The sequence below is a fragment of the Diceros bicornis genome, chromosome 18 (genome assembly GCF_020826845.1).
Source record: "Diceros bicornis minor isolate mBicDic1 chromosome 18, mDicBic1.mat.cur, whole genome shotgun sequence".
Lineage (NCBI taxonomy): Eukaryota > Metazoa > Chordata > Mammalia > Perissodactyla > Rhinocerotidae > Diceros > Diceros bicornis.
In genome coordinates this window covers 43,368,859-43,438,736 of record NC_080757.1, presented here as the reverse complement: position 1 = coordinate 43,438,736, position 69,878 = coordinate 43,368,859, and the positions used below count along the sequence as shown (strand labels likewise).

The window sequence follows — 69,878 nt, the reverse complement described above, 5'->3', positions numbered from 1 at the left end:
CAGGGGTAGTGAGGTTTCTTACAAAGAAGGTATGATTTGGAAGCTGTGAGCATGTTTGAGGAAAAGAGAAATCGGGAGGTGGGGGGTGGGAAGCCTCTTCCAAGGCCGCCCCGTCCTTGGTGGTTATTGGTGGGCATGTTCTCAGCGTCTGCAGGGGCCACCCTCTTCCTGGGGGAGGCAGACTCCAGCCAGAGGAAGAGGGTAGGAGCAGAGGCCCAGGAAGGGTGCAATTCTCCAGGAGCCACACAATAAACCCAGAAATGGCCTAGCTGGAGCTCCCTGGTTTGGCACCAGGACACCTGAGTCCCACTTCTCAGCTACTCTCAGCACTAGGATTTGTGGGAAGGAGGGAACAGGGCTATTTCAGGGCAATGCGAAGGGCACACAGTGCTGGCAGGGAGGCAGCCCTCTTGGGGCTAGCCTGACATTTCCTACTGATGCTGGGAGCCAGGAAAGTGGGCCCGGCAACCCGGAGATCTCATGCCTGGGCCAGCTGGTCCTGTGCCTGAGTGGCCCCAGCCCCTATGACCCAGCGGCCCTCCCTGTCCTGGCTGCAGAATTGTCATGCGAGGGGAAGGGTGTGGGGAGAGGTGCCAGGCTGCCCAGGACCAAGTCCCTCAAGCACACCTGCCGAGTCCCAACAGCCACAGTGAGCCCTCCGTTATAGCTTTTGCAGACTCCACAACTAAAGGGGAGAGCTGGGATGTTAGGAGATTTAAACTCTAGGAGGTCCAGCAGATGGGCTTCAGGACGTCTGTGAACACGACTCCTGTCCCCTGTCATCGAAGACAAAACTTGTGAGTATGTGTCAAGGCTTACAAGGATCTGTGACTCCTAAAAGAGTAAGAACCACTGCTCTAGACACACACACACTCACACAAATGCATATACAGATACCCACATATACACATACACACACATACCCCACCTCCCCACCCGCCACTCTCTCTCTCTCTTCCTGTCTCAGGTCTCTTCCTTCTTGGTTCCATCCTGCACACAACTGCCTCCACAGACATCCTCTCTCCAAAACTGCTTTAAACCTATTTTTCCCAATTAGAGCCTTTTGGTGATTCCCAGGGCCTACCAAATTCAGTTTCAGACTCTTTGGTTTGGCATCCAGAGAGCCCGCCACCATAAAGCCCTTTCTTCTTGACACAAACAGCAACCTTGTTTCCATCCCAACTGGGGGGACTCACTAACCCTGCCGTGTGCAGTCCACCCTCCCTGCCTCGGCCTGGCAGTTTTCTCCTCCTGCGACATCCTTCCTCTCCACGCCGCTTCTACTTATTGAAGTCCCAAGGCCCGCCAAGCCTGGCTCCCATGCCACTCCTCTGTGAAGGCTTTCACAGCCGCATCAGAAATGCCTGCCCTCCTCGAATCCGCCTCGCAGAGTCCTTTGCACGTCCCAGGCCCTGGACCCTTATCTCTCACTGCCTCAGACTCTGGGTCACCAGAGACTGCACTTAGCTTGTCACCCTGTGGAAACTGTAAGCCCCTGGAGGGCAGGGTCTGTCCGGGGGTGTCTGTGAGTCTTCTCTGAGTCCATTTCCCATCACCACACTCCCTGTCCTGCTCACTACCCCCCATCACCAAGGTAATCCCAAGGTCCGATGTGAGGAAAATAGATGAAACAACATTTTGCAAATCACCATGTAAGCTCTACTCATGTGCTCCTCCCTCACATATCCTTCCTGGACTTCCGCCTGCCCTTGGCTCTGGTCCCTCTGGCCCCTCCCCATCCCCCCAGCCCGGATGTCCAGAGCCTGAGTGTCTCAACTGGAGAGACATGTGTCTCTCTGTCTCTGAGTCTGGATCTCTGTCTGTGTTCCCACAGACATCTGGTCCGGTCTCCCCCATCAGACTGGGATTACTGGGAATGTGATCCTTTTTTGTCTTTTTTTTCTTTCTTTCCTTTCCCCTCTCCATTCAAATAAGGATTCAAACAGCTTTCAGAGACACACGTGACAAGATAAAAAATGAGAGTGGCAGCTGGGGTGGAAGAGGTCCTGCTTTCTCTTTCCCCAGGCTCTGTCTCTGGCACCCAGTAAAGGGCACCTTTCAGAGCCGCCTATCGTGGGCCTTTGCTGAGCCCATTCATCCTCCTTTCCAGGGAGCTCAGGTGCGGACTTGGCTAGTGCCTTCCTCCCTTGCCAACCTGCCAGGCTGCCCTGCCACCCCTCGCCCTGCCAGCCCCAGCTTACTCGACCTGGCCCTTCATGCTCTGGCTCTTTCTCTCTCCCGCCCCCATCTGCAACCACAGCACATCCCAGCTGTCTGATTAACTCAATTGATTAATTAAGCTCTAATGAGAGCTGTGACTCACCCCTGCAGCTGCTGACCAGGAGGCCAGCCATGCCAGGAAGGGCGCGAGGCCACAGGCATGGGCTTAGGATGCCCAGGGGGCAGGAAGTTCAGTGGTTGGTGCCACTGGTAGGGGAGGCACGAAGCTTGCCCACGTCTAGGTCTCCTCCAGAGCCCCCCTGGGGAAGGGGGGTGGGGAGGGGTCGCTCTTAGCCAGTCAGTCAGTAATTGGCACTACTAGCAGCAACCCTGCTGAAGGCGGGGAGAGCAGAGCAGGCTTTAATTGGCTGAGAGGTGCAGGGAACTAGATCCCCTCAGAGTCTCACTGTGATTCCCAGGGCCTGGAGTGCCCAAGGCCCAGAAGGTACTGGCCATGTGGAAGCTGGACACTGACCACAGGGCCCAGGCTTAGCTCTGCCAGCAGCCCAGCTCCCAGCCATGTGGTCAAGACTCCTCTCCTGCCTGGCCGCTGGCTCCCAGTCCCAAATACCCACAAGGCTCTGTGGAGCAAGTCCTGATTTCCAGTGCCCTCACCTCTAGCCTCCCCCACAACCCTCACCACTGCCTCACCCCTCCCCCAGACTCCATCACTTCATCTGGGATGGGGCAAAAAGCCCCCTGTTAACAACAATAATAAGTTGAAAGGAATTTTTCATCTCACAAAATACATCCATATCCATTCTCCTTCAGGACCTGCGAGGCAAACAGAGCGGGGAGTCCATTCGAGAGATGAGGAAACCGAGACCTCAACTTGCCCAAAATCACTCCTGGCTTTTTCTTGCTTCCTAGCCTTTACATTCATCTTGGGAAAACACACTCCTCTTCAGCTTTAAGGCCTCAGCTTAAAGATCACTTCAGCCAGGAAGTCCCCCGACTCCCCAGCTGCAGGTAAGGGCCCTCGTCCTGTGTTAGAGTTGACAACTTGCTCACATCTGCACTGGGCCATGGGGGCAGCTGCTGCTCTGACTCTCCCTCTGCATCCCTGGGAACCTGCTCAGGGCCTCACATGCGGTAAGGAAACAATGAATATTTGCTGAAGGAAGGACAGGAGAAATGAATGAGCCACCAAAGTGGCAGATTTTCTGATCCCCAGTCTAGTGCTGGGAGGAAGGACACTGCGAAGGACAGGGCAGGGCCGCCCAGTGTGGGCATTTCAGCCGTTGGTGTGCAGGAACCCACTGCACGCATGGGCCACCGGACCCGAGAGCAAGCAGGTGAGCCCTCCCTCTCCCTTCTGCAGAGAGAACCTGGTGGGACTGACCCAGGGAGTCGTGGGAGATGGGGGCCAGACAGGAGAGGGTGGGGAGGGTATAGCTCTGGGGCATTAGGGCTTCCTTCAGGGGAGCCAGGAAACTGGGGTGGAGACAGAGCACTGGTTTGAGAGTCCGAGACCTGGTTGGAGTCCTGGCTTTGCTTGACCTCCCTGGGTGACTTTGGGCATGTGGCCTCCCCAGTTTGGCCTGTGAATTGAGAAAGTCTGATGATATGGGCTCTGGACCCGTCTGGGAGCCCTGCAGCCCCAAGAGACATCTGTGACCAGAGGAAGTGAGTGAGATAGTGATGGACAGTAGGAGCGGGGGTTGTGACACTCCCATGGGAAGGATGCAGTGGGAGGGGTGATCATGGCCAGGAGCCTCTGATCCCCAAGAAGAGCCCCCTGCTCCCCTCAGCCCCTCTGCTGTCGCCGCCCCTCAGATTCAATTTCCAGCTCAGCTTTCAAATCAAGCTCCAGCCAGTAACTTTACTGGAGAAAATGATTATGTGATTATTTCAACCTTGCTCCAAACACTGTTTTAATTGGATCTGGGAAAAGGCGATTTGGGCATCAGAGGGGCCATGCGGGGGCGGAGCAGCATGGGAATGTCAGGAGAAGCCCGCTAGCCCCTGAGCCTTGAAAGGCAGTGGACGCTTCTGAGCCATTCCCCACAGACGACCACCCTCTCAGCAGGAAAGAGGAAATTGGTGGCGGGGGCGCTTCCCAGGCAAACAGGTTGGGGAGGGGGCCTTGAAAGGGGGACAGGATTCCAGCAGCGTGTTTCCTCAGCCACTTAGAAAACTGCTTTTCTGCCAATCTCCCTTCTCTGCTTCCAGCTCAGCTCACCTGAGAGTAAACTTTTGCTCAAACACTAGCCCGAGGAAGCAGAGTTGGAAAGAGCATCTGATTTTCCAGACTCAAGCAGAGCCTTCTAGGCAGATTTGGGATTATCTGCTCCGGGGATAACCCTGCCAGCTTTCTCCCTACCAGACAGATAATTGGGATTTGACTACATACTAATCTTTCTGAGCCTCAGTTTCGCCAACTGTCAGAGAGGGTTGGTCCTAGATGACCCCTAAGGCCCTTCCTAGCTCTGAAAGAAGCCATTTTAGCTGATTCCCTGAGTGTCCTCTAAGAGGCTGGAGAAGCCCCCCCCAACTCCTTGGTGGCCAATTCTGTGGGGACCCGTGGGCTCCAAGCCTTGCAGGGTCCATCTGCTCTGGCAGCTAGCTTGTCCCTCCCCATCCCTGAGCCAGAGCTCAGCCAGGTGCTAGGTAGAGAGAGTGAGCCTGGGATTGGGGCAGGAGGGCTGGGGGGGGTGTGCCCCAAAGGTTGAGGGGTCAGGTGGAAGGACGCAATGAAAGGCCCACCTTTGACTCCCTCTCCATGTGTCTCAAGGTCTGGCCATCCCAGGGCTCTAACTGCTTACACCCATTGCCTTAACAAACGCCATGTCAATTTTAAAAATTGCTTAAAAGATGCCGTTTTGAAGAATGTGCTGTGGGGAGCTACCCACAACAGGAATGAATGTGCCCCCTGCACCTCCCCACCAAGACAAGGGCAATGAGACTGCAGGGAAGACTGGCCAGGTTCTGGCGTACTCCCACATCTGCTAGTCATCAGCAAGCAGTTACCGAGCACTTGGGCATGGGTGGAGGGACAGCAAGGCAGGTGCAAAGGAATAAAGCGTGTTGGTTAAAATTCATTCACCAGTTATTGAGCACCTACTGGGTGCCAGGTACGGGGCCAGTGCCACCTTGGGGAAGCTGACAATCTGGTCTGGGAGACAGGACACCCCCTTCCCAGAATAACCTGGAACTCTGAGACTGGGCAGAAAAGATGGTGAAGAAATGAGTCCCTGGGCACTCAGGAGCCATTAGTCTCAATAGGATGAAGCCCAGGTGGGCTTCTTGCAGGAAGGAGGTCTGGACGCGTTTTGGCTGTGGGGAGATTGGTGGGCATTCTGAAGGACCGCACAGCTGAGATGCTCAAGGAGAAGAGGGAGGGAGGCAGAGAGAAAGAAGGTAACCATCGTGTTTGCATCTTGTGCTTCACAACACCCTCTGGAGAGGGCAATTATTATCTCCATTTTACAGACTGGAGTCCTGACATCCAGACAGGTTCAGACATCGGCCAGGGCCACCGCCAGGAGGGATAGAAAGCAAGATGTGCCTGTGCCCCACAGCCTGTCCTGTGGGGTCACCTTGCCTCTCCCTGAGTGGGCTGGCTCATGCTTGGAGCACCAGCAGGCAGAAGCCCAGGACTCCACTGGGAATTAGGGGCCCAGTTCCCGGGAACTTCTGGGATCCCTGAGGATGGGGGAATAAGATCTGAGACAAACAGGACCCCAGCCCTCAAGGCGAGTGCCTGCTTGGGACTGGGGGTTTCAAAGGCGCAGATCACCAGGGAAAATTGAATTGTCAAAGAGGAAAACCAGCGCTGCTATCCCTCCTTCACTCATTAATTTCTGGGGAAGTATTAACTGTCAGCAAGCCGCAGCCCTCCAATTCAAATTACAGAATTTGAATTCTTAATTTCTCCTAATCCATCAGTGAGCTGCCTTCCTGGGCTAATATTAGCAGCGCTGGCAAGGCTTGTAGCAGAGTCATTGATGTCTCCCTCTCTCTGAAGAGAGCCCTAATCGATAGGGCTGGGCCTGGGGTGGGTCCCTCAGACGCAGGGACCTCCTCCCCACTCCCCAGCTGCCTCCAGTCCCATGAAGAGAGTGTGGAATTTTAGGGAGGTCCCTGGAGAGACGGGAGAGCAAAGGAGAGGGACGACATAATCAGAATCTGATAGAGACGTGGAACGAGGGAGGGAGGGTGAGACCCGGGGAAAGACAAAATTAGCGAGACTAAGAGAAGTGGAGGCAGAGAGTGATGGAGAGACTGAGCCAGACGCCCAAAGAGATGGATGGAGACTGAGGTGGAGAGGAGGAAGGGAGCCCTCCAGAACCTAGGGTCAGAGCAACCCACACGCTGACTTTGTTCAGGAAGAAAACACAGCAAAGCAAAACCAAAGCCCCAAGGGCCTCCCAGGCATCATGGGGAGTGTTGTGTCCCATGGATAACACGACCCCCATAACACTGGGCCCACTAGAACACTTTGGTGTTCTGGAGTCAGGCACCTCGAATCAAATCATAGCCCAAAGGCCTCCTCTCCCAGGAAGCCCTCTTGCTTTCTCTCTGGCAGCACCACCTCTTTACCCCCAGGCAGTAGTACTCTCTCCCGATCTGCTCCCCGGGTCCTGGAGACACTCTGTGCCGCTGCTTCTCTGTGCAGGTGGGGAAAGCACGGGCGATGAGACAGTCGGGATGGCTGCTGGGCTAGGCACTAGACGGGTTTTTCCTATTTATTTCTTCAACGAGGCCGTGAGGTCAGGACTATTATTACCCTCACTTAACAGATGAGGAACCACTTGCCGGAGGTCATGGGGCAATGAAATAGCGATGTCAGGATTTGAACCCAAGCAGGCTGACTCCAAAGCAAAGTAGTCAAACCGTGTGACAGAAACTTGGGGGAACCCCTGGGGGATTGTATATGGTGCAGTCCCCTTTGTTGTTGAACTACGGAAGGGTGAAGGGCACGCCAGGCCAGCCCCATGACTTCCTCACATGACCCCACTTCCATCAGCCGGTCTTCTTACTAACATCCAGATAGTCTCCTACTTCCAGCCCCTCATCCGGCTCACGCTACCCCCTCCTGCCTTTCCATCTCCCCAATTCCGACCCTTCATCCAGGCAGGCCTGGTTCAAGTCAGGCCTTCAGCTGTCCCTCCCTGGCTGGGTCCTGGTCCTTTCTGTGAATGTCCTTCCTCCTCAGCAAGTTGTGAGCCTCAGTGCACAGCCCAGTGCCCTCCAATGTCCTAGGACTCAGCCTTGCCTGGGCGAGTGCTCAGTAAATATTTGTGGACTTATCAACTGATTGATTGGCGAGGTGAAGACAGGAGGACTGGGACAAAGACAGCTGAGAACTGAGCAGTGTCCCTCTCACCCTGGGCGCTGGGGAAGTGTCAGGGAGCCAGAGACACGCAGGCAGGGACTCCAGGCCCCAGCAGGTGTGATGGCCCCAAGTGGGCAGAGCAGCACTCCAGATTGCTCTCCCAGCTGCCCCTCAGGGGACCCTGTCTCCCCAGGTTAGAGGATTTGGGGATGTGAGTGGGGAAGGGAGAAAGAGGGGCCCCTCAACTTGAGAAGGGAGCCCTGTAGGCTGCTCTTGAAGCTCCTCTCTCTCCCTAGCTCTGCCCAGGCACCGGGAGCGGGAGGCAGACTGGGGTCTTCACCAGGCTTGAGGCCACTGTCCTCACTCCCTTTGCTGTTCCTGCTGTTCCTCCTCCCCGATCCAAGAGGCTGGGCCTGAATAGAACTATTTTGGGCCAAACCTCTGAATTATGCATGGTCTGGCCAGAGTCTACCCCTCCTAATCAGTGGCAATGGGAGTTGGGTATAGGAGATCACTGTGTTCTACTTTTGGCGAGTGCATCTGAGTTGCCAGGTGCCAGGCGGACTGCGATGGGGTTGCATGCATGTGCTTGTGTAGGTTTTGTGACTAAGGGATTGTGGGTGTGCATGAACAGTTATGGGGCCACAGGGAGGAGTTGTGGGTTTCCAGAGACCTTTCCTTCTCTCTGAAGCTCCAGGATGGCAGACCTCTGGGCCCAGCACCCTGTGGTCGCCAAATCCGTGTATCTGGCCAACAGCCAGGATGAATGGAGGCCCAGCTTCACGTGGGATGATGATACAAGTCATCCTGCCCCCACCCTGTCCCTGCCTTGGCTGCCCGTGGATCCTCAGGAGCCAGATGGACAGAAAAGAGATATCGCCCCATCAGGGCAGATCCAGGAGAGGTGAAGGAGAGGCCATTGACTGTCTGAGAGTAAGAGCAGTAATGGCCACTATGAGTTGAGAACATCCTCTGGGTTCAGGCACTTTACATACATGAACCGAGTTAAATGTCACAACACTTCACTATGGTACATACTATTATCCCCATTTTACTGATGAGGAAAATAAGGGTCAGAAAGACGAAGTAACTTGCTCAAGGTCACACATGTGGAACAAGCAGAATCAAAATTCAGACAGCTATGAAAATGATAAGGCAAGCCACAGCCTGGGAGAAACTGTTTCCAATATATATATCTGACAAAGCAAACTCTTACAACTCAATAATAAGAAGACAAACAATCTAATTTTAAAATAGTCAAAAGAAGACACAGAATGGCCAGTATGCACATGAAAAAGGTGTTTCACATCGTTTGTTATCAGGTAAATGGAAATTAAACCACAGTGAGATACCACTACACACCTGTTAGAAGACTGACCATGCAGAGTGTTGGTGAGGTTGTGGAGCAACGGGAACTCTTGAGAGTAGAAATGCGTGATGGTACAACCACTTCAGAAAACAGCTTGTCAGTTAAACATACAATCACCACGGGACACAGTCATTCCACTCTTAGGTATTTACCCAAGAAAAAAAACACATATGTTCACGCAAAGACTTGTACACACATGTTCGTGGCAGTTTTACTCTCAACAGTCAAAACATGGAAACAACACAAAAGTCATCAACTAGTGGCCAAATTGTCATATTTCATACAATTGGATCCCACTCAGCAGTAAAAAGGTATAAACTACTGACAAAACAACAACATGGATGAATCTCATAAACATTGTGAAAAGTGAAAAGCAACCAGACACCAAGAGTACACATTACATAATCCCATTTATATGAAACTCTAGAAAAGACAAATCTGATCTATAGTGACAGAAAGCAGATCAGTGGTTGCCTGGGGCCGGGGGAAGGGTAGGGATTGACTGGGAAGGGGCACGAGGGAGCTTTTACAGATGATGAAATTGTTCTATATGCTGATTGTAGTGGCAGTTATACGTGCATATAAATTTGTCAAAACTCATCAAATTGAACACTTAAAATGTGTGCATTTTATATGTAAAATATACTTCAATAAAGTTGAAAAAGAAACTCAGGTCAGCCGAGCTACAATCCACACCTGTAATTTATGCCCTGTGTCTCTTAAGGTAGTGGCAGGTGAGTAATGGGCATCTCGGGCCCCTTTGAAGAAAAGAAAGGGCTTTGATTCTAGAATTGTTTACCTGCCCCCACCAGAAGGAAGCATCCAGCTTTCCTCTGCCTTACTGCCCCCCACCCTGGGGCTCTCTATGGCTTTCCCTGTAACCTAAGGAACTGACCATCTGGGGGTGTCTAGTCTCCCACTGGGGCACCTCCCTGACCCCTCCAATAGGAAGCTTCTCTCAGCTTTCTCAAGCAGCATCCTGATTGGTGGGTCAGAGCCCCCAGGGAGCCAAAGTTTTGTTTCCTTCCATGCCTAGAAGTCAAGTGCACGTCGGCACATCCCGTGAGAGGCCTCTTTCCACTCACCACCCAGGGGACTGGAGATGGGCCACCAGTGCAGTGGGAGGGGGCGTGGGCACTCTGCTCTGGGGTAGGTACCAGGCTTACCCACCCAGGGACCCCCGGTGAAGGCCAGCGTGCTGGTGCTCAGAGCCCTGTGTCACTTGCTGTTATCATCAGTCATTTATTGGAAGCCTATGAAGTGCCAGGCTTTGAGTTAAAGCCTGCGCCTGCATTTTCCCTGTTAAAGCTCCGGACAACCCTAGGAGGCCGAAGCTGTCACTGCCCTTGTTTTACAGACGAGGATGCTAAGGCATAGAGAAGGTGAGTAAGGCCACACAGCCAGCAGGTGGAAGGAAGGCTGACAGCAACCAATGCTGTTAATTTCCCAGCAATACCTGCACCAACCCCATTTGAATCCCTTGGAGGGTTTATAAAAATACAGATTCCTTGGGGCCAGTCCTGTGGCCTAGTGGTTAAGTTTGGCACACTCCACTTGGGCGGCCTGGGTTTGGTTCCCAGGCACAGACCCACACCACTTGTCGGTGGCTGTGGCGGCAACCCACATGCAAAGTAGAGGAAGATTAGCACAGATGTTAGCTCAGGGCAAATCTTCCTCAGCAAAAAAAAAAAAAACCACACAGATTCCTGGGCCGACGCTTTGCTTTGTCCTTATTTCCTCTAGATTCTTGGGAGTTGACCCAGGTGGAGGATCAGCCCCGCCCCCTGCAGGGCCTGCTGTGACCTCCTGCCAGGTACTGAGCCCCAGGCTCCACGCTCTGGGCACAGTGTCAGTCCAGCTGACAGGGGAGGGAGGCAGGGCTGAACTTGGTCAGGATCGGCTGGGGTTGGGGGCCGGCAGGGAGAGGAGATCTACAAATAGCAGCAAATTGCTCATTGATTTCTGCCCTGTTGGCGGGGGAGCCCGGGGAGCAGCAGGAATGGGACTGGGTTTTAACTGGAGGAGTGGAAAGGGCAGCTCAGCCTAGGGCGTGTGGGCAAAGTCAGGAGGCAGGACACCCAGGGCCTTAGAGGCACTGGACCTTGACTGTCCTGGGGAAGTGGTACCACCACCTCCATCTGCCCCTGGGGATGCAGGTTCCCGGCAGGTGGCCGCAGAATCTAACTGGTATGACCTGCAACTGAGGAAGGGGTAGAAAAAACACCAGAGAAAAAGGCTCCACTGCCCCAGATACCTGCTTTTCCAAGATGGCCCATATTTCAAACATCCTGCCCCATCAGGCCCTCAAGCACACACAACCAGTCACACCAAATGCTCAGATTTGGGGATCACAAAATAGCCTTCATGCCTTTAAAGAGCATTTTAGGGGTCCCCTTACCACGCCCCTTCAGCTTCTTCCACCGCCTCCCTGCATTCCAGGCTCCCAGGAGTTAGTTATGTATTTCCCACACCCCCACCATTCCCCTCCATGTCTTTGCACAGGCTGTTCCCTCTGCCTGGAATGCCTTTTCCACCAGCTCTCCACGAATCCATGTCCTGTGCCATCCTGAAGACCCAGACTAACTCCTGCCCCCTGCTGAAACCCTCCTAGCTGTTGGCAGCCTCCTGGGGTTCTTCCTTCCCTGACCTCCTGTGGTCTGTCCCATGCAGCAACCTCAGTCCTGCCATCCTCTTTGAGTGTGTGTGAGTGTGAATGTCTCTCTACATGTGGAGGCTCTGGGAATACTGCACTTCTGTGGTTTCTTGAGCAAGAGTCCCATCTCCACTGGACAGTCAGGGCCTGGCCATCAGGAGCCGTGTCTTAACCGTCCACATCCTCCCCACCCCCACAGCAGATAGCACAGCATGCGGTTGCTGCCCCGTCACCTTAGACTCACGGCCTCAGAGACTCCTGCAGCTGCAAGGAACCACAGTGGTGTTTTGTCTCCTTCCCACCAGCTCAGAAAATTCTTTTTCTTTTTTGTGAGGAAGATCAACCCTGATCTAAGATCCGATGCCAATCCTCCTCTTTTTGCTGAGTAAGAGTGGGCCTGGGCTAACATCCGGGCCCATCTTCCTCTACTTTATATGGGACGCCGCCACAGCATGCCTTGTCAAGCAGTGCGTCGGTGTGCGCCGGGGATCCAAACCTGCGAACCCCGGGCTGCCGTAGCGGAGCACGTGCACTTAACCACTACGCCACCGGGCAGGCCCCAACCAGCTCAGAAAATTCTAATGATGGAGGGCAGTCCTTCCATCACTCTAGGAGTTTCTGCCCATCATGTGGGGGTGACAGGTGTCTTGACTTCTGGTCTGCCTTCCATCTCCTCCATCTCCAATTCCTTCAGCTCCCAAAGCCCCCTATGCTTCTCCCGATCATCTTCTGTCCTGAGCCAGCAGGCCCTGGACAGCTTTCCAGCTCCTGAGTCCACCCGCCCTTCATGCCATGTGTGCCTGTCCTCCTGTCCACCACCTGGGCAGACGGTGACTCTCCTTGGATCCCCAAGGTGGGGCTAGAGAGCAGAAAAAGGGTCTCCAATCCAGAAATCATTGCCATCAGGCTCAGCCTTGTTTCAGCTCAACTTACAGAAAGTGTGTGGCAGTGCCCAGGAGAGGGAGGGAGGAGCCCAGAGATGCCCCCTCAGGGCAGCTGGGGCAGCAGCATTCCTCGAAGGAAGAACTGAGCCTTCTCGTTGGAATGGTGGGAAAACTGAGGCCTGGGGAAGGGACGTGACTCGACCATGGACGCACATGTCAGAGTCAAATCCAGGAGCCAGTTTCCCACTTGGGGTATGGGTTCTGCTGGGCCCTGGCTCCCAGGTTGGCACCAAGCAGGGGACCACCCTTGGCACATGCAGGTCCCTGAACGGGCCCCACAGAGGATGAGGGTGGACAGACACCCTCCCAACCCTGAGGCCAGGGCTGGGCCAGAGCTTCCATGGGCAGAGTGATTTCCTGTCATTCAGTCCCTGGGCCCAGAGCAGCTGCTCCCTCATCTAATTAATGGCCCTGGTTCTGAGTCCTTGATGAAGGGGGATCTTGAGCAGTCGCTCTGTATAAACCTCCACGGAGCTTTCCATTAAGCAGGCGGGGGCAGGAAGGTTCGGGAGCGGCCTGGGCAGTGTATAGGGCTAACATGCTGAGAATGGCACCCGGCACCTGCTTCCCCGCTCTGGTCCTCCTTTCTGCCCTCGCCATTTCTTAGCAACTTGCCCCAGGCCACTGCCCATTCCCTGCCCCTACAGGCCTCCTCTGCATCCTCTCTCACCTCCAGTCCACACTATCCTCTGCTACCTCTCAGAGCCTTCTCCTGACCTCTTCACCTTGAACCCCCGACCCTACCCCTCGCCTGGCTCTGGGAGGGATGTGGGCAGGGAGAGGTGCCTCCTTTCACCTACAGTTCACAGCAAGAGCAGCAATCTTGGGGTTGTCCCTGTGAGGTCAGCCCAGCCAAGAGCCACGATCCTCCACAGACTGTCACTCCTAGCAACTAACACCCTGGTTTGGGTGGGTGGGGCTGATGGAGGTGTCCAGCAAGCAGCCAGATTTCTCTGAGGACAGCTAGGGACAGTGAGGAAAACCGTCCCCAACCAAACTCTATGCTGCTGGTGAGTGACAGCTGGGAGGAGTTGTTAGGGCTGGTCAGATGGAGAGGAACAGGACTAGAGACCCAAGAGCTCCACCACTGGCTGACCAGACAGGTCCCAGGAGCTGGCAGAAGTTCAGATTATTGCCCAGTCAGGGTCAGGGCAGTCCAGCTGCAACCAGCAGACGTCTGAAGAGTTGCAGATAAAGCACAGGGCCCAGCAGGAAGCATCAGGTGATAGTCAGTGATGGGGGGGGTCCTTGTTGGGTAGAATCTTAGATGGCCAGTGGAGAGTGGTTTGGGGTGATCAGTTTGGGGAGATCTGTATTGAGGGTCATTACTGGATGTTGAGATAGAGATGCTGGTGATGTGTGGTCAGTGTTGAGAGGCTGTATTAGCATATTGATGTTGGGCCATAAGGGGTGGCCGGTCAGTAATGGGTGGTTGACACTGGATAGTTGGTTGGGCATGGGCCATCAGTGTTGGGAAGTTGGGGCTGGGTCGATGGGTGGTCAGTACTGCTGAGGACGGTCACTTGGCTAGTTGGTATAAAGAGGTAGATGTGGAGTAGTCAGCATTTGGAGGTTGGGATAAACTGGTCAGTTCCCACACCCCTAAGGCATGGCAACCCCTCCCCACTCTGCATGGTGCCTGATAGGCTCAAGCAACACTGAGCTCAGCCCCTAGTTCCTGCCCGAGGGCTTCCTCCAGTCCCAAGCTACACTCCTTGCTCAGTCAAAGCAAAGCTTCTGGGGCTGAGGGGGGGCCTTGGTTTCTTGGGATTGTGGCAGACGGAAAGGCAGGGCCAGGTCCCTAGAAGTGATGCAGGGGCATGGGAGATGGAGTGGGCAGGAGCTGAAGTGCTCAGGGATGCAGCAAAGCTCCACAGGGACTGTGGGCCTCAAGGCCAGGATGCTCATTGATGAATTGATTCCCACTATTGATGCTGCTTGGAGAAGTTTAGAAAGATGGAGCTGGGGGAGAGGATGGGGTTCTCACAGAAAAGGCCATGGCACCGCCTGGCCACTCAGAATACAAATGAGACCATCTGCTCACCTGGCCCTTTACAGCTGCACCCTGCAGCGCTGATGAGAGGTGGGGGCCTGCACCCAGGCATGCAATGAGCTGCAGATGTGCATGTTGGGGGATCCATGGTGGGCAGGGGGCTGCGGCTCTTGAATGGAGCACCCTAGCTCTGGACAAGCTGCATACTTGCAGGCAGACGTGCAGGGAGCATCAGGCTTGCATGGGGCAGTCACAAGGAGATGGATTTTGGCTTCCAGTGATGACAGTTTCTCCAGAAAGCAGGTCATTCTCCACGGGAGAGAGCATCCCTACTTCCAGAGGCAGTGAGGACCCTGGACTGGAAGTGTTTGGAAGCAAGAGTGTGGAAGACCCCCTCTCGAGAACAATAGCCTCTGAGGCACTCCCCCTCCCACCTCCCTCTGCCCCTATATTGTCATGAGGGGTCCCATTAGTGGTGTGAATGGTGGGAAGGGGCCATAACCAGCCAGGGGCACATGGATGTTTACCATGAAGGGCGAGGAGAGTAGTTGCTGTGTTGACCGTTGCTAAAGGGCCAGGCAAAAGGAAGAGGGACAACTTGGGCAGAGCTTCATCCATGGGTAGCAGGTCACTGCAAGGAAAATCTGGCAGGTCCACAGGCAGAAGCCAGGAAGGGACAGGATAGCTCACTGCTGTGAGGTGGGGCCAGAGGCAGGTCAGGACGCAGCCAGTGCTAGAGCTGCTGTGACCATCAGATCACAGGGGCAGAGGCTGGAGGGGAAGTAATCTGCTGGGGGAGGCATGATCTCTGCCTTAGGTGAATGTCCAGTCTGATAAGGGAGACTCACTCCCTGCCCTGGGAGCCCAGTTTGATGAGAGAGACACAGTCCCTGCCTTGGGGAGCCCACAAGTCTAAAGGGGGAGTCAGTGCCTGCCACAAGAGTATCCATCCCTTGGGAGGAAAACAAGAGGCAGGTTGTCCTGATTGGAGCAGATATGTAGCGCCCCAGACCTGAGATGGGAGGCCGGAACGTGGAGGCCAGCATGGCCCAAGTCTGCAACGGAGAGGGCTTAGGCTGAGGACCCAGGCATGCTGACTTCCTGTCTGCAACTTTCCAGTGCTGGCCTGAATTCACCACCACTGGCTGTGTCTCTTCACCCCACCTTCTGCTAGCTGCTCCAGGCTCCACTCTGTCCCTAATGAATTACTGAAGATGCTCAAACCAGTGGGAGGCCAGGGCTGCTGCTCTCTGGCAAACAGGTGGCATTCTCCAGGTGTGCCTCCCTCCACCGTGCACACACCACGTCCTCTCTGGCTCCACACCCTCCCCCCGGGAGACCTGCCTGGTCTACCTTATCACCCCTCACCCAGGCACCCCATCCACAGGAGGTCTCCAAGGGGACTTAGGCTGAGAAGGGGAGCAACCCCCTCTGCCTCAAACCTGAATCCTCAGCCCAGGTGTGGCAACGACTTGCTCTGTGACTTTGGACAAGTTCCTTTCCCTCTTTCCCTCTGGACAATGAGTGGGTTGGACCTACCGGCCTCCCAGGTCACTGCACGTGCTGACCCTCTCTGAACAGGAGTGACTAAGAGCAGTCTCTGCTTGAGGCGCTACCAGTTAGCAACATGTGACCTCAGGCAACGATTTAACCTCCTGAAGCCTCAGTTTCCTGTAAAATGGGCACAAGAAAAAAAAATGGGCACAAGAGCACACCCGCCTCCTGGGGTTGTTGTGAAGATGGATGAGATGAAGGCAGTAAAGTGCTGGGTATAGGGCCTGTCAGGTGGTACACACTTGTAAACATTACTTATGGCTATTGTTGTTGTCATTCTTCTTTTCCTCCCAGGAGAAGTAATGTCTCTGATAGCCCATTTGTGGACCCCGTTCCCCCTTCTCCAGGCAGCCTTGCCACAGCTGGGCCCTCTGCCCAATTCTTGTCCCTATGGTCAGCTCCCACACAGCCTACCATCCCATTTCTATTAAGTGCCACCTTTCCCCAGCCCCCTTCCCAGGGACAAGGCTGCACAGCCCCCTCCCTATACATCCTCTACCACTCAGAGGGCCCCCCTCCTAGCCCCCCTCTCCTGCAATTATATAGAGCAAACAAGAGCAGCTGATGGGAAAGGAGCTGCTATTAGCTTAACCTTTCGGGACTGGAGCGGCTGGGACAAGATAGGGAGGCTGGTGGGGAGGGGGCTCCTGGAGCAGGTGGGGGCTAGGGCAAGGAAGGCGGGGGCGGAGGGGGAGCGGGAAGACTTGCTCTGAGCTACTAATGGGTAGGATGCAGGCCCAGAAAAAGCAAGAAAAGGGACGGAGAAGAAAAGGAAGACATGGAAGTGGATTATGGAGACTGGAGCAAGGAAACAGGTATGGAAGAGGCGGTAGGCAGAGGAAAGACTGGGAAAAGAAAGCCCCGGGTGGCTGTGCTGAGAGCTCCCTGCCATGCTCATCACAGTACCCCAGCCCCTGGCACACAGGAGGATGGGACCGCAATGGCTATCTACAGGGTTACTTCATCTGACACTAGGGAGAATCGCAGAAGGAGGATTGTTGGAACGGAAAGAGACCTCAAACACATCTGGCCCAGCTCTCCCATTTTACAGATAGGGAAACCGAGGCCCAGAGAGGGCTTCTGCCTTTCTCAAAGACAAAGTGAATGTTCACAGAAACCAGGTGAACATTCAGGCCCCTGACTCATGACCCTGAACTCTTCCCTTTACATCACCTCCCATCCATCCATCCATCCATCCATCCATCCATCCATCCATCCTCCCATCCATCCATCCATCCATCCATCCATCCATCCATCCATCCAACCAAGTGGGCAAGCCCGGCTCCCAGCCTGAAGGAGCTCGGATATGGTGAGAGTGACACACGCAAAAAAGGAAAAAAACAGGGTGGAGAGAGTTCCACAGAGGAACAAAGTTCCCACTGGGCACGACATGCGATTGCCTCTCCTCAGGAAATTTATTATTATTAAAGAGCATCGATATGTACAGTGAACAAATATCTCTTCTGTGTGAATCAGGGAGGCTCCAGGGAGGAGGTGACTTTGATCTGGAGTTTGAAGGATGAATTGGAGGAAGCTGTGAGGATAGCTATATCTAAATTTATTGGTAGTTGTGTAGGGGGTGTAAATGAGTGTGGTAAGAGGCACAATTGCAACTGTCCCAGCAGAGCCAGGCTCAGGTGCTGGCAGAAGTTGGGGGTTCAGGTCAGCTCTTCCTCCTTTCTCCTCTGAGTTCTGGGAGGGAGAATGAAGCAGGTGTGCAAGGAGGTGGAGAGGGGCCCCTGGCTACATGCAGGCCTCTAGCTCCTGAGGTGGGAGGGACGATGGATGGGGCAGGTGGTGTGAAATTGGTCAGAAGCTGCGGAGGGGGTCACCACAGGTGGTCAGGAACCAGAGGAGCGCTTCTGCCTTTCTTCCTGTTCCCACCCATGTCTCACCTGCCTCTCATCCCCAGCTCAGGTGGGCTAGCCAGGGGAGGGGAGGAGCGGGAGTCAGAGATCCACAGAGGCCTTGGCGAGAGCCCTTCCACCTGACCTCGGCTTGGCCAAGCACTGAGACTGGCCGTGACCCTTCATCCCGCAGCCCATTCAGGGGGCTGAGGGAGGGAACGGGGGAGGGGGAGGGAGGCTTGACTCACACTTAGCCCACAGCCTCAGCGAGACAGCAAGGAATATTTTTAGGAGCTCATTAAACAGGGAAGAAAGAAAGGGAAGGGAAGGAAGGAAGACGAGGATTATGCATTATTTTTCATCCAAGTGACAGCTCTGAGCATCTCCACTGGAACTGTCATGCAAAAGAAATGGCATGTCTAATATTATTACGGAACGAGTGTGCATGTGCGTGTGTGTACGTGTGAGTGCGTGTGTCTCCAGTGTGCAACTCTGCAGGGTGGGGGGCCCACAGGTGAGCTCGTGTGTGGGTGACACTGGGCAAAGAGGCTTTTGTGTGCGAGCAGCCGTGGGGGCGGCTGTGTGTATGAAGAAGGCGGTGTGTGCGACTCCGTGAGGGGACCAGGAGCCATGCGACTGTAACTGTGGGAGAAACTCTGCAAAACTGTGTGTAATGGGGCGTGCAGACTGTGTACAACTCTGTGTAATTGGGTGTGTATAACTCTGTGCGCGTGAGACATTGCTGGAAAGCTTGTACCTCCGCAGTTGTGTGGGGTGGGCATGGGGGCGAGGGGGGCATCACAGGTGAGGGAGCAGCCAGAATGTGCAGTGGGTGGGGGCGCATGGGTAGGAGGGGGGAGAGTGGGTGCAGAGGCGATCCCGAGTCAAGCTCCCAGAAAGCAACAGGAAACGGGAGAGGTGAGGGGGGCACTGGGCCGGGAGACAGTGGCTAGAGCCCCCCAGCTCACACCCCCACTGTACCTTGTTTGACCTGCTGACTGTGGGGCTGGAAGGACACACCCCACTGGTGTGAGTGCAAAAGTCTCTTCCTTGAGCGTCTGCTCTTTGGTTGGCACTTCAGACCATCTCACTGAATCTTTCCCCCGCTCTGGTGCAGCAGGGACTTGCATTATTCTCATTTCACAAGTAAAGCGCTCAGGAGGTAACTGTGACTCAGAGAGGTTAAGAAACTTCCCTGACATCACAGCAGCCAGCAGGAGGCAAAGCTGAGATTTGAATGGGCCTCTGCTGAGTCTCCATATGTCTAGCTTCTCAGTTGGGAGAGCTGAGTGCAGTGGGTCAGGGTTAGTGGGAAGGGGGTCGCCAAGGAGGCTGTGACTGTGAGCTTGGTGTTGGTGGAGCCTTTGCAGGACTCCTTTGGGGTTCTTGGGGGTCTGTCTGGATGACAGGTGCCCAGCATGGGGAGGGAACCCTGGAGAGCTGGTGGGACTCCTGGGAACAGCCAGCCAAGTGGGGTGTAAGGAGATTCGCTTCTGTCAGCGGCTGAGCAGTGTCGCGGGCCCTGCCGACTCGGTAACTAAAGCCAACCTCGTAAGTGGCTAATTGATTTCTGTTCCCTGATTAAATGTGCAGCACTTTACATGGCAGCAGAAGGAGGTCAGCACTCCCCCCACTTCTCCAGCGCCGCGTGCGGAGAGACAAAGAAATTGATTTTCCAATCGATGCTCTGAGAAATGATTAAATGTTCTCTGCACAGCGGGCCTAATGAGTCCCCGAGGGGCGTGCCGGTCCTTTAATTAGAGACTCCCATGGGGGCCTGGGCTAGGGGCTGCCCTGGAGTGAGGGGGTCCAGCCAGGGAGGAGGCCTCATCCGCAGGGGTTGGTGGGCTGGGCCTTGGGGTAGCACCCTGTCTAGGGACCCTGGGCATAGAGACATTGCAGAGGGGTCCCTGGGTGCTCAGGCCCATGCCAAGGCCCCTTGCCCCCTCCACCCAGTATCCAGGTCCAGCGGTTCTCCTTTCGGTCAGTTCAGCTCCGCCATAGGCAGTGGCGGTAGAGACCAGACTGGACAGGAAATGAATCCCCTGTAAGCGGCTGCATTTTCATTACCCAGCTGCCCCATTGGAGGAGCCAACTAAAGACTTTAGAAATTCAAATGAGGATCTCGGGGGAGAGCGGGGCTTAAACATTCCCCTGCGCAGGCGGCTTTATTGAAGGAATAAACTATATTTGCAAAGTAAGATATTGAGGCTGTCAGTTTCTCTTAGGGATATAATGAGATCCTGGGAGGGAGGGAGGCCGGCAGGATGGAGCTCCCGAGGGCAGCTCGAGGGCGGGAGCCCTAGCCAGGAGCTGGGGTGAGCATGGGCCAGGCAGAGCTGCCCCCTCACAATTCTGTGACCACCACCTGGTGGAACCTATCCCCTCCCCCACATCCACCATCCCCGCCTCAGTGCTCCTGAGAGAGGGGGAGGCAGGAAGATAGTCAGAATGGTACTGCTTGGCCCTGGAAACTCCAATATAGTGGAGCCCCCCGAAGTCCCACCCCCGACCCCCGCCCCACGCGCGCACACACACATACACCGCCAGCTCTCCTCCCGTGTATAGAGCTCTGCTCAGGAGGCAGAAGTAGAAGGCAGGTGTCAAGACTCTGGTGTGGGGCTGTTGTTGAGTCTAGGCTCTGCTATTTGCTAGCTGTATGACCTTGGGCAAGTTACTTAGCCTCTCTGCGCCTCAGTTGTCTCATCTCTAAAATACTAGGACCTGCCTCATAAGGTTGTTGGGAGGATTAAATGAATATTACATATAAAGTACTGAGCATGCACCTGTTTTATGGGTGACACTCAATAAATAGTAACTGTTATTAAGGAGGTGGGGAAACACGTAGAGGAAGGTAGTAACCAGTCAACCTCCCTCCCTCCAGGATGCCCTACCTTACTCTGATCATCCAAGAGCTACCGTCACCACCACCATCACCACTACCTCCACTGCCTCCCCACCTCCGCCACCATCACCACCGCCTCCGCCACCTCCGCCACCACCACCACCACCTCCACCACCTCTGCCACCACCACCACCACCTCCACCACCTCCACCACCATCACCACCGCCTCCGCCACCTCCGCCACCATCACCACCGCCTCTGCCACCTCTGCAATCATCATCACCATGACTCAGACTTAGAGTCAGACACATAGCTTTGAGATTGAAGGGATGGTCAGAGGAGTCAGAGAGAATAGGATTGTGTGGGATGAGTCCCAGAAGGCTTCCCAGGAGAGGAAGCCTGTGGACAATGTGCAGCCTGGGCATAATCCTTTCTCTTCTCTTCCCTTTTTCACTAACTCCTGGGGGGTCAAGGTGGAGATACCCATTTTTTTGAGCAGGAGACTAAGATCCGGAACCAGAAAAGGATGAGGACAGCAAGACAACTGGACCCCAAGCTCACCACCTCAAAGCTCAGAAGAGTGCTAGCCCCTGCCCCTCCACCTTAGTGCCAGTCAGAGCAGCTGCAGCATGGTGTGCAGGCCAAAGGGGGCCCACAGTCAGATCTAGGGGAGAAGGTGTCAAGTATAAAGGGTCAGGCAGCAGCTGGGCATCTGTCACTCTCACTCTGAGGCTGGAGGAGGAGACGAGTTGACAGGGTACAGGGTCAGGAGGACAGCAGATACAGAGCCTGCATCAAGGGCGTGAGGAGGTCTGGGCTCTGGGCCTCTGTGAGGGCTGTGAGGGGTGATGTGCTGCAGTCCCCGTGTTGGGAAGGCTGCTGAGACCTAGAAGTGCAGAGAAAACAGCCGGGCTCTGCTTCTAACTGCTGCATGACCTTGGGCAAATCAATTAACCTCTCTGGAGCTCCATTTCCGCTACTGGGAAATGTGGGTGGCTTCACGATGGCATAGAGAAGGAGCATGGGGCTAGGAGTCAAAGGACCCAGGATTTAAATACCTCTCCATGTCTTACTAGCTGTGAGCCGGTAGCCAGGTCACTTGTTATCTTTGGCCTCAGTGTCCTTATCTGCAAAAGAAGACAGTAATCTCCATGCATTGCTGTGGAAATGAAGCGAGCATCACATGGCCTGGAACATGGTAAGCCTCTCTCCATGGACTAGCTGGAACTGAGCTCTCTTCTAGCTCTCAAAATCTGAACATAGGATTCTGAAATGAGCTCATACCACCATCATCACCACCTCCACCACCACCAATATAATCACCACCTCCATCCTCACCACCATCACCATCATCACCACCTTCACCCCCATCACTACCTTCACCATCAGCACCACCACCACCGCCACCAATGCCATCATCACCTCCACCATAACCTCCCTCACCACCATAACCTCCATCACCACCATCATCACCGTCAGCACCATCTTCACCATCATCACCTCCACCACCAACAATACCATCATCACCTCTGCCACCTCATCACCATCACTATCATTACCACCATCCCACAACCACCACACACACAATAATGCTTTTTTAAACTTGAGACCCAGAGAGAAGGGAAACAGGGTGAAGAAAGGGGCTGTTTCTCTGGAATGTTCAGGTGGTCCATGAGGCAAAGCCAGGCCTCTGCACCCTCCTCCCCACAAATAAGAGGCTCCCCTCAGAGCAGAACCCTACTTCCTTGGAGGACGGCATGAAGCATAGATTCACGGTGCATGGACTGCTGGGTCTTCCTGCACTCCCAAATCCCCACCCAAGCTTCCTCCCCCTGCCAGTGAGGAGAGATGCAGTGTACACCACTGGCAAAGGGGCGGGGCAAGGGGCTAGCATGAGTTGAGGTCCCACTCTGTGCCGGGCACCATCTTTGGTTCGTTATATACTTAATCTCATTTGATGCTGATGGTACCACTGTGATGGGTATTAGTTACTGCATTTTAATGGAGAAGGAAACTGCGACTCGAAGAGATGAAATGATTTGCCTGAGGTTGCCCAGTGAGTGTCCAAGCTGAGATTCAGTCTCACATTCATACTCTTTCCACCATTCTCAGAGGCCTGGCTGCCCAGGAAGGCAGACCTACAGAGGCAGGAGCGGGGTGAGAAGGAGATGTTGATCCTGGGATGAGAGAGGGTTTCTGCATCATTTTCAAGCGTTGAGCTGGAAAAGCAGGACATCTGCATCCCCAGACACTGCTCCCTGGCCTCCTGGAAGCATTATGCTTTGTTGTGCATTTGTTTGTCTTCTTCGATCAAGTCTAAACACCATGCAGGCAAGAACCTCGTCTGGCTCTTGCACTGGCTCCCAGGACGCAGCACACAGCCTGGCACCTGGATGAGTAATGGTTGTTGAGTAAATACTTGAATGAACCGAGAAAGCATGAATCAATCAGGACGTCAAAAGCCAGTGGAAAGCTGCCCTGATGATTAAAAAACAGGAAAGCAGCAGTCAACGCAACTTTCCCTGCCTTTTATTATTATTATTTCTTTGCCTTTCTGATTTTATAGAAATGGTTGTTCCCAGATTGCAGAGCACAAACTGACTGATTGATGCCCTAGAACTAATACCCTGAGACAGACCTGAGGCGAGAACGACGATTATTTAACGCAGCACCCAGGGGCACGGGGTGTGGGGACATCATTCTTGTGTGTGGTGAAGCAGATGAAATAAAAACATGTTTGCCAAAAACATGTTTGGTTCCTTCCCCAGCCCCCTCCTCAAGCCCCTGCCTCATGCACCAGTTCCTGGCCGCGTCTGGTGGGTCCTGGGGGTCTGAGAGCAGAGTTGGCCCATGATTCCTAAGCTCAGCCTGCTGACCTTTCGGGGAGGGGAGTCCAGTTGCCTCCCTCCCCCCGCCGTGGCCCTGTGAGGTAAGGGCAGCCGGGCCCGTCACTGGTCTCATCTGGGCCCCTGGGGGGATGAAATGGGCACTGATGGGTGAGTTGGCAGCTGGGCTGGAGTGGCACAGCCAGCTGCCCTGGGCACTGTCTTCCCTGCTTGTCACCACTCCCGGCTGCCCAAGCAGCAAAGCAAAGCCACAGTGACAAGATCCAGAGGGGAGAGGCTCCAGCCGGGGGTGTTGCTGGTCTCACAGGCCACTGGAGCAGCAATGTGACAGCTTCTCATCCGGGGGGCCCTCTTTGCCCAGCTCCTGCCCCCTCTGCCTTGACCCTTGTCAGTCTCCATTTCCTTGGCTGGCCTTCATCTCTCTCTAGCTTCCTTTTGGGCTGATATCAGCTCTGAATGGCTCTTGGTCCACACCTCTCTCCACTCCTCCTCCCTCTTCCTCACCCCATGACCTCAGGACCTACTCCCTCCTGCTCCCTGCACACACACGCACACACGCACAAACACACCCCCCACATCAGACACGAAACAGGAGGCTCCCTCCCAGGACCTGTGATTATGACCTGTGGGGAGTGGCTGGGATCTGGGAATCCAATGGGTTTGCGAGTGTGAGCTGGTATGTGTGCAAAGTGTGAGCATGTGTGCATGAGAGTGAGCATCAACATGGATGTGGGATGTCACGAGTGTGACAATGAATGTACACGAGTGCTGAAAGGTGTGTGGTGGTGGGGTGAGTGTGGCGATGGGTGTGTGAGCACAGGCGTGAACTGGGGCAAGGGTGGAAGGAGGCGAGTGGCTCTGAGTGTGGATGCGGAAGCTGAGCCGGGGCAGATGGACAAATGCATCCTTTGATCTTGTGTTTCTGAATGTGGAGGCTGCCAGCCCCACATCCTGCTCGATCACCCCCATCCCTGTCATCCTGCACCCCCTCAAATCAGGTCAGGGTGTGGAAGGCGGAGTGAAGCTGTTGAGCTCCAGGCAGGGCCCCTGCCCGTTCCTTGGGTCTGTCAGCCACTGATCTGTTCCGTGTTCCTATAAATATTTACAAATCCCAGCTGCTGAGGAGCAAGACATCCTCTGCCAGCTGGGGCTCCCAGCCTGGAAGCTGGCGGGGAGGGAACACGGGGGAGGGAAAGGCGGGGCGGCACTGGAGAGGCAGGCGGCCGGGACTCCTGGGTTCAGCTCCTAGCTTTGCCAAAGGTTAGCCTGTGTGCTCCAGTGTGTCCTCACCAGGAACTGTGCAGCCAGAAATCTCCTCCTCCATGCCCCTGTCTCAGGAAGCCTGCACCACCCCTACCTGATGGAGAGAGAGGACCCCTTTACAACCAGCCTCCTGCCTCCTGTCCATGTCTCTCAACTACGGGCAAAGGGAAGGGTTTTCTGACTTTTTAAAAGACACTGAGAATTCTCCCTGAGTCCCTGGAGGGTGTTGTGTCTCTGAGCTCAGAATCTTCCTCAGGACACCTAGATAAATCCATCTGGATCTTTCTAAATTGGAGGCTGGAGGACTTGCAGCTCAGTGACCCCCATCACAAGAGCCCCCTCTGTAGCCCCTGAGGGGAGCTAAAGCATTTTCCTTTGGCCTCACCCTCTGCCCCCAGCCTCCCTGTCACTTCCGGAGCTGGGCTGGTTGTGGGAACCTGGAGGAAGGGGAGTTAGGTGGGACCTGTGGGGAGGGCTCACTTGCCCCAGTCCACCAACATCGTGACCCAGGCTGGTGGTCAGACAGCCTGGTGAACCAGCCCAAGAGTGTATTGCCTCTCAGGCAGAGGCTGAATATTGACTATTGATCCTCTATACCTGGTGCCCAGCACAGAGTGAGGCATACCACAGGCCCTTGAGCATCTATGTGAAGTTGTCAGCCATGTGCCTGGATCTCCAAGTCAAACTTTCCCAATAGCACTTGCTGGCAACTCCTAACTCCTAGTCCCAGGAGGCATGTGCCTGAGGGATGGCACCAAAGTCCTAAGTGTCCTGGGTCTCCCAGCTCAGGTAGGCCCAACACGGAATCCCGACCCAGAGTGAGATGAGATCTCTTCCCCTGTGTTGGCTATAATTTCACATTTATTAATGCTGGACCCTCCTAGTCCCCAGTGGAACTCCCCTTGGCTTTGCCCAGGTAATGCCTATATTCCTGGCCTAGGTTTGTCCAAGAAGCCAGATACTGGAGTGGGAGAAAAAAATAGGGAGAGGGAACCCCATGACATTGTGGGGCTCTGGCTGCTTGTGTGGGACACCCAGCTGGGCCCCAGTGGGGCACCAAAATCAGGCAGGCACAGGCTGCTGCTCTGCCAGAGGGTGGAGGCCGGGACTGTGGCTTCCCGTCTTCCTCCTGAGGGCCCAGGCCAGCTGTTTTCACTAGGATTGTGGAGCCTAACCATTCCACTTGCAAAAAGATGAGAAGAGGGCCAGGCAATGCCAAAATCTGCCAATCTCCATAGGCCAGAGCTGTGATGGGGAGAGAGGGACAAGTTACAGGGCAGGGCAAAAAAGGGGCTCAGGGGCCAGAGATGGGAGCTTTCCTTGGCAAAAGGCAACTGGCTTTACCCCCAAGAAAACTGTGACCTTCTCAACTGCCAGAAAGGAAGAGCAAGGACTGAAGAGGAGGGATCATGAGGAGGACAGTCGGGAGCTGGCATGTGCTCTGGAAGAGAGGTCTAGTGATGGCAGTGGTGCAGGAAGAGTTAAGAATATTCCTAAAATAGCCCAGCTAGAGCCTAAGCCAGCCAGCTAGTTCCTCTCCTGGAGAGCAGATCTATAGCAGGAAAAGTCAGCCTGCTCTGTGCCCACTGCCTGCTGCCTGGCTAGGGCTGCTAATTAAGCCTCCTACCCCACCTTACCCCTCCGCCAGGCCCTCCTGCCCTAGTGGGGGCGGGGGTGAGAATAAGCAGAGGGGCCATGTCTCCCCAAGTGACAGGGAACTCCAGCTGGGACCACAAGTCCTGTGCCCAGGCACCCCCCTCCACACACATCATTGACACTTGGGTCAGTGATGGGCACACAGATGGACAGACAGGCAAAGCGCAGGCCTGTGGATGAGATTGAGACTGACAAGATGGAGTGGCCAAGTTCTCCCAACCCCTCACAAGCACGGTCAGCCATTGTAGGGTGGGGACCCCCCGGAAGGCCATCAGCTTCTCCTAGCTCTGTGTTCCCCTCCACTTGGGGCAACTTGGGGCATGGATGGGCCAGGGGAGCCCCTCTAAGTACAAACCACATCTCTGTTTCAGGGGCAGGACCAGCTACACAATTTATGAGACCTAGTACAAAATGAAAATGTGGAGTTGCTTGTTCAAAAACTGTTAAGAATCTCAAGGCGGTGACAGCAGAGCATTAAACCAAGCACAGGTCCCTTCTGAGGGAGAGACCTTTTCCACTGCACAGGTTGCACATCCGTGAAGCTGGCCCTCTTCAGGGGTCGGTTTAATGAACATTTACTAAGTACCCCCTGCTCTGCTCCACTGTGTTACCCGCTCTGCCACCTCAGAGATCCCCTCAGTCACTCCTGCCCTCAACTGTACGGAGATGAGGTGTTCAAAGACCCCTCTCTGAACATGGAATTGGGGTCAGGCCACTGCACCCCTGGCTGATTTGGGCAATCCGAGGATACTGCTGCAACCGGAGTTTCAAACCCCACATCCAGCTGTCAGACCTCTCTGAGCCCACCCTCCATCACCACCCTCGGAGGGTCTGTGGGGACCACCTCGTACAGGGGCGAGGAATCAGCCCCTCCTCCCCTTGCCCCCCGACCCCTACCGGTAGGATCCTGAAAACAGCCTTGGGGGGCCTATCTGGCTCTATCTCAGATTGGCTCTATGACCTTGGGCAAGCCATGTCCCCTCTCTGAGCCTCAGTTTGCTGTCTGTCAAAGGAGAGGTCTCTAAGACCTTTCCAGATCCCAAGTTCTAGGTCTCCTGGGATGGGAATGCAAGGGAAGGTTTTTTCTAGAAGGGACAGGGCTTCCAAAGAAAAAGCCTTCCCCAGTCATCCTGGGGAGCAGGAGGCTTTCTCCCTTAAGCCCCCATCCTCAGACCAGGGGGTGTCTTCCCCAGAACTCAGGAAAACCAGCTGCTGCCCACCAACCTGGTTCCTTCTCCACTACTTCTCCCCCTGCCTCCCTCCCTGCCTTCTCCCACCTTGCCTGGGAGCTGGGGCTGGGGGCTGGGGGGAATGGAAGCGTCAAGGCCCATGGGAGGGGGTGGGGAGCATGTGACCCTGCTGGCCAGGCGGGGCCTTTCCCTGCTGCCTTTGCAGACGGCTCAGCATAATTGCACTGCCTGTCACTCCTGCGTCCTGCTATCTGTCTCTCAGGCTGACCCCGGGCACCCGCTATTATATTGGTTCCTGTTGGGGCTGCAGAGCCTCATTACTTATACATGCAGCTGGGAGACGCAGGCTGGGCTGATGCGGGACAGCCCTCCGATTAGGTCTTCCCTCCCACAGCAGGGGCCTTAAGGAGCTGCCTCCCTGGGGCTGGACTGGGATGGGCGGCAGGCAGCTCTACCAGTCAGAGGGTGGGGAGGAGGAGGCCCAGGGCTGGGCAGCTCCCTGGGACCCCCAGACCTGAGGCCCAGAGTTCTCTGGTGAGGGAGCATGAGAAACCCTGCCAACGACCTGGATGCTTGGGCTCTGCCCCCTTAATCCCATGCTCCTTCAGGGGCTCCTGAAGACGATTCCTCACCGACCTCCAAGACCTGGCCAGACTCAGGAGTTCTGAGTTACAGCCTGGTTCAGCCCACTGAGGTGTGTCCTGGCTCCCCACCCCAAATCACACACAACTTCCATTCTCCCACACTTTCTGACCAAAAGCCCCTTCCCCAAAAGGAGGCTGAGGTTATGGAGGCTTTTCCAACGGAGGATCTGGAAGTGGCTGAGGTAAAATGTCATGAAGGGATTTAAAATATTTTAATGGATCCCAAAGAGGTGTTGTCTGTAACATGAGAACCAGAGCCTTTCAGAGCTGCCCTGGACAATTTTCCAGCCCAGAGAAAGAAACGAAGCCCTAAAATGTGATGAGGCTTCCCCAAACACACATGGCAAGTCGGTGGCCTAACTCGGCCTTGAGAGCTGGTCTCTGCCTCTTGGCGCCCAGCTCCTGAGCCTGCTCAAGCCAGTACTGTAGACCAGTGCCTTCAACCAAAAACCAAAATATGCCTTTTATACTCTTGGGCCTTGACTCAAGCTGTTCTTTCTCCCTAAAATGCCTTTCTTTGCTTTCCCCACCAGGTCTGTACCCTCTGGATAAGTAGTGAAGAGCCCCCACCAGGGGTCAAACAGACCTGATGTCTAATCTCGACTCTCCCTCTTACCAGCTGTGTGATCCCGGGCAAGTTACTTAACCTCTCTGAGCCTCAGCAGCCTCATCTCCAACATGGAGATGATAATGCTTATTCCTTAGACTTCCAGTGAGGATTAAATGAAATAGAGTATGTAAAGTGCCTGGCACATATCAATTCCCAGGTAACAGCAATAACATTCATCCATCCTTAATTCATTTTATAAACATTTCAGGAACCTTGAAGTCTCCTGCTCCCACCATACCCCCCCCCCACCCGGTCCCGATCAGGCCACTTTCAGCTCTCACCTGGACCATCGTAACTGCCTCCTGCCTAATCTCCCTATGACACTCTTAGTCTACTTTATTCCCTCCTCCCCACAGGAGCCAGAGTGATCCTTCTAATTTGAAAAATATGATTAGAGTGCTCACCCAACACACTTCAGTAGTTTCTAATTGCCCTTAGGATAAATTATACACCCCTTGTCACAGCCCACATGGCCCTGCAAGCTTGTCCTTAGCGCATGCTGTTCCCTCTGCCTGGAATAATCTTCCCTCCCTCCTGTTAGGCATCCTCTTCACCTTACCACCCTTTCATTAGGGCTTAACTTAAATATCACCTCCTCCAGGAAGCTCTCCATGATTTCCTGCCTCCAGACGAATGTAGGCGACACTGCTGCGTGCTCCTGTAGCACCCCACATATTCCCAGGCTAGATAGCCTGGGAATTGTCAAGCTAGATAGCAGTTGCTGGTTTAATTGTCCAGGTTGCTGCCATACACTGTAAACTACCTGAGGTCAGAAGCCTCTTCATGCTCACCACTGTGTCCTGTGATAAGAGATGTGGTGACAGTCATTTAACATGAGTTTACAGAATGGATGGAGGATGGATGAATGGATGGATAGATAAAAGGAAAAAACGACATCTCCCCTGTAAAGCCTTCCTGGAGTCCTTTGAGCAGAGAGTTTTTCAGCTGTGCTTCCTAACACCTAGTACAAACTTCTGCCAAAGCCTTAGTTTCCTCAGCTATAAAATGGGAAAATAATAGTACCCTCCTTTTGAGGTTATTGATACTAAATGACATAAGCTGTCTAATAGTTCTAAATCCATGCTCATAGGTTGTTAAATTTAAATGAGATAATCCACGTAAAGTGCTTAGAACAAGACGTGACACTTAGTAAGTGCTCCAAAAATGTTAGCTACAACAGTTATCATAGCCTCTATCATTTCTTCCTGCTCGTGTCCCCCGCCAAAGAGTGAGCTCCTCAGGGGTACCACTTAGGTCTCCTTGTATTTTTGGACACATCGCCACCACCACCTGGCAATGCCGAGCTAGGTGTTTTCAGTAAATGTTTGCTGAATGAACAAATGAATGTAGATTTGCCAGCTGATGAGTCAGGGCACTGCACCCTCTTTCATCACTCACAAACCCAGACACACACGAACACAAACACAGTCTCTTACACATTCACACCCACTCACATTCATTCAAAGAACCCCAAAATACCACGGAACAGCCACCCAGTTTTCTAAAGTTAGCCAGCGCATAAATGAAGAGCCTTATCCACTTTCTTGCACCCTCCCCCCAACGCTGCAATGCCCAGCACCCACTCCCCACCCCTCGAATGATGGGGGCTTTGGAGCGAGGGAGCTCCACTCAGAGGAGGGAAAGCAAAGCCGGACCTTCAGCCCCCAGCAGTGGCGGCATCCCAGCTACAGTTAGCGCTGCCTTCCCTCTCCAGAGGCTCACTTTTTTCCCTTTTGGAAAACCTGGGTCCCTTATGTTGGCAGGTGATGGAGGAAGAGGGTCCTTCCCGTGTTCCTTCCTCACTCCTCTAGTCCTATCTCTGAACCTGGAAGCATACTATTGTCCTCCTCTCCTAGTGCCAAGCCCAGCACAGGCAAGAAGGCAGGATGAGGAGACTCAAGGCCTGGGGTGGTGAAAGAGCCTTCTTAGCCTTGAGGTGGAATAATTGTATTAGCCACACTTACTGGGTGCATTATAAGGGTCAGATGCTGAGCCTGGCGCTTTACATTCGTTATATCTCATTTAATCCTCACGACAACTCTTTTTTCCAGGGAAGGACACTCGAGGTGCTGCAGGTTAGGCGACTAGCCAAAGATCATCCGCTGGGATTAGCACGCAGGTCTCTAATTCCAGAATCTTCAACCGCCAGGCTTTAGAGAATTTGGGATGGGTGGGGTGGCAGGACTGGGGGGTCTTCAGGTATTAAACTAGGGAGACGCCCCCCAAGGCAGCTCCCTTCTCCCAATCAGCCAGGCCCTGAAAAGGGGCGCGGAGCGCAGTGGCGGCGGTTCGGCTCCCTCGGAACTTGGGCGGGGCTGGGCGGGGCCCGGCGAGCCCCGGGGAGGCGCGGAGCCGGCGGCCGGGCTCACAGGCCAAGATGGCTGTTAATTAAAGTGCTGGCACCAGCTCCTCTCTGCAAAGTTTGAAGCCGTTATTTTCCACTCCAGCGGAGCGGGGAGAATCCGGCTGGGCTGACAGCGACGCCACACCGCGCCAGGGGAGCGGGCGCGCGTTCGGGGCGGGGGGCGGGCGACTCTGCCGCGCCGAGTGCGCCTCTCGGACGCCCGGGCGAGCGCGGGGGTGGACGCTCCCGCCCGTCCTCTGCCTCGGGCCGCGGGTCGCAGCTGCCCGGGCGGGTTCTGGGAGGACTGCGGGTGGCGGACGAGGAGAGACCCGTCTGCCTGCGAACTAGGGGAGTGGGGGCTGTACAAATCACACGCTGATGACCGCGCACTTGTCCCTCGGGTCGCCAGCCCTGTCGCTATTAGGCGAGTCATACTAGGGAGACCGCCGTGAGGGACAGGAGGCCGGACTGAGAGCCGACAGCTGAGGGCTACTCTTCCTGAGCCTGGGGAACTCTAGCCCGTCGCCCCCTGCACTTAACACCTTCCTCCCTTGGGGCAGGAAACAGTAGCTAGAGACCCCATCGCGTTGAGGTTGGACGAGCTTGGAGCCAGGCTGCCAGTCTGAATCCCGACTCTACCACTTATCAGTTGTGTGACTTTGGGCAAATCTCTTAACTTGCCGGAGTCTCAGTTCTCCATCTGTAAAATGAGAATAATGATGGGCTTTACCTCTATAGATTAGTATGTAGATCAAGTGTGATCTCATACACAAAGCATTTAACACAGGAGCTGGCACACAGTAAGCCCTGAATAAACGCTACTTATTGAGGTTTTTTTTTAACTCTCTCCTTTGCGGTGCACATCACTCTAACCTGGGCTCAGCTATCAGTGCTTGGACGGTCCTCTCTCATAGCCCCGGACTTGATATCCTCCTGTCCATTTCCCCCTCCCAGCTCTGGGTAGAGTAAAGCAATCTCAACCTTGGGTAGAGAAAGCCAGAGAACCATAAGGACCTCTGGTGTCAGGTCAGTGAGGGGAGAGTGTGAGCTGGGAAGGGGCCTCTCTGGAGAAAAGAAAGAAGCTGGAGGGTCATCCTTTCGCAGCGGCCGGAGGCCTCGGAGATGCATAGCCCTCCCTGGTGGGCTGGACAAAAGAGGGTGAAGGAGGAGCAGTGGAGCAGCACGAGCTGGGCCTCAAATAATGTGACAAATATTTTGATGGAAGCAGACACATTTCAGTTTATGCAACCTAAACACTTTACTGCACTTGAGGAAGAGGACTGCCTCACACAACCTGATGGGAAGAAGAGTTGGGGGGCTGCTGAGGAGGCTGGGAGGGAGGAGGAGCTGAGGGGCTGGGTGAGATCAACCCCTCCTCTTGGAGGCTGGAAAGGGGGGCCACCACCCAGGGACTGGCTGTTTGTACTGATCAAAATGGAGAAATAACGTGAGGGTGTCCACTTTCTTAGGGCCCCCATTTCTCCCTTGTCTAAAAGCAGGGATAAGGGGAGTGATCAGAGGAAGATGGAGGAGCTCCCCTGCCCCGGGAAAAAGCGGCCTGGCCTGGAGCTCGGTGAGGAAGGGGCAGAGGTCAGGAGTTATGGGTAGAAAATCCTACCCCTCTTGGAGGAAGGTGGGTCCAGGGAACAGCCAAGAGCCAGAAAACAGGGGACGGCTGCTGTCAGTACCCGGGATCCCGCTGGGCACGCTGCAGGCTCACGATCTCCGGATCTCCCAGACGGGTGGTCTTCGAGGAATGAGTGCGGAATGGCCCCCTCCCCATGCTCCTTTTGCTTTCCCCTCACTTCCCCCCTCATAACCTTCTTCTTGTCCCTTCTTGCTCCCCGATCGGTCCTCCCTTCAATCGCTCTCATTATCCCCTGCAGACCGGGGCGCCCCCATCCTCGCCTTTCCCGCCCCGCTGCGGGCCGTGGCCCCTCGCACCTCCCTCTGTCCCTCTCGGTTTTCCTCGGAACCGACCCTCTCCTCTCCCAATGCCCCTCGGCGCTCTCTAGCTCACCCTGTGGACCTTTCTTCTATTCGCTCTTTGGTCCCTACTGTCCCCTTCCCCATGGAAGCCTCTCCTGTCTCTCAGACTCTAGCCCCCTCCCCGTTTCCGAGTTTCGGTCTCTCCTCCGTCAGTCTCCCCATTCCCCTCCTGGCTCTGGCTCTGTCTCCGCGGCCCCGCCCCCCTGGGTGGGCGGAGCTCTACCGCCCGCAGCCCAATTAGGCTCCGGCCCCGCCCTCAGCCCCACCCCTCGCGGACGCCGAGGCCCGCGAAGGGGGTGGGCGGGGCGGGGCGGGGCGGGGCGGAGTGGGCGGTGGCCCGAGCGCCAGCAGGCGGGAGGAGCCAGGCAGGAGGCGGCGGGCGCCGCGCTCAGTCCGGCCGCGCAGCGGGAGGGAGGCGCGAGGCAGGAGCTGGCGGCTGGGCTCCGCAGCGCATCCAGCGCAGCGCGGCGCCCCGGGCCCGGCCCCATGCCCGCAGCCCCGCTGGACCACCCTTGAGCGCGGGCGCCCCGCCCGCGCCCCCTGCCCGCCGGCACCATTGCCCCGACGGCGCGGCCGGGCGGCCCGGCGCTCCCTAGGCTCCGCGCCGGCCGGAAAACGCTGCTGGCTGCCGCCGCGGGCGTGGTGATGCTGCTGGTGCTGGTGGTGCTCATCCCCGTGCTGGTGAGCTCGGGCGGCCCGGACGGCCACTATGAGATGCTGGGCACCTGCCGCATGGTGTGCGACCCCTACCCCGCGCGGGGCCCCGGCGCCGGCGCGCGGCCCGACGGCGGCGATGCTCTGAGCGAGCAGAGCGGCGCGCCCCCGCCCTCCACGCTGGTGCAGGGCCCCCAGGGGAAGCCGGGTCGCACAGGCAAGCCGGGCCCCCCCGGGCCTCCCGGGGACCCGGGTCCTCCGGGCCCTGTGGGGCCACCCGGGGAGAAGGGTGAGCCGGGCAAGACCGGCCCTCCCGGGCTGCCAGGCGCGGGGGGCAGCGGCGCCATCAGTACGGCCACCTACACCACCGTGCCGCGCGTGGCCTTCTACGCCGGCCTCAAGAACCCTCACGAGGGTTACGAAGTGCTCAAGTTCGACGACGTGGTCACCAACCTAGGCAACAACTACGACGCGACTAGCGGCAAGTTTACGTGCAACATTCCCGGCACCTACTTTTTCACCTACCACGTCCTCATGCGCGGCGGCGACGGCACCAGTATGTGGGCGGACCTCTGCAAGAACGGCCAGGTGGGCCCGGCGGGGGCATGGGTCTGGCCTCGGGGCAGGGCACCAGGGAGCCCGGGGCACATGGGTACCGGGTCGGAGTCAGCGGGCGCAGGTGGAGATTCTACAGCAGCCCCCTTAGGCATCACATGCGGGGATGGTCGGGGCCGGCTGGCACCCCGAACTCCTCGGTTCCTGGGCGCCCGCTCCCAGGCAAACGCTGCTGGGCCCCCGCGGCGTGGGAATGCGGGAGATAAATACAATTAATCAGAGAGCAGGGCTTCCGGACGCGCGAACTGGCCCTTGGGGGCTTGGCCCCTGGGAAGCGGCACCTGAGAGCTGGGATTCTGGTTGATACCAGCAGGCGATAAGGGGCAGGCAAAGCTGGGCTCTGGGGAAAGGCAGCCTCGGCGCCCGGGGCGCCCAGGCGCACGGCTTTGCGCGCAACCGAAGGCGAAGCTGTAGATGTTTTGGACACAAAGGCAAGGGGAGCCGGACGCGCAAAGCCTTCGCTGCAGTACATCCCCCGCCCTTGGGCAGCGACCACTGGGCCGATCTGACACCTTTTGCAAAACCCAGGACTGCGCAGCCCCTTCCCAGAGTGTCAGAGCTACCTGTGCAAGAAGACAGCCTCAGGGGGAAAAGTTTTTCCCCCTGAGGCAGGGCAAAGAGGTGGAAACTCCCCCTCCTCTTGGCCTCCCAGCTGCAACTCCTGACTCCTGGGGTGTTAGAGTCACCCATGGGGATCCTCTTCGTTCCCTATCCCCATCCCGGAGACCGGAGCTGGCAGGCGCCAAGCACGCGGTGTCTTTAGTACCGAGACCGCAGTGCACGGTGTTCTCCTTGGAACTGCTGCCCCAGGACTAACCTCGACCTAACCCTGTCCCAGCTCCCTTCCCATTTGATACCCCCTTCCTTCCCAGTGCTCCCAGACCACTGTGGCCTGGGGCCGCTGGGGGTGGTCAGGCGGAGCATTCTTGTGGAAGAAGGGGACCTGTGCAGGTCAGGACTAAAGCCAGGCTGGTGGGAGTTGGGAAGGAATCTCCTGTGGCTGAGACCCAGGAAAGAGCCTGTTGGAACCCCTCCCACTGCAGCACTACCCTGAGGTACACCCTGGCTTTGGGGGTGGGGGACGGCACAGGCATGGGAGTCAGCAAAAAGCATACCAGGTGCTTGTAAGTCATCTCCCTCTTCTCTCTCCCCTGCCTGCTTCTCTCTCTGGTTTCTGCGTCTCCCCTGCCTCTTTCTCCTCTCATTGTCTCTCTTCTCTCTCTGTCTCTTGTTCCTGCCTCTCTCCTGGGTCTGCCAGTCCTTTCTGTCTTTCCCTGGGTTTCTGGCCTCTCTCCTTGGGGTTTAAGGCCCATCTTTATTCCTTTGGTGTCTCTCTCCCACTTGCATCTATCAGGCTTCCCATGTCTCTCCTCTTTGTCCTTGGTTCCTCACTAAAAGAGAGGCCCCTGTATCTTGGGGGCTCATTCTGCAGACAGCCCCACGATTCTCCTTATTAATCACCAGTAAGGGGTACAGCAATGTCACCTTCATCAATGGAATTTCTTCCTTCTCCAAAGAAAGTTTGGGCTGGCACCAAGCTGAGGTTTCAGAGGGTTGGGGGCCCAGCTTGTCTGGATAGGGAGGTAGTCACCAGGCCACCAGTGGCCCCGGACCCTGCACCATCTCAGGAGGTTGTAGCAGGGCCCCAGAGATGAGGCAAGAGGAGGCCCCAAAGATGATGTGTGCTTGGGGAAGGGGCATTTGCTTCAGTCACTGCGGGGTGAAACTGACTCAAAGCCCCTTCTTTCCCCTCCAGCAGGGGCAGGGCATTGGCAGAGCCTGACAAGGAGGTGGGACCACAGGCTCGTAGAAGAAAGGAGGTGGCTTTAACTAGGGGTTTCAAAGACCCAGCATTTTAACAATTCCTCAGACTATCACTCCCCCACAAATAATGGGGCCTATACCCTCCTCCCCCACATCCTTTGTGACTTCTCCTTCCAGATTGTCCAAGAGACTCATTTAATCCGACTAGCCATTCCATATATGAGTTTTGAGCCCCTGCTAGGAGCCAGGTTTGGAGTTTGGTTCCAGAGATTCAATCTCCTTGCCCTCCAGGACCTCATGGTCTGTGCAGGGGAGACAGTAGTAACCACACAATAACACACCCCAGGGATTACTGTGTTAGAGGAGAACTGGGAGCCCACCTGGTACCTCCTGTTCCCAAATGGGTTGGCTGCAGGGAATGATTCAGTGGGGCCTGGCTGAGACCAACCTGGCCAGGGGAGAGGATGGCGAACCTGGATCCCCAATGTGAGGAGACATGGCTAGGGAGAAAATAAAAAGGTCAAGTGTAGGGAGAGGCTGTCTCAGAGGTGGAAGAGGACATTCAAGGGGGCAGAGAAAAAATGACAGAGCTGACCAACGGATGGGAACAGAAGAGAGGAGCTTGCTCCTCCCATGCCTTCAAGACCACAGAGACCAGGCTACCCTGGGCTCTGTGCTTTTCCTTCTTGGCTTCCTGCCTGCAGAGAGGCTTCCAGAATTTCCTCAGAAAGGCAGGGCTGCTTCTGGGCCCTGGCCCTTCCTTGGCCCTTCCCAGCCCGGTGCTGGGACCCCTCTCTGTCCTTGTCCCAGCACCCCTCCTTAGGGGTAGCTTTGAGTCACCACTGCGCAGCCTGATGGCACCAAGCCCTGGTCATTAGGACATGGGGACCTGAGGAGCCTGAGGAAGGGGCTCTAGGTTGGGGGTGGTGCCCTGGGTGGTGTGAGCTCCCTGAAGCTGCCTCTAAAATCCACAGTTCAGATGGGTCAGGGAGGACACGAAATTGATAAACTGGGCTGAGGGGGAGGGGGCTGTGTGGGGATGGGCAGGGCCTATGGGAAGGTGAGTATTACAAATGGGCAGGGGTTTGGACACCAGAGTCTGAGTGAGCGGAGAGGTGGTGGGGTATATAAATTGAGAACTGTGGTATAAGGAACTGACTGGATGTCGGCCTCGCACCTGATGGTGGGAGAGGGGCCCCCAGCAATTCTCTCTGGCCTCTAATGCCTTTCACAGCACAGAGCACAGTGCCTGGCACAGTAGGGACCCAGTAAATGTGTGAAAGCACACGTGTCCCCTGTGGGCCAGGCTGGCTGCCTGTGGGAGCCAAACTCCTGCACATCTGAGACCCCTGCATTGATCTAGGGGCAGGGGCATGTTTCCTGGGTTCTCCCTCACTTCCAGGCCCCCCTTCCAGGCCCCTAGCCTAGGCCCCTAACCACTGCCTCAGTTTCCCTTCCTAGAAGCCCTTGAGGAGGTAATTCTACAGCGCCCCCTCGTGACAAGTCTTAGGCTGTCTTTCCTGCTTCCATGGCAACCTCAATTCCCCAAACTTCCCCTTGGCCCCCAGGAGGAGCTGGATGCCTCCACTGGTCCCAGTCTGGAGCTGAGAATCAGGACCCCTGGGTTCCGTTCCTGGATCCCCCACCCTCTAAGGATGGAAGAGCATAAATTCTCCCTGCCTCCATGGATAATTAGGATAATCACAGCAACAATCATGGTGATGAATAAATAATAAACATAAGCGTAACAGTTCTGATGCCTGTCACATCACCAGGAGATTCCTGATGACAGATGACTGTATTCTAATGGATTTGGCTATTAAGAAGCACACTGTTTTAATGAGTTAAGGCTAAATTAATCTGGGTAATAAAAATAATTGTTATTAGTAGTAATTTATTAGCAAGATAATGAAATGCATGTGTAATAATAAATACTACCAGGATTAGGGCCCAGGGAACAATACAGAAGTTGGCTGCTTGCTTTCAGCTCTTTCCTAGTAGCTCAAAGCCCCATCAAGATTTAAAATTTTTTTCTTCACCATCAAAAGGTTTTTACAAAGGTGGCTGTGGTGAAGCAGGATCTTCTCATCCATTTTCTAAACAGAGAAACAGAGCTCCTTGACTGACTGTGTCTCTCCCCATTTGATTTCCACCCACCTTCAGCTGGACCAAGAGTTTTCCCAGCTAAGTGTCCCAAACAGCTCCTTCCCAGGTTGGGGAAGAAAAAGTTGAGGGAAAAGAAGGGGCGGGAGGGATCTTTAAATGGCAGACTGCATGCAAACATGTTGGGTCCCCCTGTTGCGGCATTACCCTGAGTCAGCAGCTTTGGCCCAGCTGACCTACAGTTGTGCCTCCAGCCCAGGAGGGAGGATGGGCCCCTCCTCTAATTTGGCTTGGTCCAGCCCAGACTCAGCCCTTGGGGGAGCTGCCTTCAGGGAAGGGGCAGGATGGAGGGGAGCTGTTGAGGAGCCTGGCTGAGAGAACCCCACTCAATGCAGCCTCCCCCCAGCATAAGCAGAACCTTGGAGAGGGCTCCTCTCTTCTCATTCTCCACCCAGGATGCCCTGGAGAGGCCCCAGGTCCTATGGCTCAGGCCTCGTGTTACCTCAGCTGTTGGAGAGGAATGCCCAGAGGGAATGTGTCCACCACCACACACCCTCAATATCTTATGATTATAGTTGGAGCCCCTAAAAGCGATAGCAGGCTTCACACCCAAATGCTGGCACTCCCTTGCCCCATCATCCTGCCTGTCCGTCCCCTCCACTCCAAATAAAACTAGGACCAGCAAGGATATAGACCAGACTGAGGATCACAGAGGGATGTATGCCTGGATTCCCTTCTTCCCACTCTGGGGTGAGACAGGAGGAGCCAGAAGTCCTCTTTGTGTGGGGTAATAGTTACAGGTATAGCTTCTGCTCCTTGGAGGCTCAATCTGAGCCTTGGGAGGGGAAATAATTACCAGGCCTTCCATCTCACTGCTCCGGTGTGAAAGAGTCTAGAATGACCTTCAGACAGGGAGTCCAAAGACAGGGTCCTGATACTAAGGTTAAGGTTATTTACTGGCAGCCTGGCATTGGGCCAGGGCCCTGACCTGTGGGGCCAAGGTGCGCCCTTGTGTCCACCTGACATAAGAACAGGTGGATGTGGCTGAAATGTAAGGCATCATTATTACAATTAAAGCAGAGAGGAAGAAATGATGAGAGAAGGAATGGCCCTCCATCCCTTGGGGGTACAGAGAATTCCTCTCTGCAAGGAGGAAGTTCCAGGCTGGGACATCCTGGAGATGTTGTTGGGGTTCTCAGCAGATGAGACAGTAAGACCTAGAGGAGTTAAGAAGGTCGACTCCACCTTGACTCTCAATCCAGACCCAGATTACATGGGCCCTGGAAATCCAGGGCTCCCCTATAACCGCCTCCCAAAACACACAATTATGATGGGGGTGGGGGGGGAGACGACGGGAGAGAAGCAGGCTGGGAGCCCTGATGGGGCTTTTAGGTCACCCCCCATCCTCCTCCCCACCCTCTCACACACACCCCTACTCCCCTACCCCCCCCCCAACCCCGCAGGTGCGGGCCAGCGCCATTGCCCAGGACGCAGACCAGAACTACGACTACGCCAGCAACAGCGTGATCCTGCACCTGGACGCGGGCGACGAGGTCTTCATCAAGCTGGACGGAGGCAAAGCGCATGGCGGCAACAGCAACAAATACAGCACGTTCTCGGGCTTCATCATCTACTCCGATTGAGCTCCCGCCGCCCCTGCATCCCCATCCCCTCAGGGCTCCCTCCCCGGAGGGCAGAGGATGACCCGTCCCCCGCCCACTCCCTCGCTGCCGGCCCTCCCCGGCTATGACGCCCCCGGCCCGCCCTCGCCACCGCCCGGGCCGGCAGCTAGGCCCTCCCGCCGGCTCGCCGCAGAGCCGGGTCCAGCGCCCCCGTCCCGTCCCGGTCCCTGGGAAGCGGTGTTGACCGCCCCACCCCGGCCCGCACTGTATATTTGTACAATAGGACTGTTTATTGCCCACCCTGGCCACCAGCCCGCCCCAGTCTGGGGACAGGTCTCGGCGGGGTCGATGCGCTGCCCCTCCGCCCCGGGGTGGCTCCGCCTGGGAGAGGGGTGGATTGGGGGCTGGATAGCTTCCCAGCACCCCATAAAGACCCGGCCTGGCTGCGCCCCCTCTGACCAAAGCTATAATAAAAACACTTCCACCCCGCTGGCTTTCGGTCTGTGTGCCCTGGAGAGGAGCTGCAGGAGGGGACCATGAACCCGGCCCTCCTCCAGACTGAGAAGGGGTCTGGTGGAAGTTTCCCATGGATCTGGGGGAAGCCAGGTGCCAGGGTCAGAGCTGCTCCAGGAGGAGCTGGGCCAAGGGGCCCAATGCCCACCGCAGCCCAGGAGGGCCTGGGAAGCAGCCCAGTTACATCATCTGCCATGGTGGAGATGTTCTATTTTTTCATCCTTGAAAGTGGCATCAGCGTTCCAAAGGCACAGCAAGGTTTAAAGTGGGAGACCCAGGTTCCCAATCCGGTGCCACTGTGTGTGATCCTGGGCAAGCCACTCCTCTCTGACTCAGTCTGGGTTAGTGGCAGCAACCAAAGGAACAAGCTTTGCACTAAACGCCTAAGCACTTGACCTTGGCCTAAGCACTCCACCTCTGGGCCTCAGTTTACTCATCTATAAAATGTAGGTGTGGAGACCTACCTCACTTGACTGAGGATTAAAGAGGTATAGTGTATGTGCTCAATAAACATAGCTTTTATTATTTATACATCACTCTCAAGTTTGCAAAACGCTTTCAGGGTTGTCACCTCACTCAAGTCTCCCACGAGCCCTGATTTAGTTCTTCTTCCAGGGAGATTAAACAGCTTGCTTAATGTGACACAGTCACTAAGTTCTGTGATTGCCCGAGTCCAAAAAGCCCTTGCTCCTTGGAGATCACACACTAAGTCTCCTTGCCCCTCACTTCCTGTAACTGGGGCCGTGACAGTCGCACAGTTAGGGCATTCCTAAAGAAAAATAGCTAGTATTTAGAGAGCACCCACTCTGTGTCAGACACCATATAGGAACTTTGTAAATATTATCTCATGTATATGTGTGTGGAGTAGGGGTGAATTGGCAAGTGATGCCCTTTAATGTGGATGCTGTTATTTTATCCATTTCAGAAGAGGAAACTGAGGCTCAGAGAAATTAAATCACTTGCCAAGGTCACAAAGCCAGGAAGAGGCAAATGCTAGTGTTTGAACCAAAGACCGTGCTCTTACCCAGGACATCATATTTCATAAAGATTTGGGATCTCCAAAGTAGAACTGAGGAATGATGGCATTGAGGCAGCTCGGCTCCCTCCCTGCTGCTCCCAGTCCTGCCCTGCAGAGGCTTGTTGTATTTACAAGCATCTGCCCTGGGCAGAAGCCAGGGGTGAGCCTCTTGGAGAATCCCAAGGCTCTACATTGAGGCAAGGTCCCATCTGGCTTCCCCTCCCCCAGCCGGCTCAGCTGGAGAGACAGGAAGGAGGGGTGGCCTCTCTCCCAGTCAGGACCCATGTATGGACCCTTGTCATGGCTGGCAGACTTGAATGACTTTCTTTATCCTTCCTTCTCTCCCCTACTTCCCCCCACTGCCAGCTGTGGCCATTTAATAAAATTAGCTTAATACTTGTTCCTTCCCTGTGGGGTCTGGAGATTGAAATCTGCGGGTCCCCACAAACGCAATAAAACCCCTGGCAGGTCTGGCTGGAATGAGAGTTTCCTTGGGAAGAGTGATTAGAGTAGATGGCACTCCCCCCCGCCCCCCAGTGCCACCCACAGTCCCTGTCATTCTTTAATAGCCACATTGGCTGGAATTACCCAGCCACCACACCTGGGGGGCTCCCCACCTCTCCCCAGACACCACAGGGACTAGTCTAGGACCTTGGCTACAATAAGAAGCATGTTAATCATTTCTGTAGGGAGTGCCTGGCTGGCTGGCTGGCTTTCTTTTCTTTCTGGTGATAGGATGATCCTCATGTCGTTTTGAGAGCTGGGCCTAAAATCTCCGTTTTGCAGATGGGGAAATCATAGTCTGAAGAAAATTTGTGACTTGCCCGTGGTCATGCGGCAAGTTTGTGGCACAACTGGGACTGGGCTGAAGCCAAGGACTTTTCCTTTGCAGGGCACAAGGGGTGTCCTGCAGTGCCAGCTACCAGCTATTCCTCAGGCAGCATCCCAGCTGTGAGGAACCTGTTGGGAAAGTGTCTCCCCCTCAGACAGGGGCTCCCCAAGGGCAAAGCCTGTTTTTTTCCTCAGACTTGGGACACCTGAGGGCAAGACCTGTGTCTCCCCCATCAGACTGTGGGTCCTCAAAGATGGTGTCTTCTCCTCAGACTGTCAGCTCCCTGAGGGCAAGGTGTGTATGTCCACTGAGACTGGGGACTGGGAAGTTTCCTAGATGAAGAGGCTGTGGCTCTCCTGTCAGTGGCTCTGAGGGTAGACACTGTGTTTTTTCTGTTAAACTAGGGCTTTCTGAGACCAGATCCTGGGACTGGGGGTTCCTTGAAGGAGAGTCTGTCTCCTTATCAAACTGGGGGCTCTCTGAGAGCAGGGACTGTGTCTCTCCTCCTCCTCAGTCAGGGGCTTTTCTGGCCCAGGAACATTCCAGAGGGCAGAACTGGCTGCATTGTGGAAAGAAGGCTGGGCAGGCAGAATGGCGGTCCCACTCTGGAGGAAGGAAGGAAGAAGCCTGCCCAGGCGGCCTCCCCTTTAGAAAGATGTGTGATTAATTAACAAATAATGTCTCTGGTAGGGGAGTGTGAGGACGGAGGTACCCCTGGAACTCACCCACACAAGGAATGGGCAGGCCATCCTGTGCCCAGGCAGCTGCCAGCCCTAAGGACTGGCAGCTGCCCCGGTTTCTGGGGTCATAGGGACCGGAGGGGGCAGCAGGAGCCCACCACTGGGGGCTGCCCTAATTGGATGACTTTGCAGGAAGGCCAGGCAGGTGTGCTCAGCTCTCTGCTTCAGCTCGCTACAAACACATCTGCCATGGTGAGGTCTAGGGGTTAATTGCGTCCCGCCTCACTCCTGGTAACCGATATTTCATTTACTGCTCGGAGGGGGAGCTGCCCGGAGAATCAATCCCGGACAAGCATCCAGGAGATAGGGGAGCTGCAGGGGCATGGGAGCTGGTTCCCGGAGGATCTCTGAGCACCAGAGGAGGAGGCAGGAGGCAAGGACTCAGAGAAGGCGGCCAATTGCTTCAGGCAACTCTGGGCCTTGCTGCGTTCTGCTGACCCTGACACCAGCTCCAGGACCCCCAAGGGCTGGGAGAAAATCCCAGGGTCGAGAGGCTGCACTACCCCAGCTAGCTGGGCTGTTTCCCCTATCTAGGTTCCTTCTGCACTTATTTATCTGGATGCCCCCATAAGCTGTAGCAGGTTAGATGCTGTTAATAAGGTTATTTTCACAAGCGATGAAGGTATATTTGAACAGCGGAACTGGAGGTGTGAGCTCCTCGCTCCCTTCCAGGTAACAAACTTTAAAATCCTACAAATGAGGTGATAATAAAGTAGAAGTGAAAAGTCTACATATGTTTGGAACTGGGAGAGGATGGAAGGGTTACTGAGAGGTGGCAGCTGGGGGCTGGAGGGAAAAGGGACCAGAGGGCTACCCACCCCCACGCTTTCCACACTCTCCCACTTGCCCCATCCACCAAAATTGAGAATCAAAGCCATAGAATGGGCAACTCCCATTACACAGCTAGACAAACTGAGACCCAGAGAGGAACCCCAGGTTGCTCAGGTTGGTTCAGGGCAGAGCTAGAATGAGAGACAGCAGGACCCAGTGACATGCAGCAAGAGGAGCCAGAAGCACTGGGCTCAAGTCCTGGCCATTCTCAGTGTTTCAGGAAAAGACATGTTGCCTCTCTGAGCCTCAGTTTCTCCATCTATAAAACGGTGCTGGGTAATAAAAATATCTACTTGAAGGGCTATTGTGAGGCAGTGGGTGAGAACCTATTTTGTAAGTTATGAAGCAAAATGCAAATGCATCGTTATTACAACCCAAGTCTCCTGAGCTCCATGATTTAGAATTCTTTTGGCTGCACTACAATGCCTGGGGTGATGATCATTATTATGGAAGAACATGAAGACACTGGGGTTGTTCTCCCACCCTGGAAACCCCAAAGTGAGCGTGGGGCACTGAGGGAGGGGTTGGTTTGGGGCACCCGGAATGTGCAGCTAAGTATTGGGAGTGGACTGACCTGAGTCCTCCGGTCTCCAGTGTGGATTCCCCCACCCTTCTGCTCCATGGCCTGCAGTTTGGGGTGAGAGCCCAGGGATACCCCCAAGGCCCTGGCCCACCCATCTGTTCCTGACTCTACTTGCTCTGCTTGTTTCAACTTTACTGAATACCTCCAATGGGCCAGGCCCTAGCTTGGTGTTGAGGATCCAGAGACAGATAAGAAACCACCCAGAGCTTCAAGATACCCGCAGGGATATGCAGATACATCCAGGACACGGTACGGTTAGAGGAGCAGGGGGGCTTCCCAAGCTGTGAACAGGGGCTACCTCTGAGGGAGCTGGACTAAGTAGAGGCTTAGTTTTTTACTTATATAATGTTTGGAAAGGTTTTACAACAAGCGTCCCTCCAAAATCTGAGCCCCCACCCCGCCAAGTTGTTGCTGAAGCTGTCTTTTTGGGAATGGGGTAGGGGCTAGAACCCAGGCAGCTGGGGATTTTCTCTTCTCTTGTCCAAGGTCTTGGGGAATACTGGAGCTGGAGGAATAAAATGTACTCTCATCTCTGTATCAACAGCTAAGTTATAACAGTAGTTTATGCGCCATGCACTATTCTAAGCATTTTGCACAGATCCACTCATTAAACCTCACAATGATCCCACAACGTAGTTACTATTCTCACACCCATCTTTTGAATGAGAAACTGAGGCACAGAGAGGTGAATTAACTTGCCCAAGATCACATGGCTATTCTTTCTGGGAACCACCCTCTTGACTGGCCATTCCCTGGAGGAGGGGAAGTGTTGACTCTCGCTCTGTCCCAGCCAGAGCAGTCTTTCCTTCCCTAAGTCCCCAGGCACCCCTCCTACAATGCCTGCTACCCAGGCAGCTTGTGCAGGGGTGGGGCTCCTGCCTTTTCCCAGATAGTGAAGGGCAAATTCGAGGGTTTCCTCCTAGGCCCCCAGGGCACAGGCCCCTTTGCTTCCTGAGTGAGGAGCCCCAGCCAGGACTAGGACAGCTGCCTAGGCCAGTAGAGTTACAGACTCTCCCGGCCTGCCAGAGCCAGGGATGGGTCTGCTAGGCCCTGGGGTACTTCAGCTGCCTGCAGAACACCTACTCATTATTCAAAGCCAGGTCCATTGCCTGCTCTTCGATGAAGCCTTCTTGGACTTCCCCAGCAGTCACCTGCTGGTCTCCAAGGCCATACTGAGAGCATCTTCCAAGTATGACAATGGCTCACTCAGTACCTAACACTGTGCCTGCCGCGTAATAACCATTGTACCATAATGGAATCTGTTATAAACATCTCTCCTCTTCTTGAACTTCCACCCCCTGCGACAGATGCTGTGATGCACTGCCTAGGTCTCCTTCAGGACAAAGGATCTGTTCCCCAGCGGCTCGGAGTGCTGCCAGCAGATGGCTCTCGGCTACCCGCCCCCCTCCGGGGATTGCCTCTGCCCATGTGAGCTGCCTTGCCCAATACCCTGTCCCCTTCTCAGGGTAGCCTGCTTTCAATGACTGATCAACATGGGGGTTAAAGGCCCAGCCCCCTCACAAAGCCTTTAAACTCAGGGCAACTCTGAAGAATCTTCCCAGCTTCAGAGCTTCCAGCTCAACTTCTCCCTCTGCCCAACCTTGCTTCCTTCCCTTCTCTTCCACAGATGTTAATTCCAAGAGCACTCCCCAGTAAACTTCCTGCACCTTGATGTCTGTCTCAGAGTCTGCTCCATGGAGTACCCAACCTGTGACACCTACCCTCGGTCTCACTCATTTACTGATTCCTTCAGCCAATTTTATCGAGTACCTATGATGTGTCAGGCCCAGCAGCAAAGGCAGGAGATGGAGCGTGAAGCTAACTATCCAATGGATGATCACATCTCCTACCACCCAGAGAAGTTAGAAGTCACAAGAGGGAGACTCCATTGACTTTCACCATAAAATCCACAAACTTCCCTGCATCTGCGCCCCTCTTCTCCTCCTTTTTGTCTCCAAGGAAGAGCAGTTCCCCCTTTCAGGGCCCAGCTTGCTGCTGTGCTCTGCATCCTGTGCCCTCCCACCAGGGTGACCCATCTGTCCTTGTTTGCCCAGGACTGTCCAGGTTTTAAAACTGAAAGTTCCACGTTCTGTTAAACCCCTCAGTCTCAACTAGGTAAACTGGGATGGTTGCTCACTGTACCTCACACCTTCTTGGGGACTTCACTTAATTGATAATCATACCTCTCTATTAATCTTCAGCTACTCACTCTGAATCAGTCCTTCCTGTCATCATTTAAATCTTTCTTATCCTTAAAAACCCTCCCTTGACCCCACATCCCTCTCCAGACTCTACGTCCTTTCTCCGCTCCCCTTGACAGCCAGATGCCTTAAAAGAGTTGTCACTATTTTCTCGCCTCCCACTCTGATCTGGCTGCTGCCACTCCTCAGAAACTGCTCCTGCCAAGGCCACCTATGACTTTCTTGTTGCTAAACCAACTAGACACTTTTCCGTCTTCATTGTGGTTGGCCTCTGCGCTAGGCCAGACCTTGAAGTCTGGCCTGAGTTTAAGGGCGGCGAGAATGACGTCTTGAACTTTGTCCAAAGACCTTTTATAATTGTCTATATCTGTAGCAACTAATGCCACACCTAGGTGCAAAGGAGGTGCAGTGATAAGGGTGCAGGTGAGAGGACATGGCTCCCCTCTGCCTCCTGTGAGCTCCCAGGGTGGGTGGTGTTGCTAGTTGCTGATAGTGAGATGTCCACAGACGTCACAAGAGCGTAGATCCTTTCACACTCTCAGCCATATCAGCCCAGAAACATCTTCTGCCACATACAAAGCAAAGATTCTGCACCCAGCCCTCACGTCTGGGTTCTAGGCTTTGAAATTCTTGTGAAGCCAGTGCCAGGCCAATCTCGCCTTATCAGCATCTGTGGTGTAGGGCCCAAAGGTTTTTCATTTGTGTCCACTAAGGTGAGCCTGGCCATGCCCTACCAAGGCTGCTCAGCATTGTGGGCTCAGTTGACTCTCTCACCCGCAAAATTCTTTTCCTTTTGCCTCTGAGATCCATGGAACAGCTCCCTTTGCCAAACTAGCTCCACTCCTCCTTCAGACCTCAGCTTGCGTGTCACTTCCTCCTGCCGTCCCAGCATTTTCCCATTATAGCTTGTATCTCATGTCATTGTTAGTACTTGTTTAGTTGTCTAATTTCTCCATAGACTGCAAGCTCCATGAGAGTAGGAGGTGGGTGTTTATCACTCACCACCCTGTCTTCTGAGCCCACTTGTCTCATATTAGTAAATACTTGTTGAATGAATGAATAGAACATTCATTACTATTTCATTGGATATCAGCAAGGGGTTTTACCTACATTATTTCTAATCTTTCTAACAAGCTAAGTAGTATTTTATCCTCTATTTTATAACTCACAGAAACTGAGGCCCTGAGAGGCTAAACGACTTGCGCAAAATTATCAAGCAGGTAAGTGTCCCCTTCTCACTGCCCAGAGCAGGGTTGGCCTCTGCCTCTTGGCTCACCCTGGCTCACCTCATCTTCTCCAGCTAATCGTCCAAACTAGAATGAGACAGGACAAGACATGGCTTATAGGACACAAGAAGAACCTGTTCCCCTGGTGGCTCCTGGGGACCCTAAGCCCTCAACCACACCCTAAAGCTCTGTCTCACATTCCTGTGAGAGAGGAGGGGACTCCAAGCTGGAAGCCATTCTTTAATAGTCTTATTTCTCTTGGGTAGCTCAGATGGCAAGAATACCCTGGTTTTCTTGTAGCTTTACAATGGCAGCAGCTTTGCATAGTTTTCTTTCTTTCTTTCTTTCTTTTTTTTTTGCTGAGGAAGATTCTCCCTAACATCCACCACCAATCTTCCTCCTTTTATTTGCTTGAGGAAAATTAACCCTGAGCTAACACCTGTGCCAATATTCCTCTATTTCATGTGTGGGTCACCGCCTCAGCATGGCTGAGGAGCGGTGTAGGTCAGCGCCCAGGATCTGAACCTGTGAACCCAGGCTGCTGAAGCGGAGCACATCGAACTTAACCGCTACGCCACTGGGCTGGCCCCTCATAGTTTTCTCACTTTATTCTCACTAAACCAGCAGTGTTGTCCCATTGTATGGAGGGCCGGTAGATTAAAGAAGAGCTTGGGACAAATCAGCCAGGTATTAAATAGTGACCATACTATTTAATACTAATTATTATCTACTATCTTGGCGGCAGGTCCACCGAGGGAATTTTGCCTCCTACTTTCTTGCATGCCTCAGACCCGCTCACAGTCCCAGTGTGGGGACAGATCAGGTTAATCAAAGTGGTGAGCAACTGGCTCCTGGCAGCCGTTACCTGTTTCATCCTAATTAGGTTCATAGAAAGCTATGCCCATACATATGCTGGGGATTTGGAGGGCTTTCACATCCACGCTCCCCTAGGTGTAGGAAGGGCAGGATATTTGCCCCATTTTATAGATGAGGAAACTGACAGAGAGCAGAAGAGACTTCCGCAGTCCCAGCACTAATTAGTGATTCAGCCACTAGTGACTGGAATCAGGCCTCCTGATTCCAGCGCAAGGCTTTCTCTTCCACCCACTCAACCTCTGGTGTTGGGGAACAGCATGAGGTTGGTCCACCAGAATCCAAGTAGAGGGCGGCTGTTGGAGGATGAAGACAGCGCTGCCCAGCGGTGCCCTGAGGGGCCGATCTTCATATTCAACAATCAGTCCATGATACTCCTGACTGTCAAAGCCAAGAGGGTGGAATTGCCATTCTCTGCCTCTGCCGGCTTTTCCACATCAAAGCTGCTCTCGCAATTCATTCCTGGGATGGTCGCAGAGCGAGAAGAGACCCCGGTCAGTGGCTAAAAATCCCTTCTTGGATAAGCGGGTGCCGACTTAGACAACAGAAAAAGCAGGTTTGAAAACGTGTTTGATGTCTGGTTGCTGCAACTGGTGATGAACCCAGTCCCAGGGACGACACGGACGGGCCATGGCACCGCCGAACCTCAACTCCATACTGATTTCTGCCAGTCTGGTCCTGGACGTCCAGCCTCGGAGACACTGCCTCAAAACCTTCAGCAAGCAGGAAGGGAAAGTGCGCAAGCGCACTGTCGGCAGCTCCCGCCACCTTGGAGCTGTACTTTGTTACTTAGGAAACAGCCAATCAGCGACCCGGGCGATGACCAATGGGAAGCGCGGATGAGCCGACCCGGCTAATTTGAACGCGCGGCGCAAGGCGGAGGTTGACGCGGGTGGGGGAGGGTGTGGGGCGCGCTGTCCTGTGGTGGGGGGCTCCGGTCTGTGGCGGAGGGACCCGGCAGCGAGCAGGCGACACTAGCGGCGGGGAACCGACGAAGGGTAAGCGCTGGTCCACGGCAGAGCCGGCCCCGCGGGCTCCTGCGCTCAGGTCTCTGACGAGCGGACCCAGTTGCTCAGGGCGGAAGCCCGAGCCTGGCCTCTTTCGTGCCAGACACGCAGATGCAGCATGGAGACCGAGCAGGTTCTGGGTGGTCCCCTCTGAACAGGGTGAGGGCCAGTGCAAGGAGCAGGGTGCTTCCTTCCACATCTGCGCGGGAGATTGGCACCCCTCTGCTCATTTGCACAGGACCTAGACTGGGTCCGCACATCTGCACCGGGCCCGGCCCTCTGTACATCCGCTCTCTGAAAGGTCCTCTTGCTCGTGTGTAAGGAAGAATTGGGTCCTCCTGCACAGTAGAACTGGAGACTGAGACCTCCTGCACATCTGTGTGGAGTAGCTAAGACCTTCTCTGCACGTCTATACAGAACCTATAGCAGAGCTGTGCCAGCGTCCGTAACTTAGTTACTAGGGCACTTAGTAAATACTTGATTGAATAAAGGAAGGAATGAAAGAACATCTGTATGACAGAAAACCAGGCCTTCTGCTCCTAGGATGCCTCTCCTCTTAGCTTTGACCCTTTAAGGTACTGAAGTGATGTGGAAAAGATAAAGCCTGGGCTGTGCCAAGGGAAATGGGATTTTACGGCAGACGTTGGTTCTGGCATCATGGGAAAATGCTGTATGTCATATCAATTCTAATAATAATGGCTAACATTTATCGAGCACTTACCAGATCTGAATTAACTCATTTAATTCTCACAACAACCCTGTGAAGTAGATACTAATATTATTTACATTTCATAGGTTGGGAAACACAGAGAGGTTAAGCCTAGCTCAGGGGAAAACATCTACCAAATTTTTCTGAATGAGCTTCTCCTCAATGTTATACTGCTCTCTCCACTCTCTATTTTATTTCCTCTCCCATCACCGCATCCCATGCATCAACAACTGCCAACGTATCCGATCCTTTCTGCCTGTTTCATGAGTGAATTCTCCCACCCTCAGAGAGATATTTTAAGGTGTCTCAACCTGTTGGTCTTTGTATTATCCAACCCAACTCCATTTATAGCTTTTTTTTTTTTTTGGTGAGGAGATCAGCCCTGTGCTAACATCTGCCAATCCCCCTCTTTTTTTGCTGAGGAAGACTGGCCCTGGGCTAACATCCGTGCCCATCTTCCTCCACTTTATACGGGATGCCGCCACAGCATGGCTTGCCAAGCAGTGCATCCGTGCGCGCCCGGGATCTGAACCAGCGAACCCTGGGCCGCTGCAGCGGAGTGCGTGCACTTAACCTCTTGTGCCACCGGGCCGGCCCCTATAGCTTTTTTAAAAAAAGTATACAAATATTGTATTTTTACAGGCATTTATAAAAGTTGTCTCTATCTGGCCACAAAGTAAATCTAAACAATTATCAGAGTACAAACCATATTCTCTTTCCACAAGCAATTAAGTTAAAAATACAAAAGAAAAAGAAATTAAAACAAACCCACATTTGGATATTAAAAAAAACACCACGTAACTTAGTCAAATAGGATATCATAATTGTAGTTAAAAGATAATTATTATGAGAGTGATAATACTACTTATAAAATTTGTGGGATGCAGTTAAAGCAATACTTGGACGGTAATTTTTAGTCTTAAATGCTTACATTAGAACTTGTTTTTTAAGCTGAAAGTTAGTGAGGCAGATATCCAACTTTAGTAAGATAGAACAGAACAACAGAATAAATGTGTAGAAAATAAAAGAAAGAGTTAAGAGCAGAAATTAATGAAACAGAATTTTACTATATAAGAGAGAGGATTAACTTAGCCAAAAGCTGTATCATTGAAAAGACTACTAAAAAAGCCAAACCTCTGGCAATATTAAGAAATAAGGAAAAGAAACACAGAAAAATGACCCTGGGAATGAAAATAGGGACATAACTTACGTTACTGAGAGATTAAAAGGCAGAGACTTCAATGGAATACCCTTTTTAACAATGCTTTTGGACAATTTTCTAGGAAAAAACAACTTACCAAAATTAACTCAAGAAGTTATGGAAATTTTGAACAGACCTAGGACTGTTGAGGACATTGAATTCATTTAAAGTTTACCTTCACACACATCAAAAAACCCCACCAAACTTCGCCAGAAATTTATAGGCAATTGGAAGAAATTATTCCTAATCTTATACAAACTCTCCCTAAAAAAAAAAAAAAAAAAAAAATTTCCAGTCTGTTTTGTGATACCAAAAATGAGACAAAGAAAATTACAAGCCAATCTCTTTTGTAAATGTAGTTTTAAAAATCTTGGATTGGGCCGGCCCCGCGGCTTAGTGGTTAAGTGCACACGCTCCGCTGCTGGCGGCCCAGGTTCGGATCCCGGGCGCGCACGACACGACGCTTCTCCAGCCATGCTGAGGCCGCGTCCCACACACAGCAACTAGAAGGATGTGCTGCTATGACATACAACTATCTACTGGGGCTTTGGGGGAAAAAAATAAATAAATAAAAATTATAAAAAAATAATAAAAATCTTGGATAAAATATTAGCAATCAGAAGCCAGCAATGTATAAAAAAAATACATTATGACCAAGTTGGTTTTATCCTAGGAGTATGAGAATAGTTTAACATTATAAAATCTATTAATTCAATCTACACATTTACAGATTAAAGGATAAAACATATCCCATTAGACACAGAAATAGAATTCAATAAAATTCAATATCCAGTCATGATTTTTAAAAAATTTGGTAAACTAGAAATAGTCGTAAATTTCCTTAAACCAACAAAGAGTGAAATAATAGGGGCATTCTCTATAAAATTGGGAAAGAGACAAGATTGCTCAGTGTTGCTGCTTCTGTTCAATGTTGTACCGGAGGTCCTAGCCAGAACTGTAAGACAAGAAAAATGATAAGATTAGAAAGGAATAAACAAAAGTATCATCAGTTACAGCTTTATGATTGTCTATTTTAAAAAGAAAAACACACAGCTCCTTCCTCTGCAGATGACCCATAGAAAGGACCAGTGGTCCCTGGCTGTTGCTCTGTGGGTGCTAAGGTGAGGGAAGTAGGAGCTGCAAAACCCAGCTGCAGGGCAGGAGAGCCTGGGATGAAGAGTCATGCCTCTGTGACAGTCAGAGCAAGGTCATGTTTGGCCTTGCTACTTACCATCCATGTCACAAGTTCCGTCTTGAGCCTCAGTTTCCTTCGTAGAGTAGGGATGGAACAATTGTATCAATAACCACGTAATGAGATTGTGAAAGTTAAATGTCACCATTTGTAAAGCACTTAGCATAGTGCCTGATACATAGTAAGCCCTCAACAAATGTTAGCTATAATAGTAATTAGTGTTAGACTTTTGGATTCAGACTCCGCTCTTGTCTGGCCTTTATTCATTCATAGGACAAATCGTGTTCAGCATCTCCTGCATGCTGGGTGTGGTGCCCAGGCATCTGGAGTGCACAGACTATATCAGAAGAGGGTCCTGCTTTTCTGGAGCTTAAGGACAAGAAACTTGAGTGTGTGAGTTGTGAAGGGGCAATTAAGGGGACTACAGCAACCCCTGTACAAATACAACATCCAAGGGCTAGGCCCCTTCCCTGCCTTCCCGGTTCCCAATGTCTGCAGGCAGATCCCCTCAAGTCCTCAGAAATTCTTCCCCAGGGGCTTCTAAGGAGCTTGGGCTTGTTTGGCCTGTCCCTATGAGGGTGGGCAGAGGAGGCCATCCTGAAAACAACTGAATCTTGGCTTCTCAGCCTCAGCTCTGCAGCGAACTAGCCTCTGGGTTTTAATGAGCTGCCCTGGGTTAGAAGCAGGACGTGACTGTAGCTGGCTCAGAACCCTGAAGATCTTATTAAAGAATCATCTCCCTTGTACTTTGGGCTGAAATGCTCTTTCCAACTGAGGATCAAAGCAAACTTGACAAACGTTCTCTCATTAATCTCCCCATCCCCCTGGGGTGGGAACAGATCAGTAGCTGTTCTCTCTGGCTCTCAGAGAGGGAAGCTGATGTGACATCGATGTGGTGTGGCTGGTGGAAAGACCTCCCCACCAGTCAGATGCAGAGCAGGGACCAGGACCCAGGCATCCTAGCTGTGGCTATGCCGTGTCACCCGCCCCCCACCCGGCGCCCCCAGAACTGCCTCAGGAAGAAGGAAAACATCTCATTAGGCAAACAGTCTGCCTCACTGGCCCTCAGGAGGCGGAGAGGAGAGAACTGTAAAGGTTATGCGCACTCCGCTGACAGTGCCCTTTTTAATTTCCTGCTTAGAATGTTAGGCTGCTCTGTGGCTCCTCCTCAGCTACAACCCTCCCCTTGGGGAGCTGGCACTGCCATTAAGTCAGCTGACGTAGACCCAGACTGTGGGGCCAGGCACCCTCTGCTTTCACTTTCCTGGGTACAAGAGTGGCATTCCCTGGGGGCGGGAATGGGAGGGTGAGAGGAACTCTCTCTGAGTGTTGAAAATTAGGTACAGTCCATAAGTCTGAAAGTGTTTGCAGCACACATAATGCTAGTTACATAAAAGGGATTGTGATTATTATACAAACATAAGGGACTGTTACAACAATGTGAACACGAAAGCACAATCTATAATCTCATTATAAGGCAGTATACAGGCTCTGCAGTCAGACAGCCTGGGTTGGACCCAGGCCCTGTCACTTACTAGCACTGGAATCTTGGGCAAGTTGCTTAACCCTCTCTGTCTCAGTTTTCGCACTGAAAATGAGTATAGTGATAGTATCTGTCTTGTGGGATTGCGATGGAGATGAAAGGAGATGATACACATAAGGTGCTTAAAACAGTCCCTGACATAGTGAGCACTTAGCTTTTATGTTTATTCTTATGACAGTCTGATTGCTGTGACAGGAACAGAATTATACACATGTAAAAAGATTATTATTGTTGATATCTTTCCCTTGTTTCATGTGCAGAAGAAGTGAAGAAGTTTGGGAGTGAGGGGACAGGAGTTTGAAATCTGCTCAATTCTGCCTCATTCTCAAAGGAAAAGATGAGTTGTTTGCTGGAGTATTATGTAGAAATCCCACTTTTCTTTGCTGAATGACCTTGGTAATTTGACCTGTCAGCAGGACCTGGTCTTTCCTGGGGAAGCATTCGTCTATTCAAGTCCCCGAGGACAGCCCCTGTCCCCTACCCCTGTTAATATATCCCTAGAGTTGGGCTGAACTTTTCCAGGATATCTGTGACTCCTGCATTCCAGAAATTCCATCTCTATCCTTGGTAGGCTGGCTTGAAGGAGAAATGAAAAACCAAGGAGAAATGTCTGAGGGGAATACAAGAGAGAATAGGCAAAAAGTGTTTGGAATTATGACTAGGTCAACATTAGGAAATGTGTCCATGTCACTCTACATTAACAGATTAAAGGAGACACTGTGATCATCTCAGCCAGTGCCAAAAAAGCATGTGATAAAATTTAAGACTCATTCCTAAGGGGCAGTGAAGGGTGGGGAATTAAATGTAGAAGAGCTAAAAATAGAAAGTAACTGTCATTATTTGCAAACTATATCATCATTTAATTGAAAAACCTAAGAGAATCAATGACAATCTATCAGAACTAATAAGGGAGTTCAGCAATGTGGCCAGATACAAGATCTGCATACAGAAATCAGCAGCTTTCCCATATTCTGGCAAAAATGAACTAGAAAATGTAATTTTAAGAAGAGCCTATTCATAGTATAACAAAGACTACAATAACTTGTAATAAACCTATCAAGAAATATACAAAACCCATGTGAGAAAAACTGTAAAATTTTACTGAAGATTGTAAAGTTGTGAATAATGAAAAGAGATGCTATGTTCCTAGAGGGAAGACTTGATATTGTAAAGATGCCAATTCTCCTTATATTAGTCTATAAATTCAAAATAATCCCAATTAAAATCTTAGCAGGATTTTTCATAGAACTTCATAAGCTGATTCTAAAATCATAAGCGAGACAAGATGCCTAAGTATAGCCAAGAAAAGGAACAAGGAGGTGATATATTATAGAACCACAGTAATTACAACAGTGAGTTACTGGAAAAGGAATAGACTGTCAGTAGAACAGAATGGAGATCCAGAAACAGATTCATGTTTCTACGAGAATTGAGTTATGTTAAATTTGGCATTTCAAATTGGTAGAGAAAGAATGCACTATTTAATAAATGATCTTGAGATAATTGCTTACCATTTGGAAAGAAAAGATGTTTAGAAATCTCCTTACATCATTCATACAAAAAAATAAATTTCATCTGGATAAAGACCTAAATGTAAGAAAGAAAAAGTATTAGGCAGAAATGTAAGAAAAGTGTTTATTACCTTGGGGAAGGAAGGTAAAATATGTCCTCTTAAATATGACATAAAAACCATAAAAGAAAAGATTGACACATTTGACCATTTAAAAATTGAAAACTTTACTGTGGCCAGGGTAGGATTTTTTCTAAGAATGCATGGTTGGTTTGATACCCAGGAATAATATCAAATGTTTTACCATCAAGAGAATAAAGGAGTAAAAAATGTATAAACATATCAAGAGATGCTGAAAGAGCATTAGATAAAATTCTAGACATTCCTAATAACAACTCTAAGTAAAATAAAAACAAGAAATTACTAATATGATAAGGACCATTTGTCCAAAACTAATTTCTAAATAGTGAAGCACTAAAGCCATTTCCTTTAAAATCAAGAACAAGACAGGCATGCCAATTATCATCATTATTATTCAACATTGTTTTGGAAGTTCTAGAGATTGCAATAGATGAGATATAAAATATTTAGTGTAAATATGGAGAAAAAAGGCAAAAAGTTATTTTCCTTTCTGATATATAATTGTATACTCAGAAAACCCAATAAGCCCTAATAAAAAACAATTGGAATTAATAAGAGAGTTTGAGGGTGCTGATTATAAGGCAAATATATAAAAATCAATCATGTTTCTCCATACTAGCAATTACCACTTGGGAATGGAGATGGGGAAAGGTGTTCCATTCATAAGAGCAATTAAGTCCATAAAGTACTGGGGAATTATATCAAAAGGACAATTACAGAACCTATCTGAAGAGATAGAAAACTATAAAATCTTATTGAGGGATGTAAAAAATATCTGAACAAATAGAAAGGCAATAGCCATATTCTTGCATGAAAAGGTTTAATATAAAATAAATATGTAAATTTAATACAATTCCAATTGTAATCCCAAAAGGGTTTTTTGTATGTTTTGGAGGGATGTTCTGGGTTGGGAATGGAATTGATAAAATTTTCTTGAAGTCAAATAGAACAATAAATGCCTGAAAATAGCCAAGAAAATCATGAAAAAGAGTAGTGTGGGGAGTGGGTTCTTGCCTTACTGAATAAAAAGCATATTGTAAAGGGATGGAACGGAAACAGTGTGGTATCAGCACAGGGGTAGACAGATTAGTGGAACATAATAGAAAGCCCTGTAATAGGCCTCTGAAAAAGTATAGTCATTTGGATATGACAAAGGTGGTATTTCAAGTGAGAAAGAGGCATTTATTAATAATTGGTGCTGGCACCAATATTCTTATTCTCTTGAGGTATAAAATGAAGATCAGCTGTTGGAGGGGTGGGAGGAGGCCCTCAAATGCTAGGCTGAGGGGGCACCCGGTCAGGTCTGGGGTCTGATTGGTCCTCATCTCCATCGTGTCTCTGCCTAGGTGTTGCCATGGTGATGGCAGTGGAGGACAGTGTGGTGCAGGTGGTTGTGCGGGTGCGGCCCCCCACCCCGAGGGAGCTGGAGAGCCAGCGGCGGCCTGTGGTTCAGGTGGTGGACGAGCGGGTGCTGGTGTTCGACCCTGAGGAGCCCGATGGGGGCTTCCTTGGCCTGAAATGGGGCAGTACCCATGACGGCCCCAAGAAGAAAGGCAAAGACCTGATGTTTGTCTTTGACCGGGTCTTTGGTGAGGCGGCCACCCAACAGGACGTGTTCCAGCACACCACCCACAGCATCCTGGACAGCTTCCTCCAGGGCTACAACTGCTCAGGTGAGAACCTGGACAGCGAGGAGGACGAGCCCTGGTTGGCAGAGGCCTTGCCTCCCTGCCTCCTTCTAAGGGTTTCACGTGTCTTCTGATGTGCCCCCACCTCCCTCGCCCTCAGCTGGGCACTTGCTGAGGAGGGCTCTGGCCCTTGCATTCTCTGTGGGTCCCGCATTCATTCTTCTCCTGTGTGTGAGGCACTCTTCTGGGCCCTGGGGTACAGTAGCAGATCAGCCAGACACGGTTCCTGTCCTCTTAATGCTTACAGTCTAGAGGGGGGAGAAGACATTAATCACAAAGTCACACCCACAAGTGTGTGGCTGAACCGAGGTAGGTGATGTGAGGGGAAGAACTGTGGGCCTTCAAGAGAGGAAGCCACCTAGACTGGAGAAGTCTCTCCTGAAGAGAGGATAAGCCCCCACTGCAGTGCAGACCCCTTTGCCCTTGAATCCACAGGCCTATAGGGGAGCCAGGTCATACACAAGGAGAACATGGGGGATACAAGTGGATAGGAGAGGGGGAACTGTACACATGGAAAGCAAAGGAAAGGGGCCTGGGGAGGAGGGGAGGGCTGAGCCAGGTGGACATGCACTGGGGGAGCCCCTAGAGAAGGCAGATCTGGCCCTGCCCCCACCCTCCTCCCTACTCTGTCCTCTGTAGTGTTTGCCTATGGGGCCACCGGGGCCGGGAAGACACACACCATGCTGGGAAGAGAGGGGGACCCTGGCATCATGTACCTGACCACCATGGAACTGTACAGGCGGCTTGAGGCCCGCCAGGAGGAGAAGCGGTTCGAGGTGCTCATCAGCTACCAGGAGGTAGGGCTGTTCCCTCCCCAGGACTGGGCGGCCCCATCCCTCACCCTCACAACCAGCTGAAGAGGGAGTGGAGTGGAGTGAGCAGATGGGGGAGAGCATGGTAGGAAGCGGGCAGATGGGGGCCCTGTGAGAGCCCCAAGGGCAGATACAGCTCAGTGAGAGACTGCCTGCGAACTAAGCCTGCCCGTCCTGCTCTTCTCCTCTAACATCATGCTGCAAAGTGCCATTTGTGGCGTGTGTCTCGTCATGCTTCCCCTGCCCAGAGACTCGGCCCTCCCCCAGCCTCCAGGGGAGCTTTCCTGACGGGCCCTCTCGCTCGGGTCTCTCCCTTCTTCCTTTCTCCTCAGGTGTACAATGAGCAGATCCACGACCTCCTGGAGCCCAAGGGTCCCCTTGCCATCCGTGAGGACCCCGACAAGGGGGTGGTGGTGCCAGGACTTTCCTTCCACCAGGTGCGGGATTCGGCTCAGGTGGCACGAGCAGCCCTGTTGGTCCTCTGGGGTTCCCTCACCAGGCAGTTTGAGGTTGCCCTGGATTGTGTGGTGGTGGCAGTAGCAAGGGGGTGACATGGGTTCTGGAGAGCAGCCCTCCTGTTAGGGGAAAAGTCCTAGTTGGGGAGACCACAGCCCCCTCCCTGGGCATCTCTTCCATAGCCAGCCTCAGCTGAGCAGCTGCTGGAGATGCTGACCAGGGGGAACCAAAACCGCGCGCAGCACCCCACTGACGCCAACGCTACTTCCTCCCGCTCCCACGCCATCTTCCAGGTGAGAGGGGTCACGGGTCAGAGCCCGAAGCTGGGGCCCCTGATGCCCAGCGCCCCCTCACCCCTGCCATCTGCCCCAGATCTTTGTGAAGCAGCAGGACCGGGTTCCAGGTCTGACCCAGGCCCTTCGGGTGGCCAAGATGAGCCTGATTGACCTGGCTGGTTCGGAGCGGGCGTCCAGCACCCAGGCGAAGGGGGAGCGGCTGCGGGAGGGCGCCAACATCAACCGCTCTCTGCTGGCCCTCATCAATGTCCTCAACGCCCTGGCTGATGCAAAGGTAAAGCTGCACAGACCCAGGGGCCTCCCCAGAACGCCTGAGGGCCTGAAGCCAAGGGTCCCTCCCTCCAGCCCTGGGCCTAAGGCTGCTGGGGCCCAGCCGCCTCACCCCACGCCCTCCTGCTGTCCCCCAGGGCCGCAAGTCTCACGTGCCCTACCGGGACAGCAAACTGACCCGCCTGCTCAAGGATTCCATCGGCGGCAACTGCCGCACAGTGATGATCGCTGCCGTCAGCCCCTCCAGCCTGGCCTACGAGGACACTTACAACACCCTCAAGTATGCCGACCGGGCCAAGGAGATCAAACTCTCGGTGCGTGCCGGCCGGGACCGGCCAGTCTGGTGTGGGGGAGCCCTCAGGCTGGGAGGAGGGAGGGACGGGACCCACACAGCTTCCTCCGGTACCTGGAGCAAGTATTCCCCCAAGGCAGAGGAAAGAAGTTCGCTAGCCTCTGACTTCAGGGAAATTCTTTGTGATAGAAGCGACACAGTCCCCATTCTTAGGAAGACTCTGGCTAGGGGAGAGGCAGGACAGTCTCCAAGACTTGAAAAAAGAGTAAAATGTCACAGCACTGGGATGACCAAGGCAGAATCATCTCAAGAGGGAGGCAACAGGAACAGGTGGCCCGGTGTCAGCCAGTGATCTTCTTCAGTCTTGTTTTTAGCAGCAGTACCACATTTTCAGCAGAGGGACACAAACACTGATATATAACACAGATAAAAGCAGACTTGCTCTGGTTTTTCCTGCCGCCTCCAGGGAGCCCTGGTGCTCCTGGAGCTGCTGCTGAGAAGCCCCTGGCCTGGTGAGAGCATATTCGTCATGGAGTTAGGGGTCTTGGGTTCAAAAGTATCCCCTGCCTCTTGCTGTGGCCTCAAGCAAGCCGCTGACCTTCCCTGGTCAGTTTCCCCAGTGGGGAGGGTGAGTCCCGGGAATGTGAGTGAGGCGTCCAGCACGGTGCCTGGCTGTTGGAAGTGGTTGCTAAAAGCTGCTTTAATGAACAAACAAATCTCTCCCCTGTGCCCCCACCTCAGCTGAAGACCAACGTGATCAGCCTAGATTGTCACATCAGCCAGTACGCCACCATCTGCCAGCAGCTCCAGGCTGAGGTGAGGAGCTCGCCTGGGGAGCTTGGCCAGGAGGCCAGGAGGGCACACAGGCGCAGGGGCAGGAGAGCAAGAGACAAGGGCGCTGAGGTGTGGCCGGGGCTCTATGCCCACCCATCGCCTCCTGTGCTCACCTGGGACTCTGAGGGGCTGGGCTGCTTTGGTTCCAGGTGGCCGCCCTGAGGGAGAAGCTCCGAGTGTATGAGGCGGGAGCCCAGGCCCCAAAACAGGACCTCCCACAGTCCCCCAAGTCGGGCCCTCCACAACCACCGTGAGTTCTGCTGCCCATACTTGCCCCCGTCCTTCAGCTTGGCAGGGAAAGCCCCCCTTTCTCCAGCTCCTGGAGGGTTAGGACTCCTTGCTTCTGTTCTGACACCTAGGGCTAGGGGTTCCCACCCGATGCCCAGCACACTGATTGCTCTGTGTCAGATGAGTAAATGACAACCCAGTTCATATAAGCAGCATCTACTATTCAAAAGAAGGTGCAGTTAAGGGGTGGGTGTCATTGTTTCCTACACCAGGAAATGCCTGACTCCTTCTCCCACCCTCAGCTACTGCCCACTTGTTACCCAAGCCTCCATCCCTTACAGGCTCTATGCCACCTGGTGCCAAAGAGATCCTGCCCCCTCCCTGCTCTCCCCACCTGCCCCTGTTCCCGCCTCTCAAACCCTCATTTCCCCCTTGGTGTTCCCAGCTCCACCTCACCATCCCACCCTCCCAGCCAGCCCTGCACCCCAGAGCTCCACCCAGGGTCTGCAGTCCTTCAGGAAGAGAGCCTGAGGACAGAGGCCCAGCTGGAGACGGTCGTGAAAGGGAACTCTTCAGACTGGGAGCAGCCCCCAGAAGACAAGGACAAAGGCCCAGCCAAGGAGGTAAGACTTGGAGCTTGTGGAACATAGAAAGAAATGTCTCACCCCAACTGATGGAGTCCCTTCAGTCCTGGGTTCTCTACCTGGATGTCTTACATCTTAGTCATTAGGAGGCTCTCAGATCCTGTACAGAAAGGAAAACTATTCTGTCAGATCCTGTGTGTCTGGAAGTGAGGAGCATGTGTGTTACCAAAAGAGGAGCAGAGAGGGAGGAGGGAGACTGGGAGAGAAAGCCTCTACCAGGACCCGATCAATCCAGGAACTGTCATTCCCACTCTTGGAGGAGGGAAAGATTTTAGAGCTGCTTACTCAGGGCGGAAGGCCATCCTGCGCCCTCCATCTGTGATTCCCTTCCTCTTAGGTTCCCAGCCAGGTGCCAGAGCAGAACCTCAGACACCCACAGCCAGGGTCCCCTGGCCTGACCCTGCAGCCTAAGCCTGACGTGGGCCATCTCTCACCACAGAACCTGAGCAGGGACCATTCTAAGCAGTAGGTGTCTTCTTGCTCTTCTCTGGGGTCCAAGAAGGGAGGTGATGGGTTCCAGCCCCTGGGGTGGGAGTTGGTGTCAAGTACATCACAAAAGTTCTGCTTCTGCTCTAGTTAGGAGGCAAGTCTTTTTTTCACCAATGTTGTCCCTTATCTGCTTTCAACAACTTGATATTATCACCTACTCTGTTTACTTATCATCTCTATTTATTCCTCCACGTAGCTGGCAGCCCGACAGGAGGGAAGCCAAACACAAGATTCCATCCAGACAGCTGGCAGGCACCGAGTTAGGGCAGGGCTGCCTGGGCTAGCACTTTGCTTTCCAGTCTGAGGGCCAAGCTGCCTGTCCTCCTTAAGGAGGGAACTGAGCAGCCAAGAGAGGTTGGGCGGCAGGTTGAGGAAAGGCCAACCTTCCTGAGTCAGGTGTTCAGCGTGTGTCTTCATCAGCAGACTGACTGTGGCTATTTCTTTTCAGAATTAAATACCAACCACCACCCAAAGCCAAAGAGAAATGGATTTTGGACCATTCTTTCTGTACTTAATAGAGAGGTGCTGCTAGTATTTTTTTTCCTCGGCCCCAGGAACATAAATCCCCTGCCACTTAGCTTTGCTGCTGCCAACCCCTCTCCTCCCTCCGCAGCATGCTTCACGATAGGCAGTGTATTTAAAGCTTCTGGACAGAAGGGCCTGTTTAATTTTATTTCTTGTTGGGGAGTGTCTGTTCCAGAGTCAGCAAAAATGCTGCAGCCTGAATAATCAGCAGCTCATTATCTGTCTCCTGCTGCTGACTCCTGGGGGCCCTGGAGTGGTAGGGATGCACTGGCAGGATGTCCCCTTGGCCCCCAGGGCTCCCACTGATGACTCAGGGTCTCTCTGCCTGGTGTCACCGTTGCAAGCAAAGAGGACACCAGGGTTCTCATTTCTTTTTTTTTTTTTTCTATAAAACCAAATTGGGGTGAGTTTATTATGAGCCAACCTTTGATGACCATATAGCCCGGGAGAATCCTTTCACAAAGAAATGGAGCACTCCAAAGAAGTGGGGTGTACAGAGTGGTTATATACCATCAAAGAGCATGTACCACATGTGATTGCAATGTCCCTTTTACAATAGCCATGACATTGACCTGTTGGCACCTTGATTGATGGACACTGTGGGTATCAGGTGTGCTGTCTCCATGGGCGTGGCTGTTGTCTCAAGTTGGGTTGTCACAGGATGAGCGCAGCAATCAAATCCTAGCCTTTAGATGCAATACTTAAGCGGGCAGCTTAGACAGAGGAACGAGTTGCTCATTTCTGAGTTTCTCCCATGTATACATGTTATTAAACTTGGTATTATTTTCTCCTGCTAACCTGTCTTTTTAATTATTTGGCCAGCCATAAGAACCTTAAGGAAAAGGGCAGAGGAGGATTCTCCCTCTCTCCCGACAGTTTTGGCGCCCAATGTGGGGCCACACTGGCTGGCAAGTTGCCTTCTCTCTGGGTTCTCATTTCTGCTTTGCCTCTGGTTTTGTGGTCTCTGGCAAGTTGCTTCAACTTTGGCTATGATTTGGTGATCATAGTCCTTATTCTCCCTACTTCTTAGAGCTAATAATAGATACTAATAAAATGTGACAGAAGACCCCATGTATCAGGGGCTGTAGAAGATTCTAGATCATCTCCATACTTGGAAACACCCTAACAACGAGATGATCGAAAATAATTTCTCTTTGGCTGTAGACTTTAGAATCTTAGACCACCAGGGCACTGAGTAGATCTTAGATTTTCCAGTTCAGTGGTTTTTCAGAATTTTTTTAGCTGCAAAGTCCTTTCTTCAAATGAAATCTGATGCTGAAGTCTAATTTGTAGAACAGATAAAGCAGAGCTGCTCCATTTATAATGTCCTCTGATGGGTTTCTTGAAACCTAATTTGACAACCCCTGATATAGAGCAACTCCTCATTTGTCTGATGGGGTACTGAGACATTTGCCCAGGGCCACACTGTGAGAGGGATGGGGCGAGACCTGGGTCTTCTGACCTCCAGGCCAATGCATTTCTCCCCAAACACCCACTCTTCCCAGTAGTCTAATCTTATCATGTATGGCTCAGGCAGATATAGAATGAGTTTCTGCTGTGTCGTTTTTAATTTATATCCTGCCTTTGAAAAAGGCCGGAGGCTGCTTTATAAAATGAGTTGGGGTTTCCTGAGTACACACTGAGGGCAGAGGAGGGGCTCGTAGGTGTCCAGGCAGGTAGTGCTACTTAAGGATAAATTATTGGCCATGAATAATTCCCACTGAGATAATTGTGTTTATTCTTTTATCATAGGTGTGCCTTACAGAAGGAAAATTTGTTTTATTAGAATCTAAATTTACAACATCAATAATCTCATTACTCTCATAATTTCCTTTAAATCACCCCTCAGTGCATGTGAAGGATGCGCTGATTCACACACAGTCTTTCAGGATCCCAACCATTAAATAGAAAGCGCAGACTGAATGCATTTTTGAGGGTCTCCTCAGAACCAAGATCAACACAGGCTATCTTATTTCTTCTCCTCTTTTCCTAACAAGGTAGATGGTATTAATTCCATTTTCCAGGAAACGATAGTTAGCTAGCCTTATAGTGCTTAGTATGTGCTAGGTACTCTTTAAACACTTTGTGTATAAAACAACTCATTTCATCTTGCCAACAACCCTACGAGGTGGGTGCATTTGTCATCCCCATTTTAAGGATGTGGAGGCTGATGGTAAGCAATGATCCAAGATCAGTCGGCTGGAAAATGTGGGAGCCAGGATTTGAACTGGCAGTCTGACTTGAGCCTGGCTCTTGACTTCTACCTTTCATTGCCCCTCTGGTAAATGAAATTACGCAAGATCACAGCCCTAGCAGGTAGCCGAGCTGAGAGGTAACTCAGACCTTCTGAATCCAAGGCCACTTAGTGCCCTGTGCCTATTTCCCAGGTCACTGTCTTTGTCAGGGGGCGTGGTTAGTGGGTGAAGCCTCCTACCATTACCTGTGGCCATCTCCGCCAGCCTTGGACTTGAGCAAGGGTGTGGCAGAGCAAGAGCCATGGCTGGGAGGGTGGTGAGGCCAGCCAGCCAGCCTGGGGCAGGGCAGGAGGGAGCCGGGGGCCAGCCCACGTGGGCTGGGGCCAGGGGCAAGGCAGAGAGGACCCTGGCCGGGACCGGTCTGAGTAGGGGGGGGGAATCCCCTTCCCTCTGTTCCAGGTTGGCCCTGAAGGTGCTGTGCCTGGCCCAGCGGCAGTACTCCCTGCTCCGAGCGGCCAACCTCCTGACCCCTGACATGATTGCTGAGTTTGAGGCCCTGCAGCAGCTGGTGCAAGAGGAAAAATCTGAACCCAGAACAGAGGCCTCGGGGAGTCCCGGCCCAGCCAAGGGGGCACCTCCAGCTCAGGAGCTGTGTTCAGAGTCAAGTGAGTCTCACCCTTGCTCTGCCTCTGCCTATCGGTACCATCTCCAGGGCCCAGCTGGTGCAGTAGGAAAAAACTGAGCCCGGAACAGAGGCCTCAGGGACTCCCAGCCCAGCCAGGGGGGCACCTCCAGCTCAGGAGCTGTGTTCAGAGTCAAGTGAGTCTCACCCTTGCTCTGCCTCTGCCTATCGGTGCCATCTCCAGGGCCCAGCTGGTGCTGAGGCGTGGCCAGGGCCTCAGGTGCTGGGTTATGCTGTGGTAGGAGGCTAGACCACTGGGATCATAGACTTCTGTACACAGAGAGGCCCAAGGAGTCTTGGCAGACCTGAGGAGTTAGGGGATCCTGCATGTCTCCAGTGCCTCTCTTCCCAAATTCTAGAAATTCTCCTTCCTTCTGGCCAGTCCCTGATCTCCCCTCAACACCCTCCTTCTCTGTGCTCAGAGTCTCCAGGATACTCTGGACCCGTAACCCGGACCATGGCAAGGCAACTGAGTGGCCTCATGCACACTCTGGGGGTCCCACCTGGGCCTGACTGCACCCCAGCCAAGGCATCCTGGCGGACCACAGAGAAGAGGAGGAGACCGAGCCCCTCGGAGCCAGACAGCCCCCTGGACCCGAAACCAGGGACCAAGCGCCAGCGCCAGTCCTTCCTGCCCTGCCTGAGGAAGGCATCCTTGCCAGAGGCTCGGCCTTCATCCGGGCCCACCACCCCCAAAGCGGAAAGAGCCTCCTCCCCCTGCGACTCCCCTCGCTTCTGCCCAGCCACAGTCATCAAAAGCCGGGTGCCCCTGGGCCCTTCTGCCCTGCAGAACTGCTCCACCCCTCTGGCCCTGCCCACTCGGGACCTCAATGCCACCTTTGATCTCTCTGAGGAGCCTCCCTCAAAGCTGGGTTTCCCTGAGTGTGTTGGCTGGGAGAATGTCCCCAAGGAGTTGAACAGGATGGATCAGCCCTTCATCCCCAGGTGGGTCTCCCTTCTGCCTCCCTCCCAGCAGGGGGTCAGGAGTCAGTGAGAGACAGAGGTGCCAGCCGGGGCATTCACGTCTCTTTCCCTTTGGTCTGACCAGTGGTGCTCCCCAGGCCCCAGAGGGCAGAATATACAGTTCCCATGGAGGCGGTGCTTCTCTCAGCAGCCCTGCCTTGTCTGTCTGAACTTCAAGGGCGCCAGCTCTGCTGGTTTGTGGCATGCCTATGAGTAGCTGACGGGACCCCCTTGGGGAGGGTCAGCAGGGAGCAGGAACTTACGAGGTGAGCCAGTCCTCTATTCCTCTGCATCAAGTGGGCCTCTTGGCCTGGTCTAGTTCTGTACCCCACTGAGAAATACCTGTTTTTGCCACTTCCACCCCCAGATTTTACCCTCCAGCCCAGTGTCTGGAACTGGGAAGGGGATCCCCTGAAAAGTTTATTCAGCATTTTTCAGTGAGAAGATGAAGCTCTCACCCTTGCCTTCTGCTCACATGGCAGGGTAGGGGAACAGCGACCAGCCCAGGACAGTCCAAGGGCAAGAACAAGTAGCAGACTGACTGCACTCGTGAGGCCAAGGGTGGCAGGATGCCCACTGCACCCCCTGCCCCTCCTGCAGCCCGAACCACCTCTCAGTAACAAGCGCAGAGCCGGGCAGGTGGAAGGGTGAAATTGTTTGAACTCCAGTTCCCCGGACACACCAGGAACTGACATCTGAATGTTCTCCCGGAACAGGCCTGTCAGTCAGCTGTCAGCCCAGGCCGAGTGAGGCAGGGAGAGGAGCCCACCTCTTGGTAGGAGGAAACCTCAGAGGTCATCTCCAACCTCCCAGCCCCCCAAGCTGGGGGCTGGAGGGAGGAGGCCTGACTCCCTTTTCTGGTTCCCTCCTGATCTGCCCCCCATCACCTTTCTCCCTTCCCCAGTGGACCCATGCCTCTGTTCACCACGAAAGGCCCCAAGCCAACATCTTCCTTCCCTGGGACCTCAGCCCGCAAGAAGAGGCGCGTTGTGAGGTGAGGTTGGGGAGGTGTGGGGAGAGAGAGTGCTTTCACCAGGGCAGTGGACACTTGGGCCAACTATAAGCCCCGGCTGTGTCTCTGCACCCCGTGCAGCCAGCGGTGGAGGTCTTGTGAGCAGGGCCCGCATCTGGTTCTCTGAGGTCCCCTTGGCCCTTGCTATTGCAGGATTTCACTAGAGGTGATGGGGATCTCACTTCTTTAGTTAAAGGCCACAGGCCCCCTCTCTATGAGAGAGACGTTCAGTGTTCACTGTTTAATCCAGGGAATGGACTACCCACCCCCTCACCTCTACTTCCCTCTCACACAGCCCACTAAGCTCCCCTTCCCCCCACTGCCTCTCCTGCCCTCACATCTGGCCTTGGAAGCTCTTGTTGGTGCTCAGCCGACCCCTGCTCTCAAAGCTTGTTGTTTAGCTCTCCCCCCCCACCCCGCTGTGGTCCAGAGGCATGGCTGTGACCTTCCCACCTTCCCTCTTCTCTCCCTCAGTTCCTCAGTCTCCTGCTCACTAGGAGTCGCCCGGCGCCGCAGCCGCATCGCCCGTCTGCCCGGCAGCACCTTGAGGCCAGTGGGGCGCCTTGCAATCCCAGGTGACTGGCATTGGGGACAGGGATGTTCTGGGCCACGGTGGCAGATGAAGACAGGAAGTAGGAGGGGACAGGATAGGGCAAGACCCAGGTGAGAGGAGTGCCTGGGGTACTTCCAAGCATCTCAGGGACCCTGATGAGAGCAGTGAGAGAAGGAAACAGTGGGTCAGAGCCTCACTTTTCTCTTTCCTCCCTGCCTCCCCCCGTCTGGCTGCAGATCCCCCCTCCAGTCCCCGCTGCCCTGGCAACCAGATGAGCCAGAAGGAACTGATGGGGTTTGGGGGAGCATTGTCAGCTGGGAGCAGCATCACCAAAGTGTCCTGACCGCCGATCCCTCTCAGACCCTGGAGCCACCTGCACCAGGAGCCCTGATGGCCTCCCTCAGCTCGGAGCAATTAATGCCAACACCCTCTTCCTTTATTAACACTCCTCCCCCAGCCATTCATTCTGCTACTCACCCTCGTTCTTAATCTCATGATACTCAGCTTATCAGCGTGTATAGTCATTAGTGGGTGTTAACATGTTGCTATTTTAAAGGGTGCTGCCATCATTCCCCTCCAGTTTATAATGCCCTCCATGCAGGCAGGTGGCTTTTGGGGGCTTTGTCCTGTTCCCAGTCTCACACAGGGCTCTGTGCAATGACAGCCACTGCGCAGGGGAGGAGGGAGCCCCAGCCCCAGGCCACAGTCCTGGCGATAATGCAGACGATGGTGGCGCCTCGATTTCCAAGTGAAGACAGCTTTATTGTTTTTACCCTGTTGTAAACAGGACACCTGGGTGTAAAAAGAAGTGCAAAGAAGAAAGGGAAGTTCAGCCTTAATGCTACCACCTATAAGAGCTGTTAATACTTGCGTTTATATCCTCTGATCCTTTATTTCTGCATATTTACATATATATGTACATGTAGATATAGATATATTTTTTTATTGTAATGATTAATGAACCATCTCCATCCTTGGTGTACCTCCATCCTAGGTAGGATAGTAACACCTTCCCTCTCTCACTTTCCCACTCTTCAAGACCTCAAGAAACTTCTGAGTATGGAAAACATTCCTGCTCTGCCTCCTCCTGCAGCGTTAGGTCTGGGCCTCGGGGTGAGCCCTGCTCCTGACTCTGCAGCCCCATCCTCCACTAAGGGCCTCTGCTCCTCAACATTGAAGAAGCTGTTACACCTGGAGGCCTGTTCCATCCTCCTACAGCTTGGGCATGGGTTGCTGGGAGTCCTGCCATCAAGAAGAGCGTTATACTGGTCCCCATGTCTTAGGTGAGGCTCCAGGCTAAGCCCCAACCAGCTTGAACCCAGTGTGAGCTTCCTCCCACCGGCTCCAAAAGGCTCACTCTCCACCCCATTTGTGGCTTTCCTCTCCATTCGTTTGGATTGTGACAGTTCCACACAAATTTACCTCTGTCTCTCCAGGAAGATATGGCTGGCTGAATGAATGAATAGTGCAAACAAAATTACAGGAGTCTGTGTTTAACTTTCTTCTGAAAACAAACATGTTAAAGGTATTTAGCAGATTGTGAGTAGTCTGTAAATAATGCTGCTAATTTCAGATGAGTCCCCGCTGTTCTGGGGGAGCAGCCTCCCCCTCTGCCTGGTGAGCCCCTCCCTGCTCAGTTTCAACTCCTTTTTGGAGGAGTGAAGAGGAGAATGCAAAGAGGAGCATCGTGTTCCTACCAGCTGCAGGCTTCTCACAAAACTCCACAACCTTATAAGGTATAATGAGGAAATAGACTCAAAAAGGTTAACAAAACGTGCCTGGAGTCAGGCAGCAAGTGGCAGAATGAGGATTCAGA

General features: G+C 53.2%; 2 protein-coding genes across 2 annotated transcripts; both read left to right on the top strand.

Moving 5' to 3' along the window:
- Nucleotides 1-33,737: 33,737 nt before the first annotated feature.
- On the top strand, nt 33,738-40,297 carry C1QL1 (complement C1q like 1). Its single transcript, XM_058559423.1, has 2 exons — nt 33,738-34,487; nt 39,845-40,297. Exons 1-2 carry the CDS (start codon nt 33,891-33,893, stop codon nt 40,022-40,024), a joined length of 777 nt encoding a protein of 258 aa, XP_058415406.1. The 5' UTR covers nt 33,738-33,890; the 3' UTR covers nt 40,025-40,297.
- Nucleotides 40,298-52,189: 11,892 nt separating this feature from the next.
- Nucleotides 52,190-69,033, top strand: KIF18B (kinesin family member 18B). Its single transcript, XM_058561209.1, has 16 exons — nt 52,190-53,322; nt 57,470-57,796; nt 58,451-58,608; nt 58,956-59,060; nt 59,262-59,372; nt 59,452-59,649; nt 59,783-59,959; nt 60,679-60,753; nt 60,921-61,021; nt 61,445-61,622; nt 61,981-62,108; nt 65,312-65,517; nt 65,957-66,479; nt 67,402-67,491; nt 67,984-68,084; nt 68,299-69,033. Exons 2-16 carry the CDS (start codon nt 57,478-57,480, stop codon nt 68,403-68,405), a joined length of 2,577 nt encoding a protein of 858 aa, XP_058417192.1. The 5' UTR covers nt 52,190-53,322; nt 57,470-57,477; the 3' UTR covers nt 68,406-69,033.
- Nucleotides 69,034-69,878: the final 845 nt, after the last annotated feature.

What these genes read in the sequence shown, in the direction of transcription:
- C1QL1 (XM_058559423.1), top strand. Translation starts at nt 33,891, where the DNA reads ATGCTGCTGGTGCTGGTGGTGCTCATCCCCGTGCTGGTGAGCTCGGGC. An exon ending in ACCTCTGCAAGAACGGCCAG is followed by an intron (nt 34,488 to 39,844) that starts GTGGGCCCGGCG and finishes CCAACCCCGCAG; the next exon opens with GTGCGGGCCAGCGCCATTGC.
- KIF18B (XM_058561209.1), top strand. Translation starts at nt 57,478, where the DNA reads ATGGTGATGGCAGTGGAGGACAGTGTGGTGCAGGTGGTTGTGCGGGTG. An exon ending in TGCTCATCAGCTACCAGGAG is followed by an intron (nt 58,609 to 58,955) that starts GTAGGGCTGTTC and finishes CTTTCTCCTCAG; the next exon opens with GTGTACAATGAGCAGATCCA. An exon ending in GCTCCCACGCCATCTTCCAG is followed by an intron (nt 59,373 to 59,451) that starts GTGAGAGGGGTC and finishes CATCTGCCCCAG; the next exon opens with ATCTTTGTGAAGCAGCAGGA.